Consider the following 60,948-nt stretch of genomic DNA (forward strand, 5'->3'; position numbering starts at 1 on the left):
ACAGTACTTTCAAAGGTTTAAAAGACCCTTCTCATATCAAGTGGAGTTGAAACATCTAATGACAGTATTTTTTTTCTCAGAAAATTTTAATTTACCAGAAGTGAAGTATTATATAGGAAAATTTGCATTCAGAGACCATTTTTCAACATTTTCAAGAGCATTTTATAAAGTGTTGAAATTATCAAAATAAAATGTCTCAGGAGTTTTGATGTTCAGAATTCTGATTCTCCAGCTCAGTGCTACTTTATTTAAAAATGTAACCAAATTAAATTCAAAGCCTTTACTCTGGGAGGAAAAAATGCTGCCACATCTGATAACCTGTGCTACACAATTTTTGTGAGCATCAATTACACCAAAAAGCAAAGAAAGTCAGAGCTTGTAAGCAAAATTCATCACTTCTCTGTGTCTTGGGTAGTCAGTTAAAACAGTGCCAAGTGAGTCTCAAGCATTATTACTTGTTTATGAGTACCATTGTTCAGCAGAACACCATTATTTAAGTAAAAATATGTTTTAAGGAACAGCTATAGAAAGCTGGTTTTTTGCCATCTGGAAAAAATGAAAGAGACTGACTTTAAGATATGTTTGTGACATTTGTAATGTAGATATGATGCTGTATGCATGCACAAAACCTGCAGGTAATGGTTTTTCCTTGTGAGCATATGAGGCACTTTTTGGTGATTTATTGAATCGCTTTTCTGCAATGCTAAAGAAAAAAAATTGAGGGTCTACGAAGGGGAGTAAATCTTGGTGCTCTCTGCCCCTTGGTGCAGCCCCACCTCAGTGTCCCTGCAAGGTGGCTTTTAGTCCCACAGTACAGCCAGACACCCTTAATCCCCTACTCATGGCAGTCCCACTGTGCTGGTTACCACACTTCACACTGAGCAGAATGAGGCTGAGGTTGCAGGAAGGGGTACAAGAAACCAGACTCCTGTTTTCTGTCCATGCTTCTGTCAGTCAGAATGGATGACGGTTAAAAAACAAAAACAAGCACATCAAGGGGTATGTAGGATCACAGTGAGTGACAAGTTGGGGTAAGGCCTGGCTAAGTCTAGGAAATACATGTTTTTTTCCTGAATAACTCCAAAATCATCTCATTCACTCTGCTGGTATATTTGCCTGCTTTAGTAGGCATTTACTGTTTCTGTCCTGGAGGCTGCAGGCTAAAATGGTGGTTCTGTTCTCCCCTCCTGCCCCATCCTCATCTCACCCTGGTGTCTGCAATGAAATACTTGGCTGCAAGAAGGGCACCCGGGGAGTGTGTGTGTGCATATGTGCACAAGTACATGCTTTCCAGAAGATGCAGCTCTCCATGGTGTTTTCCCACCACAAGCAAAGCTATTAGAACACTGAGATGGAAGCTATGTCCAAAACTGACCAAATCTTGGATTTCCTCTGGCTCCACTCAGGAAAAAGACCCAAGAGGAAGCTCTCTTCCCTTTTTCCTTGTGCAGACTGAGCCCGAACCAAAGAGAAGAGGGAAATCCTATACTGTGCTTACCAGAGGCAGTGTGCACCAAAGATGAGGCAGCAGTGGTGGGAATGGAGCTTGCTGTGACTTTTGCCACTTCTTCTACCCACCCACATTCTCACCTGCAGCCCCTGCCTGACCTCTGCCAGGCTGCAGGAGCTCAGGGCCGTCCTAAAGCACCATGCTGGGCATCTTGGTGCCTGGCTGCCAGGATAGATGCCTGTGGTTGGAGGCCAATGCACTACCTGACATGTTGAGCATGTTTAGTGTAAAAACTCATATCTGTTCCTAATCAGCAATAAATTTTGCCAGAAGTATGCTCAAGTCAAGAGTCTGTCCCTTACTCTAAGGGCTGAGCATGGCCTACACCATGCCTATACATCTGTGAGAATATTTTCAAGTGCTTACACGCTTTCGTGCAATACAACATCATAAAATGAAACGAAAACATTCACGCGTTCTGTGAGAGTAGACAGACATGGGCATTATCAAATCATCTGGTTGCAGTTATAAATATATAGTAATAGTTAAATTTACAAATCTGACTGCTCATATCTAAAAGCCATTATTTATTTTGTACATAAAAGCGCTTTACATCATAAGCACATAATAAAGAAATGGAAAGTCTGAATTGCTCTACAAGCGTAAGACCTCATCACCTTCTAAGATTTAAGAAAGAAAAGGTTCACATGGAAAATTTAAACTTGGGCTACCAGGCTGGATTAGAAGATCTAGTGACACATATCAGAAAATTGAACTCTTTTTTTTAACAGCACTCTTGTGCTGTTAAAGCACTAATGTGCTTTAATTCAACTAAGTTATCGTAGTACTCTTTCAAGTGCAATTCAGAATCACAGAATCACAGTGCATTCACAGAATCCCAGAATACTCTGAGTTGGAAGGGTTCCACAAGGGTCATCAAGTTCAACTCTTATCCCTGCACAGGACTATCCCCAAGAGTCACACCATGTGCCCAAGAGTATCATCCATGCGCTTCTTGAACTCTGTCAGCCTTGGTGCTGTGGCCACTTCCCTGGAGGGCCTGTTCCAGTGCCCAGCCTCTCTCTGGGTGAAGAACCTTTGTCTGATATTCAACCTAAACCTCCTGACAGAACTTCAGGCCATTTCCTTCAGTCCTGTCACTGGTCACCACAGGGAGAAGCGATCAGTGCCTGACCCTCTTTCCCCTCCCCTCCCAAGGAAGTTGTAACTGCAATGAGGTCTCCTCTCAGTTTTCTTTTCTCTGGGCTGAACAGACCAAGTGACCTCAGCTGCTCCTCATACGGCTTCCCCTCAAGGCCCTTCACCATCTCTGTTGTCCTCCTTTGGATGCTTTCTAACAGCTTAATATCTTTCCTATATTGCAGTGACCAAAACCGCACACAATATTCAAGGTGCAATGGTTATTCTCAGTGTGAACAGACTTCCACTAATTTACTGCAAGATTCGCATTTTAGAGAAACAATATATAAATCATACAATTCAAAATGTAATCACCTAATCCACTTCTACACATACTGATTAATACTTTTGAACCTCTAGCATCATCAGTTATTTTTTAATTTAATTATTTAGAACTTTTAGCATTTGCCTTAATGTTTGTCTCATCTCTAAGGTGGATTCCTTAAGTTAAATGTAAATGAGAAGCTATTAACATAGAAGTATCAGCATACCCTCATGTAACAGCAACCAGTTTAGTGACACGGTGAGCAAAAGAAAGGTCAGAGAAAAAAGTATTCATGTAGAAAGTACATCCATTGACAATTTGGCCTCGTGGATTTCTTCCTCTTGGTCACCTCTGCTTGTGAAACTTACAGGGACATCCCATGCTTGAAACCTCCACCTCTGTCTGATTTGGTTGCTCTACATTTATGAGGGATTACATATAAAGGACTGTAGATTAAAACTGGGATGAATGAGGGAAAAGCGAAAATAATCAAGTCCTGGTTTATAACTTTAGTTTCATCACTATGTCTCTGCATTATCTCTCCTGTGTTCAATAATGACTTGTTCTCTAAAGGAAGAAGGGTGGCCTTTTAGTTAAAGTACACGACAAGCAAATCAAGACACTCAGCTTCTAGTTTCAGCTTTGGCACATTTGTTTTTTGGCTTTGGGGAAATTATGTCTGTGGTGGTTTTGGCTGGGGTAGAGTAAATTTTCTTCATGGTGGCTCGTATAGGGCTATATTTTGGATTTGTGCTGAAAACAGTGCTGATAAATCTGGGATGATTTTGTTACTGCTGAGCAATGCTTGCACAGCGTCAAGGCCTTTTCTGCTTTTCATACTGCCACACTGGTGGAGATTCACCAGACTGGGGGTGCAAGGGAAATTGGGAGGAGACACAGCTGAGACAGCTGACCTCAATGACCAAAGAGATATTCCAGACTATATGGTCTCATGATCAGTATATGAAGTGGGGTTAAGAAGGAGGAAGGGGCGACATTTGGAGCAATGGCATTTGTCTTCCCAGGTAACCATTACAGGTGATGGGACCCTGCTCTCCTGGAGATGGATGAAGACAACTGCCTGCCCATGGGAAGTGGTGAAAGTGAGTTAGCAGCTGTTTGGGGCTAGGTTGATGGCTGGGGTTAAACCACAACATTCTTCCTACCTACTGTGATTTTCACAAATGTCAAACAGGTCAACAACCTTGGCAGTCAGCATGAGTATTCACCTCCTCACCCCAGGTGATCAGCCCAGGTGCCCTGCAGCCAGTCAGTTACAAAGTGTCCTGGTTAGAACAGCTGGGACCAGCTCATCACTGTGTGGATGTAACCCAGAGCTGTGTATTCTATACCCTTCCATGCCATTTCCCAGAAGCTGTTAACAACAGACCATTTACAGCAGCTGCCCAGAGCATACCTGACCCCTCAGGCTATAATCTGGATGTTCAGAGGCCTGTGAGATAGGAGGGTGCTTCTGTCCTCACATCCACTGTGGAACTCCCCGCCCTGAGGGAGGTACTGGGCATTCCTGCCTGAACCTGAGGATATATAATCTTGGGGTCTTGGGACTTCAGTACCACTCATGGGATCCAGAGAAGGATCAGAACTTGGACTGGACTGCGACTACCACTCTCAACCAGACTGCACCAGCACTCCCAACCAGACTGCAATCACCACCCTCGACCAGACTGCAACCAACACTCTCACAAACAGGTTTTCCCTCTCCTTTTACTTTTTGGACTCAGGGGGACCATGTGGGGCTCAGCATGGGGAGGGGGGCCCAATGAACACCACTCTGTTCATGTCCCAGGGTGCTGGGTTATACATTTGGGGTTTGTGGGTTAAAACCAATTGTTTGTCTGTGTAATTGTATTTATTGTATTATTTTTATTAAATTGTTATTCTAATTTATAATCTCTTTTGAGTTGGGTTCATTTCTCCTGCCGGTTTACCTTTAAACCAGCACACAAAGAAACAAAAAAAGTCTTACAAAGAAACAGGGAACGGGAACCCATCTTCAGAGCCCCTTATTGCCCTCACCTCTCTGTCCTCTGTGACCACAGAGAAACTGCAGACCCTTACCTAGACAGCTTCCTTTAGAAGCCCAAGGAGGACAGTGTGCCTGTCCTCCCATGTCCACAGCCAGAGCAACATGTTTTCACATGTAATTGAGAAGAAGTTTTTACCTTGAGATTAATCACAGACACTTATTTTTACATTTTTCAGATAAATAAGCTAATGAAAAATACTCAATATTCTAGCAATCAATTGGAATCACTCCAATAATAACCATTTTTCCCTCACAGATAAAACAGGTTTACATATTTGTGGGTCCTACTGCAAAGATGTGAATAATCGAAGTGCATATTTAAACCATTATGTAAGAAAAGGTTTTGATTTCTATAGTACACTTTTTTTGCATAAACTGATATCCATTAGTTTGCAAATTGGATGTAGTTTTGTATGTGGATGTATACAGTACCCCATCCCTTTACAGAACCTTCACTCATCACATAGAAAACCCATTGAAGCCTTTGGCTTTTTACTTGTAAAAGTTGACCTTAAGCTTATCACTTACTTAGAATGTCCTGTATGCCTCAGCAGCAGAGAGTATCTTCTAATATCTCAAATGTTAAGCAAAAGATCCATTGTGTGGCACACTGTTAACCAAGGGAGGAGGAATGAGATATGAGCCCTTTGGACACAATGAGGAATATCAATCTAATTATTTCTCTTTTCCGGGCTTATGTGCTCGGTGGTTGCTGATGCATCAATCTGGACTTCAAAAAAATATATGTGCAATTTTGAAATAGGTGAGAAGAGTAAGACATGAAAAATCCTGGGAACAAGTGCAATGGGATGGATTTCAACTTGTAACTGCTTTGTTTAACCTTTCACAGTCCTGCAGCTTGTCTCCCATATTTTAAAAAAATTATGTATTTCCTCCTGTTTATTATTTGCACTGGGCTACTGAAGAAAAAATAAAAATAGTGAAGTATGCCTCTGAGTCAGAACAGTCTTTGCCAGGAATAACAGCAGAACTGTTGCACCAATGCCTTATTAGTTTAGAGAAAACAGGTCCCTAAAGAACACGATGGGGTGTAAATACATTTAAAACAGTTTAGTCTCACAACTAAAGGGGATGCCAGATTTTTAAAACAGTGGTGGCTCAATGATGCCTTAACACTGTGTTTCACGTATCATAAATTTTAGCCAGGTTCTCCAGAATGTTTATAAGCACCACAGAATGACACTATTACAGACACATACTTTTAACCTGTGAAGTGCACGTGTGGTGTTTGTCATCTCTACAGGGTATTTTTATTAGTGGCAACAATCCCTGTCAGATATACTTGATAGAGGCACAGAAGGATCACTCTGCCCATTGACACTCCAACCCCTCTCTGTTCTGCTGAGCAAACATCACAGAGTCAGTTCAGAGCATGCTGAATCTGGATGAGGGAAGTTCAAACTTCTGGACAAAATCCTACTGCCAACAGACACTCACATGTAGATAGCTCATCCAGGTTTCTGAAGATCCTATACCTGGAATCAGCCTAGTAACCACATCCAGTTCCTCCATGCTAGCTCCATGGATCTCAGTTGCTGATCTAACTCGTGATGGGTTTTCCCATTTGGAAAGATTCCAGACTTGGATGTCCCCACTGGAAAGGGTACCAAGATGTCCAAAAGACAGGTGCCAACTCCAGCCTAGGCAATGAGACTTACACATCCAGGGGTCCTTACGCAATTTGAGAATGTCGTCTTTCAGACAACAGATGTCTCAACACAGGCAACAAAGGATTCATTAGTCAGCCTTTAAGATAGAGCCACATAAAATATTGTCTAAAATCACATAAAGCTCATATGAAATATTTGTTTAGGAAAGTAATTTAACAAAAGATAAGTGCCCAGAGGTTTAAATGAGAAGACTTCTAACAACATAAAAAGACTAAATATATCATCAACACAAGATCCTTTGATGCTTTTATGTCCAGTGACAAATAAATGTCCTCTGTGGCAAACCCCAGCCAGATTAGAGACAATTAGAGACGTTCATTACATTTCAGATCACGGGAAAAAGTATCACACACATCACTTAAATGAGACACCTAAGGCCAAAACAAGCCTGTGATATGCAAACCTCACAGGCCACCACCGCAGCAACTACTCTCATGTTTTCTGGTGAAGCAATAACCCTGTCTTGTGTTATGCAATCAGGCAGGAGGAAGTACCTTATTCAAAGGTGATACTCAGACACATTTTAAATTCTAAGTCTCAGAATACATGGCAAGTGCATTTCTGTGCCCATTAATAAGATATCCCTTATTGCTCAAGGCTTCAGTGTAGCAGTCTGACAGCAATAGGCCCTGTTTCCACTTAACACATAGGAGGAGCAAGATTGCATTCATCCTGAGCTGCCAAAAATTTATGAAGCAAAAATTCTCTAGGGAAAGCCATAACTTTATATAACATTACTGGATATTTACATTTACAGTGGGACATGGGACTTGTCCATTAGCAGATATGTGTGAGAAAATATGTGAACCCAGCCATCCTCCTTGTGCCTGTACATCTGGGAAAGCTACTGCATATCAGATATTTCATCTGAAGGCTGCAATAACTGTTTTTACTGGCTCTGATCTTCCTCTAAGCCAATGTCAGCACTGAAAATTTGATTTCACAATGTATTTATCTGTTTTGGAGATGGGAATGGGGTTAATACCCACCACCACCAGAAATAAACTCTATTATAGACGTGAATGTCAGGAGTAAACAGGCATTCAGAGCTTCACTCAGACTTCCCATCTTTCAGTTTTGACACCCTAGGATTCTCAGCACAAAGAATTCTCCAAGAGAGTTTGTGGAGCTGTAAAAATTCGGCACTTTTGGAAAAGCCATCTTTTTTAGGTGCCAATTTGAGCAGAATAGTTTCATACTGAAATTTTTGATTGTGACCATGGACAAGTTTCTCCCTGCCTTTTCTTAATGGGATGCAAAGCAGAGAGACAGCATGCTCCAGGACAGGGAGTTTTTAATTTGCTTTGTTGACAACACTCCCTTCCACCACAAACACCAGGAATACAAGAGTGACAGTTACTGCCATACTAGCATGAAAGTAGAGCTAGGTAAAGGTTGGCCATCCGTTTTCCTTGAAATCTCCTTTTCTCTTGCTTGAGTCTCTGTGATGATCTGTAGGAAGATTACCATGCCTTCCTTTCAAAAATCAAGCAGCCACACAGAGCCAAAGAGTGAAAACATTCCTGAGTCTTCTAGAAAAGACAGACCTGCTAACAAAGTAGCAGAAACTGATAGACCATAGCAACCTGTGCTAGTGATGAGTAAAGAACACAGCTAAAGGGCTAGGAAGGGCATTGCTGATGAAGAGAAGATTCCTTGCCAAGGGAAATTATACACTGCAGGCACCTCAAATAGAGTTTCTTCCCCCCATAGTAAAATGAGATTTGTTTCTTGTTACTCTGCTGAAAGACAACAGTCAAGTCTGATTCCAAACCCCAGACCCAAGAGCCTGAGATTGCAGGTGATCCTTAAAATTTTAAACGATACTTGATTCAACTCTACTTCATGCCTAAATGATAGTTTGAACCTTTATTTAATATTTAACTAGAATACCCTAACATTTTCCAAGCCTCATTGGGTATCCAGTGACTAAACTGTACAATAAAATTGAATGAAAAGTGTTAAAGAGGTAGAACTCAGGCTGTATTTGTTCCTCCTCGTTTGCTTTTGTGTGTTACTTGGATTTACCTGTAACAACACCACATAAAACGCTGGTGCATGTTCAGCTGTGCCTCTGGAATAAAAAAAAGATGATGATAGGAGATCTCGCTACAGCTTCTGCTATTAAGTCTTTGGGAGAGCTGAGAAGAGATTGCTCATTAAATAACTGTTATAAAGCATTCAGCACTGACAGACTAGTTCAGAAGTAGAAAGTCGAAGGTCAACTGTTCCCACTAGAAAAGTATCCATTGCAGCCAAGTAGTTATTATTGCCTACTGTCACAGTGCCCTTTCCAGAAACGGGGGAGAGGTCTTGGAGAAGTTACAGAAACTAAAATAACAGTGATTAATCAGGACAGCAGTACATCAAGGAGTCAGGATGGCAAGGCAATCCAGAGAGCAGTGCTGTGCCACAGAGAGGAAAGTATCTGGATGCTGCTTCTACTGTATCCTTGTGCCATTCACTAATGAGCATACATATGTGGACTGAGGAAAAAAAGCAGGCTTTGGGTCTGTGTCAGCTGATGAAACAGTTCATAGAAAAATGAGAGTAATTTTTAATTGCTTCTTGAAGGTAACAAAAAAAAAATCACTTCCTACATTTTCTTCTGTACTTAAGAGTATCTAACGTGCTCTACATCAGAGCACACTGTAAATATTTCTGAAAAGCAGAATCTGACTCATAAATTATTGGCATTCTGTGCCAGACAAGCTTCTGCTAATGTTTAAAGAAGCAGATCACCTGGGAGAAATGTGTTCTACACGTTGCAGGAGAAAATAAAGAGACAATTAATGGGCATTGGCTGTGCAGCCCATATTGTTCCCATGTTGTTCAGGCCAAAGTTGACTGCTTGCCAATAGATATAGAAGTAATTGTCAACAAGATTTACAGTTACTTTTTCATTTGCACAGTTAAAGTAGAAAGGTTGAAAGAGTTATGTGATTTGTGCTAACAACTGATAGACCATAGCATCCTGCACCAGTGGTCAGTAAAAAACACAGAACATAGGCTTCACATTTTTCTTGATTCTGTAAGCCATTCTTCATGGCAGAAAGCTGAACTGCCTTCCTATTGTCAGCAACTGGTTTTTATTTTACACATCCACTCATAAAGCCATCCTTCCTGTTGCCAAACTAGGCACCAGGAAAGTTCTAATCCTACCAGTGATGGAAAAATGAGTATTTTTTAGCAAGTGTAAATGAAATTAAGGACATGGTATTTCAGCTAGCAGCTCCTGAATTCGTCACTCTTGTATGTAAACATGAACTGTGTTATTTAATTACATGTGTCAGACTGCAGTCCGAGGACAAGTATCTCCACTCTGCAAAAATATAAAATGGGAAAGTAAACACCCTCTGAATGTCCAGGAAGTTGATTAAAATAATCACGTAATGGCAGAAGGTTAGAAGGATCTTTGCAGGAAGCCCTGTCAATAATAGTACATGGGTATGACTGTATTTGTCATTCAAACACAGAAAAAAGAAGATACAAAATTACTCTGAAGGTATAACCTGTTCCAGAAATCCTGTGACTTTCTTCCAGGCTGCAAAATGGATCAACAACAATTCCACATTGGTGGAGACCCAGGCAGTCAATCTGCGGATGTGTCCAGGAGGTACTGGATTGAAGAAGGTTTCACAAGGTCTTCTCTTTGGTGGCTTTCTGGAATATCTCCAGAGCCTCGAGTAAATTCCCTCCTGCATTAGTATATGGAAGGCAATGAGATGCATCATACCATCAAGGTCAAGGACGTCCATTACTAGACTACCTTTTGCAAAAATGATTGTGCCTCTCTACTGGCTCCTTCACAGCTCCTCCTGGTTGGCCCCACAGCCCTCTCCTCTTGGCAAATCCTTCCACTGGGGCTCACAGGAAGGGCAGAGGCAGTGCTTCTGCTTTCCTTATTCCCAGCTAACACAGCATCCGACAAGCTTTGGTTTGTAGCTGCATCCCACTGGCCAGTGTTTGCTTTGTGCTCTGACAGTGTAAACTATGACACAAGTGGCTCTTTCAGCCTTTTTTGAATGGGGTCTCCAGTTCCTGAAGGAGAGTGCACTTTGTAAATGAGATTCTGAAACAGTTTGGTGCTATCCACACAGGTTTGTGAAAACATTTCATAAGCCATCTCAGCTGGAAGTAGGCTTATTTTTGTCCTCTAGCAGAGATGAAGTTGTCAAGGCCAGTGTAAGCAGGGCTTAAACTCAGCAGAAATTAGTTGGACTAATTAAGAGACAACTCTCAGTTTGCAGGATGAATCCATTAGGATTTGTATTTCCCACCAGCATTTAAGACTGTGGCAAATGTTATTCATTAGAGTAATTGCTGCGTGATTGTCACAGACATACTGCAGGCCAGAATCAATAGCCTGCAGTTACTAAGCAGTGCCAGACTCAGAAATTATGGCAAATTTGATGTATCAAATTAAGGGCAATAAGTGATGATGATGCTGAATAAACATGATAATGGATTTGGAGATATTTGAAGACAATTTTTGGTCTTCCACCCCATGGAAAGGAAATGTGAAATATCTAATATAACCTCACACATTATTTTGACTAGTCATGAGGCTAAGGGATCTAGGGCTGGGATCTTATGGTTTATAACAAAATAAATCCTGAACTTCAAGCGGCTTTTTATCATCCTTGCATTTTACAGTGTACTTTATTAAAATGAGTAACAGAGGAAAGAGTAGTTCAAGCTTCAGGTAAAAAAATCAGAACATAGAACTCCTAGGTTAGAAAATAATCAATTTAACTCTGAATTCTTGAGTGAAGCCTGACCAGTTCTTCCTCCAGAATTACCACTGTCATGAGGTATGAGGGAGAAAAGTCAGAAGGAGAAACTACATTTCTGCTCCACTATAGAGAAAGCTTTCCCTCTAGCAATGCAAACATCAATTCTTAGTTCAAATCATCAGTGCCAATGCTCCATGACTCCATCCCATCCACCCTGCAGAATCTTCCAAGAAGAGTACCCCCTAACTTCCCTCTTAAGGGAAATTTTCCTGGAGATGGCTTCTTGGAAATTATGAAATGTGTGACTTCTCAATCAGCCATCTGTATGCTAAATCTGCACAACTTGGCACACATTAGCACACATTACCCCTACTCGCTAATACTTCCTCACCATTCTACTTTCATTTTCCACACCACACAGTGATCACAGAGATTGACAATAGATAACATGAGACCTTCAGGCTGCCATTAACTCAAAGGTGGGTAACACTCTCTCCAGCAAGAACCCACTACGGCCAAATGATTGGGAAATCACTTTCCCAGAACAACTGTCTACTCTTCTACACAGAAAAAAAAAAAAAAGGGGGGAAAAAACCAACTAAGAATGTTAAGAGGTTTAGAAAACATGACCTATGCGGAAAAAGCTGAAGGAACTGGGTTTGTTTAGTCTAGAAAAGAGGAGACTGAAGGGGCACATGATAACAGTCTTCCAGTATGAAAAAGCCTATTGGAGACAGAGATGATGAACTATTCTCTGTGGCCACAACACAGAAGAAAGAATGAAAAATTAATTTGCAGTAAAGAAGATTTCAGAACAATGAAGGGAAAGAGGGAAAGAATTATCAGTCTGTGACGTCAGAGTGAGCAGTGGACCAGAGCTTCAACCTACTGGGGAAGACAGTGCAGATCTTTAAGAAGAAACTAGACATATGTGGCTATCATGAAATCCTGCTGTGGTATGGGAGGTGGGACACTTTATGACTGAGCTTTGATACAAATCAGCCTCACACTGAAGCCAGCAGGTTTCTCTGTCAAATCAAAACTTCAAAATCAAAACAGAAGGTTGTAAATCAGATCACAATCAGATGCAGTTAGAACTAAATTTTTGTTCCTAACCCTAAGTACAGAATATTCATTAAAAGAAGTAGGAATTGAACATGGTTTATTATCTTCTAAAGATAGATCATGTTATGTGACAACATAGAGAGAAGTCTCCTGAGTGAGAAAATACAATTCCTTGGTAAGAAAATACAATTCCTTGGCAGCAGCAGATCTAAAAAGACTGTAAGGCTGGTTACAGTGCTGTAAATCCAAGGTTAACACAGAAGAAATCAGTAGATTTATAACAGCATAATTGTGATCAGCATAGAAGCCATTGTATTTTTGCTTGGGAAACGGTGGTTAACCACTCAGCAAAGGCTCTGTTTTCTCCCCTAAAGCCTCTCACGTGATTCTGTGACACATTGCTGACTTTTTCCATGTTCAGACTTCCTTTTTTTTTCACTTGGAGATTTCAGTCAAGTTTTATGATTTCAGGAAAAAGATCATGACAGTAAACCATGCATGTGGTTGTTCACTCTCAAGCCCACTTGCAAAAGTGATGGCTTGCCAAAAAAACCTAGCAGTGCCAGCATACCTAAAGCAAGCCTGGAGAACCTGGAAAGGAGGCAAATATGCTGACTACTCGCTCATCTGTATTATACTACACATGTTCTTAAGTTATGGATGCCTCCAGATGTGTTTTAACCTCTCTGCTGAATTAGTTCTGTAGAGCATGTCTAATTGGCTGTTGTTTGAACACTGCATGGACACCCTCTTTAAAAAGACCCTTTTCAATGCATCTTTAGTGTGTACCATAAAGTATTGCCATTCCCTTGAATACACCTGCAATATGAATAAATGCAAGAGGCAGAAATGCTTGGGCACATGGTTTAGTGGTGAACACAGCAATCAGTGCTGGGTTAATGGTTTGACTCGATGACCTCAGAGGTCTCTGCAACCTAAATGATTCTATGATTCAAAACAAAAAGGATTCTGATTTCTCGACTCCTAAAACGGCTTTATGCTCCCCTACCCTCAGCCATTCTCCAAAGGAAAGAGTTAATGGATTTAGGACAACACTTGTGAAAAGGCTGTTGAAGACAGGACTCTAGACCCCACAATCTGCAATTGGATTAACCCTGGATCGTATTCCTCCATTAGCCTTAGACAATGGTTACCTCAAGTTGTGTTGTTACCACATCTAAGTAAATGTGGACTTGTTGTTCCATCCTGCCTTTCTCTTTGTTCTATTCAAAGAGCTCAGCTGAATGAGCTACTTGCTTTATGGATAAGAAGCCATTTGTTTTGGTTGTCTGTGATCTTCCTCCTCTTCACCAAAACAAACAATCAAGACCTTCTTTCAGTGTAACTCTGGCAAGTTATGAAAAATTTCCAAGTCCTTCTTCTATCAACAGCATGCTGCATCTGGAGGTTTCTACATAGATAAACCTAAACAAGCAGAACCCACTTGCCACCAGCCCAGCTGGGGCAAGTTTCCCACACATTCAATTGCTGCTTATCCTGAAGTCATAATACTTTAGGGAAGCAGAAGCTGCAGCATACCATAGGCCCTAGTTCAGATACAAGTATATGTATGACCTAGAAACTCAGATAAGGGTCTTGAAAATTTAAAACTATCAATTTGATATGGTCTGAAGCTGGCTCCCTGCCAAGTCTCCAAACCTCACCACAAGAAGTTTCCCCCCCCCCCAAAACCAAGGGAGAAGAGAAAAAAAAACCAAGACAACTAAAACAAGAGAGAGACAGCTAAAGCAATATATATAAATATATTTACACTTATATTACTGTTATATACAATTGAAAATATATATACAATTTCAAAAGGGAAAGGGAAAGGGAAGAGGGAAGGGAAAAAAGGAACAAAACCAAAATAAAATATACACAATCAATAGTCCAAGATCTAGCAACTAAAAGAATTAGCAAAAGAATATCTCACTACTCTCCTTGGGACAACGGAGAGTTGCTCTGGAACAATCGCTGGCAACCTCCATCTCCCAAGGTCGGCAAAGCCTAACCAGGCCTCGCTCCCCAACACGGCAGACTCAACAGCAAGGAAACCCGCAGCTCCAAAGCCGCCGGAAGGAAAGAGGGCAAAGACCTTTCCTCCTTTCTTCTTATAGCCTGGCTTACATAAAAATCATAGGGAATACTGGGTAAATCTGGGCACTTCCTTGGTTACAAACTGGTCACCAAGGAAGGCCTGGACTAAACTACCACATAATTGCATTGATTTTTTTTGATAATTTTTCTCTACTTTTTAAATATAAAATAGTGTACTTCAACTTTGTACACATGGCCAGTGTAAACTGAATATGTAACCTTCAAAACATGCAACAAGTGGGATTTCCAGCTGTACTTAGGGCCCAATTCATCATGTTCTCACTGAAGTCATGGGATTTATCTCATCCATTTCGACAGGCTAGAGGTAACAGTAGTTAAAATAAGAGTTTTGGAAAATAACATAGAATGGTAGCTTGATTGCTTGGAAAGTAATTTCCCTTACCTGCTCAATAGGGATTCAATACCTGCTATTTTTTCCCTTCCAGTCCTCTCTTCCTGCTCTTAGTTTGCCCTTCTTTTACCTTTCTACCTCCTTGCCAGTCATTTTACTGTTGCACTTACCCACAGGAGACTCCCAAATTCCCCCCATAAATCACAGAGGAATTCAGATACAAGAACAAAACAAGGGAAGTATAACTTGCACAGAGATGCTAATAGCAGTTTACATGTCAACAGGAATGTTGAAACTGTGTTTGGGAGGAGACTTGGTAATGCATTAACTCTACTGGTGGGCTATGCATCAAGTTTTTAATCATACTTTAATTTTACATTTATTATTTTAATCACACTAAATCAGAGAGATTTAATCTTTTAGTTCCAAAGGAGACATTCAGCAATTAAAAATATTGATATTTTTCATACACATAAATATATAAGTATGACCTACTACTACGTAGCTTCTTAATCATCAAGAAATGTATTTTATGTGTCACCACTGATCCATCACATAATGGTAGCTGTGGTGAAAAAATAACCAGAGGAAAGAAAGAGATGAAAAATTTGATGTGCTTTGCATACACACTAGTGAACAGTACTTGAAAGTTAGCTAATTTCTTTTCAGATTCATTACATTCAGATCCAATTAGTTTGCAAGGTGCGTGGCTTTTGCAAAGAGACAGAGCTCTCTGGAGATGTTATAAAAAATAATTTATTTGCAAAGGGTTGAGGTAATGTGTGGACCAGCACATGAAGTTTCACACTTGTTTAGGAAAGAGTAAAAACATGGGATTTCCAATCATAGATGCTATGATCATTCCCAGATGGCACCAGTGATACCAAACAAGGAACTGATTGCTCTTCCATATATTGGGGGAAAAAAAAAACATAAGGTGTGTGCAGAATGAATATCAAATTAATCTCAAATTTCTCCATGTGTTTGTGCAGTCAGATACATACTCTTTCTGGACACACTGAAGCATATATTGGGAAAAGATTGGCAGGAAGGGATTTCTTCTAATTATGAAGTTTCACATTAAACAAATCACAACCAAATCTGTGGATGTGTTAATAAAAAAGTAGGTATGCTCTAAGCATATGAAAATTTGAATGTACATTCAACATGGTCTATTCTGAAAGGACCAAGAGGAGAAAAATACTTTTAAGTTACTTAAAATATTTCAAGTAGTTTTGTCAGGAAAACACCCTTGTGCCTCTCAGCCTTGCTGAGGTGAAGGCATCATGTAGCAAACCTGGTGCAGCTCAGACAATTTTTAGACAAGCAATAAAGGTACCGAACAACTGAACTTTGGAAAGAGCATTAACTTTGGAGTTTTAATTGGGAAAGGTTTTTTTTGGCTGGGATTAAAAAATGAAGAATTCTTTTTTATGTTGAAGCTTTCATTTAGCAAAAGCAATACTTGTTTTGGGAAATGTTGAAACCTCATTTTTGAATATTCTCTAACAAAGACTCATCAAGCCTTGGTTTTGAATTGGTGTTTCTCTTATTAAAAATTAACTTGTAAGTCTGTGTGGGTGACAAAATGGTGTGGAGGTGAAGACCACTTGACTCATTCACCAGGAAAAGATACAGCCAGGGAGCCATAAGTTGAGTTCTGCCCCCTAAAGGAAAAAATTTGCTCATTTTGGCCAAAGAGCTCTACAAAGCCCTTCTATTTGTATGCACACACAACCCAAGCTCCAGCCTGGATTCCAAAGGCTCCTTCATTTTTAAATAGTCTCAAAAGTGTGTTAAAAGCTTAACAAAGATGACAAATGTTACCTTTAGGTTTTACAGGCCTTAAGCACACAATTTGCTACACAGAAATGGGCCTTTCTATGCTTGTCAGAAGTAGTTTTCAATTATATAGTATTATGTATAAAAGTGGCTTCAATATCATTATACCTATTGGTGAATGTGGGTAAAATTCTTTATCTCCAATAATGCAGAAATTCATACCAATTTATCATAATTGATTTTTTGATATCTGTGAATTTCTGATATTTTCCCAGCCATTCCATTTCAGCTATTTCACCAAATTGTTCTTCATACACCTTTTTATTATGCATAAAAGCAGGTAAGAGTAGTCCTGGAGAATGCCACAAAGGCACTTATAAGGATCACATTACCAGGTCAGGTCCCAATCCTGTAGTCTCCTTGTACCCCCAGGAGAGCTCCATGGATTTCAGCAGCATTTCTCAGTCTGTCAATGTCCCTCCAGTCTTCCTCAAACTACAGGACCAGCATCTTGGTCAAAGGAGAGGGTCACAAGCTTTTAATGGATCTGCACTAAAATTTTTGTCATACTTTTTAGGTCTCCAATGCAAGCGCAGTTAAATAAGCCGTGGACTGCAGGCACTGAACATTTCACTTAGCTATCCAGGGGTGAATACTACCATTTATTTGGGGACTTGTCAAAGTATTATTTTCATTACACTAATAAATACTGTAAAAGTCAAAATAAAAAATGTTATAAGTTCTGGAACATGTCTTATCTAAATCTATATGATCTGGAAATATTTAGCAAGGGAGTTCAGTAATACAAAACAGAAACAGAAAGGGTCCTGGGTAAAGCCTTAGGGAAATGCCAAACTATTAATTACACATTAAGTGAATGGTTTTTATTTTTGTATTAAAGCAGCAACGATTCAAAGTCTATACTACAGTGCAACACAAATTATTCCCTGGTATAACCTTATGCAGAAGTCCAAGCTATTTTGATCCCTAGAGTCAAAGTGCTTTAAAATATGAAATAAAATTGTGTTGGGATTTTTTTAAATTAGGAAATAGGAGAAAAATTCTGACCCATTAGCACAGAACTTGGCAAACACTAATGATAAATCAAAGCTACGCTCTGCAAATATTCTCCCAAGTTTAACTGTATACTTGCAATTTATTTTTCTCACCTAAATTATTTTCCCAACTTGAATTTAACTTTGGTAAATATCACCAATACTGCTAACAGTTCTGATGAAGTCAAAAGAACTGTCCCCATGTGTAAAATGAGTGTTTGCTCAATCAAGCCCAACAGCTGTAACATGTTGTTGCTTGCACTGCTGGCCATCCCTGTAAATTAATAATAAATAATGAAAATTATCTAAAAAAGGATCCTAAAATACTGCAATTCCCAAGGGAACATGCCTTCCCAAGGCATTGCCATAAGCTATTTCACACTCTGTACAACCCTGGGAATCTTGCTTTTGTGTGCAAAGCCCCCCTCAATACCCAAGTCCTTCTGTATACTCTTGTGTTTACACAAAGGCACAAGCTGCATCATCAAAATGCAGACACTTACAGGATGGAGAAGAGACTCTAATCAGAGTATGGATGCTCCTTTGCTCTGGTGAAAAGGCTACATTTTAGTCAGGACATGAAGGTAAATCCTCCCCTAGTACGTAAAGCACCATGGGATCTTTAATGTCTAGGCTGAGCAGACATGACCTCAGTTTTCTAAGGTTTCCTTAATTCCTCAACTCCCACCTGTGAAAGGTCACAGAGCAGTTACAGTGTAATTGAATTTGTGCTTTGCTTTGGATTTTTGGGAGGACTGTTTTGGGTTTCAGCATGTTTTAGGTTTGTTTTTTTCATGTGACCAACCTGTCTCCTCCCCAAATTTTTCTGGTCCTCAGAACCATTAAGGCAGTTTCTGTGAGTGTCTTGGATGTAGGGTCAGGGAGGAATGGTAATCTGGAATCTGAAACCAGAGAGAACACATCATACTATGAACCTGTGCTCATGGACGTCCTTTTCAGCCTTCAAAGGCCGAAAGCAGTGTGGAAGTTGCAGAAGTACAATAAGTAAGCATGGATAATTTGGACAGTATAAAGAGGAACTGGAGAAGTCAATGCTCAAGTTAGTCACAAAAATCAAGTGAAAATAAAGATATAAATCTCTCTTTAACAAAAAAACTTTCTCCACTAACTACGGTTCTTCAAGTATCCTGCTATGCATGAAACCCTGTGTGTTAAACTCACCACCCAGCACTGAAGGAAACTCAGGAGCCCCTGAAATACCAAGAAAGTGAAAGAGAACTGGGGAGAAATTTATAAAATAAATCCTCAAAGATTCTTGTTTAGTGGAGACCCTTCTTCTTCTTATGAGGGCTCCCATTCACAGAAGAGGTACCTCTCTCAAGAGTGACTTCTGCCAGCTGTTACAAGTGAGCAACTGCCTTCCTGTAGGTGTGATTAGTAACCTCCCTAAGCACATGGGACTTTTTGCACTGTCCGCAGACTGCTCCACAGAAGATGTCTAAGATTTGCAAAGGTGTATGATATGTATATGACTACAAATTAATAAACCTTGCTTTTCAAAGGACTGCAATTTTCGGGACAAACCAATGATCCCTTCCCAGTTGTATCTTGAGATCCATAAAACTGCTGCACGTGAAAGAACTGAAAAGCATTTAGTCCTGCTTAGCAGAGAATGCACAGTAATTCATTGACTTGGACTGGGATGCAAGCTACATTGACTTCAATGCCCTGCAAGTCTTCCATCAGAAATTAACAAACTGGGGATGAACACTCCTTCCAAACACACATTCTTACTTTTTTGTGTGTGAGAGCATTCTTCTTTGTGGTCGCCCGGGGAACCGGAGAGAGGATTTACATTATCCAGTCTCAGATAGTCCTCCTTCCCCACAAGGATATTATCCACTTGACTCACTAGTTAAGGTCAACATAACCTTGAAGAAGTTATCACAGTAAAGCCACATATATTTGTCTACAGCAGGAGGAATAGCCCAGAACATTGCAAAAGCAGGGGTTTGCTTTGAGGAAGCTCACAGACCTGAATCAGGTGAGATCTCACAATGTGTCAGAGCCAATTTATACCCAGAGCTGATCTGTGTCCACTGACACAGAGGGCTACCAAGAGAAAATAGGGTGGAAGTCATTGCATAATGGCAGAAGGGAGGGAACGTCCATAGTAGTTCACTCTCCCAGTTTAAAAAGTCAAAATAAGCTTGCCAAAAGATGTTTTATCTTTTGCACTCTGTCTTATGTTGACTTTTCTCCGAATACCTCCTCCCCCGAGTTCCACTGGTTACATCCTCTTCTTATTGCTCTAAAGTCATAAAATTATGAAAATACCTTCGTTTCACCTATTGACCACTCTTAGATCTCCTAGTCCATAGCTCCTTTAATGAAGTCCTCAGGCAGCATTTCCCTGTATCCTTATCTGAGTTTGGTAATAAAGCATCTCTTAAGCTGACATCCTTTTACAATATATGAACTAGAGCTGGGCAAGCTTTTCATGGCAAACGTTTTATTTAGTGGATTAAGCCTTTTGTTCTCTTTCTGAATTATTATGGAGAAACTTCGACTTTAATTCATCTGGTTGTTATTCACAATTGTTCAAATAACTGTGTCAGTGAACATATTTCAGCTGTTTAGATTGTTCTCAAATTATTCACTTCAGTTCTTTCTTTTGCTATTTGTTATGTGCTATTTACTATTCAAGGGCTGTATTTGGTTTTACCTACCCCACATGGTGACAATATTAACTGATCCTTACATCACTGGAAAGTTTATGGAGAGGAGCAAAATCAAAGAGATTTCATATTGCCCTCTTTTCCTACTGTGGTCTGTTCACAATACATATTTCTTGCAAAATTTTATACAAATATATAATAAGTATCTGTGAGGAGGCCTATTTTCCATTAACAGCCTTTCAGTAAAAGTAATCAGGTATCTCCATATTAATGGAAATCATTAAAAGGTCTGAGAATACCATCTAACTGAACTGACAGCTTCAGTCAAATACCCAAGATTCCACCTAGAAGTAACAAGGCAATGGAATACCAGACTTCATTTGTTCTGTACCTCGCTAAGCTCCTTCTTTTGTTGAAATGAGCATTTCTAAGTATTTTTGTACAATATTCACCTGACTTCAATGTGATCTAAGTAGCATACATATGTTCAGATTATCCAGTTGAACTGCAGAAATACACAGTATGTTTCTGTAAGTATAAATCCACAGAGAGAATACATCTCGATAAATCTATTTAAAATTATTTTGATTTTTATTCTTCATAAAATAATACATCCAGCCTATAATAACTGATTTTGCATCTCATTTTTCCTTTAAATAGATTCCAATAAACTGCAAAATTTTTATCTAAACCTAGGTGCAGCAAAATTAGAATGTACCAGTTCAGGATTCAGTTCTAGTCTGTATTATGGGCCTTATGGTTCTGAAAATACAGTTTATGCAATGATTACTTCTACACATGTAGAAACAAAAAAAAGCAACACAAATTTGTCAACAAGAAAATAGGCTAAAAGAACTACAATGGGCCAGATTCCTAGAGCTGCAGGTACTTTTTTGTAGGGAGATTTTAGCCTCTCGGTTCTCACATTTGAACACAATTTTTGGTCAACATTTTCTATGAATCAAAGCTTTTGTTTTGAATGCTAATGAACTGTGATTCAATGAACCCAGTAAAATACTTCTTCAAAATCCCTTCAGATGCAGGAAATATTTGAACCTGTCTCCTCTATCAGAAGCTTTCACTTACTGTGTTATGTGATCATGTGCTTTCCTTTCAATCTGTTAAAGTTATCAGCCACGAGAGCAATTTCTTCAGATTTCTGCTGAAAAAAAAGGAAGCTTTATTTAACATTTACCGCATTTTTGCAATTTATCACTCTTTCTACCCTAGTATAGTATGAGCTCTTCAATTTGCTTAAGTAAATATTGGCAGCAAATCAAAGAAAGTACTGTAAGTCCATGGAACACAATTTTAAACTAACTATGGAAAGCATGCCAGGGATAGCCGTGATGTGAAATGTGTTAGGCACACTAATTTTCCTATGTGGTATATTCTTCCCTGACTATATGCACACAAAGGAGAAAACATAACCTATGAAATGTTATATTGACTAGTTCCTGCAATGTCTTCAGAAATACTCTATTAATTTTTTTCTGAGGATTATTACAGCACTATTTAGACAGAGCTGGCAACCTGACTAATGACATTTGTTAATCTTAGTATCACATTTCTGTAATATTTTCATTAGTGACATTTTTCTCTTAGATCTATGTTTTCTGGAGCTGTACTATGGCTTTGCATAAGACTTTCTAGTTACCAGGAACTCCAGCAGGGCACCAGAAAATAGTACTATAAAAGACAACTGGTATCCTGTCTGTGAATTTGTCTGGACCTGCATACATCCACCAAAGAATATTTCCACCAAAGGGTGGCTTGCATTATGCTAGGGACAAGCTGTGTTTAATTCAACAGCAATGTGGTCAGGACCCTATTACACTCCCTGTAGAGTTACTCTGGATTTATACCAGTGTGATTGTGATTAAGATTTAACTGTGACATCTAGCTGTAAAAATTTCTCTCCCTCCCATTTCCAGTGGCTGTAGAGTCCAGTCTTCTCAAACACTTATCTTCTTTTCCATAAACTGAATGTAAACTGCATGCAGGTACTCCAGAGCATATGAACACATTTAACACTCAAGACTTCAGTGTTGTCCTAAAGGAATTGTAACAAATAATGGAAAGCTCATGATTTAAAAAAAACCAAAACCAAACCAACCAAACAAACAAATAAAAAACTCTCCAAAAAACCACAAATCAAACTAAACCAAACCAAAAAAACCTTTAATAATCCATTATTCACATTTTTCATCACAACTATACTGAAAATACAGCCTTGTTGCAGGTACAGTTTTGCAAATACTGTAATTTTTTTGTCTGGAAACCAATCACATTTCATCATAATTATTGTAAAATGTCTGATTTTATAAAACAACATTTTACATTCATAGGTAGGTAAACTTTTCTTTTGCAGTTCAGCTTTCATTGGCTAGTATCAGCTAGTCTACGGATATAGCATGGACATTCATAAAAATAAATAATAGAAGCAAATTTGAAACTACATTAATAACCTGTCTTCATAGTCATAATCAGCTTGGTGCTTGGGTGGCAGGCATAGACAACTGCTCACACATTGGTCTCCAACAAAAAGTAAATAATTTCAGGTTTTCTACTGGAGGAAACTCCCCTCTCACCTCCCTCCTTCGTTTTTGGATAAATATAACCTGTGGTAGAGTCATTGAGCACTATCAAGCCTCACTCCTTCCCCACTTCTTAGTGAAAGTGTTCCCCTTAACAAGATATCTGCCCACCTCAGCCACCCTTGTTCCTTCCATGTCCTTGCCTGCAAGTACAGCAGCTTCTCCTCCCTCTTCTCTGCCCCTCGTCCTTTTGCCAAAACACCAAATGAAAGATCACTGACCTTCTAGAGCTAGCTAACATGAAACACAGGCAGCAGTAGGGTGTCAGCAGCCTCCTTTCACCCCACAGCTGAAGCTCCTTTCCTTGTTCTGCAGAGCACACTTCTGCTGGTGGTCAACAGCTCCAGAGTCACTCCTGAAGCCCTTCTTTCAGGAATTAGCTACAGATCATTATGATGTTGAAAAGCTGGTGTACAGTGATCCTACCATCTGTTTTATGCAGAAGCCTACTGGATAGAGCACTTCAGCAGTTCTTTCCTCTGCCTGAAAGGTTCAAGATTCCTGCCCTAACCACAAGACACCTCTCCAGACTCTCAGATGAAAATCAAGCAAACATGGCTGCATGTCCTGCTGGGACACTCACCTGAAAAAAGTGGGACTCATGTTCCCATCTGTGCTCCAAGGCCTACAGAGATGTTTTCCTATCCATTAATTCTTCAATGTGAAAGAACAAAATCACTCTAAATATTCTAGAGATGCACTGGAGAAGTCCCTATGAGCACATCAAGGATAATTCCATTACTGTAACAACTAAAAAGCATTAAATGGTACCCATTGAGTCTTGGTTTCTTTTCTGCACTACAGAAGGAACTTAGACCATGTCTCCAAACAAGAGAGACTAAATCCTTTTCCTGAAATGGGTGGGGAAAATAGTTCTGGATTTTTTATTTTATTTTTTTTTGAGCGGGGGATGGAACTGAACCTGGATTTTTCACACCTTCAGAAAGGGCATTAATCTCTAAGTTTTGGGAATAGGGGTCATAAAAGAAGATACAATCACAGCCTGTGAAAGAAAGAAGGCTCTGCTGCATTCCTTTCAGGATTTAGTGATGTTGCCCTGAGAGCTGGGCTCTAAGAACATCTAGAAGATCTTTCCCATTTGGAGACATAAATCTAACTGGAGCGTGACCCTCAGCTGCAGACATCTTGATTTGTTTATGTTATTAAGAAATGCTGACATTTAGTTAAACGAAGGTGATGAGCTATGTAATGCTCCCAGTAAGATAATTCATGTCAGTGCTCACAGGCAGCCATTGTGTAAAGACTGGGTGGGTAACTTTACCCAACAACAGGAAAATACATACTACCTCATCCTAGCTACCAGCAAGTGTTTGGGAGACCTGTCTAGTTGCCATGTTTCATAGAATTATCATTGGGATTGCTACTACAGAGACATGTATTATGTTTGCAATTCCCCTTAATCAGAAGGGAGAGATGAGATTAGTTCCATATTACTGTTTATTTTTCTTCCTGCTCCTTTTCTGAGTTATGATTTAGATGAAATTTCAGTAAATCTGTGTTCTTTTTGCCTTGTAGACTTTTTCAGACTACTTGCAAAGCCACAGAAGTCAGGAAGAAAAATGGAAGCCCATAAAAACAGATACTCTACAGAAAACAGAACCGTCATCAATAAACAACCAAACAAGAGAAAAATATTAATTCCTTTGGAACCTGAATATTCATTTAAAGAGTTTCAAAATAACGTCTTGCTCTCTCCCAGACACAAGCAATTTTCAAAATGTAAAACAGGTTTGGAAGGTGTCATTCACTTTCAGTGGCATTAGACACAGAGAGCAAGAAGCAGTGAGGTAAAAGCAGAATTGACATAGATCAGGAGCACTTAGAACTTGCTATCTAGAGAAACATCTGCTTTACTTCCGTCTCAGATTAATGAAACACCTCACTAATGTTGTGCATTTATGGAGAGCAAGAAGTTCTGTAGGCAGCATACATATTACATAGTGCACACTACTCCTGTGCATTGCTTCTGAGCATCACCACCAAAGGCTTTTAAGACTCTGCAGCCATGGAATTAGCTGAGGTATTGCCAGCCAGCTGTGTATCCTCCATGGACTTTGGAACAAGCTATAAAAGTAAAAAGAAAAACATACTTTACCAGCTCTTTGCAAAACAGAGCCAGCACTTTAAAACCAAGTGGCTCCTTTTCCGCCTGGCAATTCTTGAGGCTGGCCTTACAGGTCACCTTTCAGGATTACGTCAGGGACCAACTGGTTGGGTTCAGGCAAGCTCGGGTTGGTCTGGCAGGCTCCACAAAGTGAACAAAAGCCAGACCAAGACAAAAAATTGAGGGAGTGGGATAGGAGGAAATTAAGGAGATTGTTCCAAAGGCTTTTAAATTATGACGCCCATGTTGTTGCAATGCTATTGGAAAACTAAATTAATTGCTCCTTTCCTTAGCACCCTCCTGCTGTGGCTGTATTTCTTTTAGCTAAGGGCCTGAGTCAGTAAAGATGCATCCAATTTCCATGCTATCCAAATGCTTGTAATCACAGATTTACAGTAAACTGAGCTTTCATGATAAACAAGGCTGTTCATTAGGTGGCTCTTGGCCTTCAAAGTTTTCAAGACAAAAGAAGTAGTGGGAGGTAAAAAATTTACCCTAGAGAGAGCTGATTTCCACAAAATTCTGATCACATATTTTCTTAAAAGCAGAGGACTTTAAAGAGTTTCTGTTCAGGAACTCAAAATCTGAGATACCTTGACTTTATAGTCAATCTACAGTCCCTACTGGAAAAAAAAGCAAACTATCTTCATTAGATTTTAGTTTACAGTTAGATTACTGGAAACCAAAGGTTTTCTAGGCACTGTAAAACCACATAATAAAAGTAGAGCCCATTTTCTGTAGAAACCAGGGGCTCTATCATAATACAAATTACAAGGATGCAGCTAAATGGAAACAATTTTTTTTAGCACACCGCGGTAAAAATCATTTAAAGTTTGCACAACATTTGAGCTTCACCTGACACAGGTTACCAAAATCTCATCGGTAGCATTCTAAGCAAATGCTACTTGTTATGTATGAGTTGTTCTGTAGCCATTTTCTTGAGTTGTTCTGTAGCCATTTAACACCCTGGGAGTGCAGTGACAGCTATGTAAGCTAGCACGTTCCCTGTATAGACCTATCTTAGAAGAAATTGAAATTGTAGAGTATGAGAAGTTGTCCATTTCATGGTGGATTCCCCCTCCTTTTGTTTGCCCTTCTCCCCTTAAACACACAACGTGTCTGTTTAAAGAGTGAGGGTTGATTTCTGGTTTGAGTTTTGTTTCTTCTTACTTTACTCATGTAATTCGCTACAGACTTCAGGACAGTAACCTCTGTAGAAATTGCTAGTGGCCCACAGAGCTAGCATAAAATAAAAAGTTACAAGTCCACATAACCTTAATTTTATGGTTATAAGCTATATTTACTGCTATACCATAAGTTTGAAAAGACTGCTAAGTGTTCAGTGTGGGAATTCAGGGAATTTCTCTTAAGTTAGTTTTATGGAGAAACGTGTTGTTAAAATGTAGGAAAGGTTACAGTCCTTTCAAGTCCTCCAGAACTGAATGCTTACTAGGCATTTTTAGGGTATTTATAAAATACCCCAACCACTCCCTCAATATCATTCATTGAAATTCAAATTCAGGACCTTTGCTCTGTTCAAGTCCCTTTGGTTTTAACACTGTAAACTAACCTGAGTGACAATGCTATCAAGAATCAAGGTGGGAGAATTTGCTTTTTAACTCCTGCCCACTTGCACTTCTTTAAGTTTGCAAGTGTTTCTCACTGCAGCACATAAATATAGTACAGCTCAGTGAGAGTACAACATCCTAAGCTGAGACTTTATCAACAGGAAAGATGGGAGTGCTCTTAGTACTTTTGTCCTGATTTCACTTGATGAGCCCAGGCAGGATACAACCAGCTGGGTGCTTAAGTTTATCCACCTGTAAAGCTGTAATGACAGTACTGACTTCCAAACACACTGAATCCCCTTCTGACCTGCCAAAGCACCAATGTGAAACAAGAGAACATACTGTTGTTCCAGACACCTGTCAGCCTCTCCTCCCCTCAATCCCTCACTGTCCTCTGCCAAGGCATGTGCCCGCTCAGTTTGCTGTGTGGTGACACAGTAAGCTAAATGCTGCCTGCAGACAGAGACCTAACAGGACGCCTGTGTTACGGAATCAGCCTGATCACATACATTAAATCCTCTGCCTCCAGAAAGTGGATTGGCACTGCTGTTATGGGACAGGACCAGCCATGATGTGGGGACAGCATCAGAAGACCTGTCTGCATGATAGGCACCCCCTGTCTGTCCCCTGAATGTGCTCCTGATGTGTAATGTGGGGGACTGCAGGGCTCGGGGCAGAGATGGCAGCAAAGACAGAAACCTGCACTGAAGGCTATGCACTGACCACAGGTACCCAGGTACCCCGTGGCTTCTTGGTTTGACACACAGCACACCCCAATCTTTTGAAAAATCCCCTCTCTTATATACACTTTTTGAAATTTTGCTTTTTATTCACATCTACTGCAAATATTGATGATGTTTCTCTCTTCTTCTTATTGCTCACATCATTTTTAATTTTGCATTTCATTTTTATAGGAAACATTTTATTATTTTTCACAGAAGTTCAAGAGGATATCAGCCTGAAACAAGCCTTTGTGATTCAGCCTACAGTGTCATTTAAAATAGGGAAATAAAATGTGATAGAGACTCTGAAGAACAAATGCTTTCTGGCATTTGTTTTCTCTTTCAGGCATCAGGGTTTTTCAGAGTGCAAGGAAAAATTCCTTTTATCTTCCAGCTACAAAGTTTTCTAGCAGCATCTTCTGGTTTTAAACGACTGATAGTCTACTCTCTCAGTGGAGGTCATGAAAATAAATTTTAGAGGAGCCAAACAACGCCTTGAAGTTCAGTTTACTTTCTGCCAGATCCCTGAAAACAGTAATGTCACCCTGCAATGCCCTCTGCTGGGAGACAGGAGCAGGAAGGAGAGCTACCAGTTCCCGTCCTCCAGCAAGAAAACAGATACTTGCAATGAGACGGACTGGATTTTTACCTTCTATAAGAAATCCTGACCCTGCTGAAATCAATGGGGTTCTAGCTTTTAATTTTCACTTTGTGCTTAATCATTCCTCCTTTTGAAAACTGCACTATTATTCACTACAGTGGAAAAAAACCTGTTTATTTCAAGTCCAAACGAAAACCTTATTACTGACTTATAGACATGAAGATCTCTTTTTAGCGTCTGAGCTTCTACAGACAGGTTTTATAAAAAAGCTTTCAGCTGCAAAAGATATTGTTCATCTTGCTATTCTTCTAAGTCTTTTTAACTGTAAAAGACTGTAAAATCATACATGCAAATAGCATTCATGTTACACAGGTGTGATTCTACCTAACATATATTTTCACTGAATGGGATTCTCGTATTCAGAAGAGGAAGGCAGGCAAACGCTATGCAGCAAAACAAAGGAGTTTATCTAGAACCTGATGTGTGAGAACACCAACCCCACTAGCAGCCACTTCTGTCTCCCTCTGAGATGCAGCATTTTGGGGCCTGAGGAAGAAAAATCTGAATCAGCCCTGCCAAGGAAAGGGATATTAGCATGGAGTTCACAAACAGCAGTTTTCACCCCCACATGCATACTCGCGCCATGACCCTGTGTCTTATGGGCTAGTTATTCCCAGCACACAAGTTTTCTGGAGAATCATCCTTGAAAAATATTTTCCAGCCTTGGCAAGGGTGATGGAACACTTGCTGCTTTGGTTTCAGCTCCCTCAGCTAGGATGGTTTTACATGGTGTTTGTCTCTCACCACAGCTGTGCAACAGACAGCAAGTAGGAAGGATTTTTCCACAATAGCCCCCAGTCCTCCCTGCTGGACACTTTCTCCTTCCTACTCATGTTCTGACAGCCTACATCCTTCCTGGCAGGCCAATTGTTTTATATTTACTACTAATTATTTTATATTTACTACTAATTATTTTTTCTGTTTTAAATGGAAACATTTTTACCTTGTGCTATTTCCTCTGCCCTGATCTGCTTTATCACCGTGTGCCTCCTTCTGCCCAATTTTACAGGGACTGACACCCTCAGTGCCAGAGAATGCAGGTGCAGTAAAGCTGTGCAGCGCCTGGCAACACCATTTTTATTCTAAGTTACACATAATTATCATTGATTTGGAAGTGTGATCTCCTTGGTACACCGCCTTACAAGCTGACAGTTTTTTTCCAGAAACAACTTTCCAATGTTTGTTATGCCCTCATGGAGATGGAAATGTCACAGCTATAAGCAGCTTTGAGGACTATGCCAGGTTCATTAAAAGGCCCCCAGTCAAGTACTTTTTTGCTTTGTATACTGTCCTGAAAACCTTCTGCTTCCCTTGGTAAGCACCACAATGTCACACTCATTTGAAAATGAGCAAGTATGTCTACAAACATTCAAAAGTATGTTTACTTCTCACAGCAAAGGCTCAGATTGTCCCTCTGGACACTTACCTACTCTTCTCAGGAATATATTCCTTTGCAATAGAACTGCGTAGCCCAGACAACAGGTGGTAGGTGCTCACATGCCATAACCTTGAAATTATTAATTTGAGGAAAGGCTGGAAGTAACTGAATGTTGCTCTGGTCCTCATGCCCCTCATGGATGAGGCCAGAAAAATGAAACTGAAAATCCACCCTCTAAGCTGGCACCCTTGATGGAAGGATCGGCAGTGAAGTCCAAGACTAAATTAGCCTCCAGCTTAAACTGTCCTCTGATCTGACGCTATCTCTCAACATCACAAACTAGTGTTATATGAGGAATCTTGCACACACTGCTAGTTTTGATGCCAAGCAGTCTTTCAAGAAGTTGTCTCCTAATCTGGTATCTTTACACAGAATAATTTCATTCATAGAAATGCTTGCTAGTGATTAAAATTATGGCCAAGAATCTCCATTTGGCCTCAATTTGCTCATGTTGATGCATTGTACCACTACTAGGAAATAAGTGTGGTGTCACTCAAAATTATATTATACTGGAGTGTGACCAGGAATGGGATTAGAGCAATATCATGTGACTGGGAGCAAGGAGTTGAACTGTTCTACATTTGCTGGAGACAGCAGAAAACCTTGGTGAGAGGCAGTCACTGTGTGACATCTTCTGGGGCAAGAGATGGGAAGGCAGAAAGGACTGCAACATGCTGTTGTCCTGTCAAAAGAAGAGTGCCTCCCTGCAATCATTTCCCTTCTGGTTGGCAATGGGTAGCACTTGGAAATGAGAGCTTTGGTATTCCCTGGCTCTGCTGAGCTCTATCATTGCCTGAGCTTTGGAGAGTTCATCATTCAGAGAAGAGGGCTGAGAAAAGCTCTGGTCAACCTCAATTAAGGTTCTCTTTGGTTCCCAGAGAAAACAGAAGCAGCAAATTAACATCCTGCCCTAGGAAGTTTTTTTGTCCTCATCACTGCTGTGGCAAAATCCAGTTTTATCAGCACTGCTGAGAAAGTTTGCAGTAGCTTGAGGATGAGAGAATATGATGGCTTCCACCTAGGACAGCCTTTCAGCTTTCTGTCCTCTCCTCCTAAGGACATATTGAGATAGTACATATTAAAAAAAAAAAAGATATCCTCAGAAAAAAATAGTCTCTCTGCACTTTTCCAGCCCTCAGCAATCAGTGACCTTTATATTTGCACCAATATAAGCCCCAAGCAGTCAGTGGGAGACAGGATCTGCACAAGCCAATTCAATCATTTCCTAAGAGAGGACAAAATTCAGGGCAGAACATTAACTCCTTTCTCCTGGCCACAGCTTAGCTGAAGGCCCAGTATGTCAGATTCACCTCAGTATGATTCCAGGGACTAGTCTGGAATCAATTTGACCCAGTAAGTCTCTTTGATTGCATCAGACCTTTCAGAAGTTTTGAACAACAAGGACCTAAACAGCAGGCAGCAATCTGCACAAACCCAATCTTTTCAGTTTAAGGATTTTTAAAGATCTGTGCTCTTTTTTTTCTTCTTCTTTTCGGTTTCAAGTGCTTTCCAACTGAGCAAATGCTGCAACTAGTTCATGGGACAAGGCCTTGAGGCACCCCTGACTTTGGCATTGTTATGCCATAGACACTCCATACATTTTTGGCACCTTGCAACAGACACACTGACAGCCACAGGATTGATGGAAAGGGAAAAAAGCTGCTTTGCAGTCAAAAGAGAATGTACTCAGATTTCTAAGGCCATTTGAAAGAATGCCAGAATGATACTGGATTTCGGCATTCTTAAGCTTCTTTAAGATGATGAAGCAACTGGTCTTTTCCACATGTGATGATGTATTTCAGGACATGAGTTTCTTCAAGATTTTCCAAGCCCGTGGGCTCCTGATCCTTTTTCAAATTAAAGAGATGATAGCATACCGGGGAGAACTGTGATTAGTTTAAACTCTCCACAGCTGCAAGAGATGAATGTAAAAATTCCACCCAAAAATCCACTTCTTCTGGATTGAATTTACCTACACGACACAGAGTCCTGATCAAGGGACCACTTAAAAGAGCTGGAGCAGCATCAACACTATTTAGTTTCTTCCATCACATCAGCTCAGGGAAGGCTCACAACTGTTCAACCCAGCACATCTCCCCCAGCAGCACTGCCACGATACGGGCTGGGGTATTAACAGACCTGAGATATGTGGGGAGGAAAATGGAACGATGAAATACAAGCTTAAGTACAAGGGAATTCAGAGAGGGCTCACAACTCATTACTTGAAATACCAGAGGAATTGTGAAACACCTTGTAACCGAGAGGCTTTGCTTGGAGCTCTCAAGGACTGCAGACCCCACTGGGGGGGTGCGATCACTGAGCATTCTGTCTCAGCTGACCTGAGGAGATGGCAATGTTCTGTTTAGCTTCACAGGACCTCTCTCTCTAAACCCCTTCCTTGGGTTTCAAATTAAATATAATAATATACAACATTCACTGACATCATGGGCCGTGTGCCCACCTCGGGAGATTTGACCTCCGGTGTGTCTCTGACCAGGGAAGAGGCCAGAGCTCGCCTTGAAGACCAGTGACTGACACCTATGCATTTATTAACACAGTGCTAGGCGAGAACCAGCTATATGGGACTTTCCTCAAAAATGCCTGCCCCGACTTCCCAGGGAGTTATGGGGGTTCTCAGCGGGGCAACGTACCTGGTTTTAAGGGGTCTGGGGCCGCTCTCTCCACAAGTATTTCTAATCTACGGAGGAGGGGGGGGGAACCAGGCTTCTCCCGCGGGACTTGGCAAAGTGTAACCGCTGCGTTGTGCTGTGAACAGACCAATACGCAGCGCAGTGAACTGTATGACAGATGCGTTAGGCGTAAACTCCATTCTATGCCTTTCACCGCGCGCCCGTGCAGAGACGTGCCCTAAATACCAATCCATGGGCCTTTTCAGGCGAGTATTCATAGGAGGGTGGGGAAGCACCTTTCAGCATGCGTAGTCGTGGCCGAGTGGTTAAGGCGATGGACTAGAAATCCATTGGGGTCTCCCCGCGCAGGTTCGAATCCTGCCGACTACGGCCGGAGTCGAGTGGCTTGCCTTTTTTTTTTCTTCTCCCATTGTTTCACTGGCCGAATTCGGGGAGTGAACCGGGCGGAGCCCCGCCACGGCGAGCTCCACAGCAGCGCACCCCGCACCGTCCGGGCGCGGAGGCCCCGCCCTTGCCGGCTCGGGGCGGTGCGGGGACGCCTTGGCAACCGCGGGGGCGGCAAGATGGCGGACGACTTGGACCGGCTGCGATTTGGACCGGCTGCTGGATGAGGTGGAGAGGCGGCTGTCCCGCCGGCACGGCGGCGGCGAGGAGAAGCTTGCGGCGGCCAAGGAGGACAGGTCAGCCGGAAGCTTGCGGCGGCCAAGGAGGACAGGTCAGCCGCCCCGCCGCGGTCCCACCGCCCTCACGCACCTCCCGGCCGAGCGAGGGGCCGCCTGGGTGGCGCGCAGCCAGTCTCCGCCCCGCCCCGTCCGGCCAGACCCCTCAGGAACCCAAAACACACGGGGTCAGGAGCCGAAACGTTGGCTGGCGGTCAGCGAGTGTCCCCTGTAGCCGTTGCTTTTTAATCATCTAAGGCGTGCGCCAGCGAGCTGAGTTACTTCAGACAGTCTTTGTCTCTTTGAAGCACCACAACATCGGATTAAATATGGCGTTAAAAGCTGCACTAATTTGCTTCTAAGTCAGGGTTGGGGATTACTTGGCTCTATAACTCACCTCATGTTACATATCAAATATCTATAAATCTCGCAATTTAGCACAGGAAGAGCTTTAGTAATAGTATTATCAAAAATTTTATTCTCTTGATACTTCAGTCATTTCACAGAATCTCAAAATATTCTGAGTTGGAAGGGGCCCACAAGGATCACCAGAGCCTGACTCCTGGCGCTGTGCAGGACACCCCAGGAATTACACCATGTGCCTTAGAGCATTGTTCAAGAATTCTTGAGCTCTGGCAGGATTGGTGCTGTGACTGCCTCCCTTGGGAGCCAGTTCCAGTTCCCAACCACCCTCTGGGTAAAGAACCTTTTCCTAATATCCAACCTAAACCTCCCCTGACACAGCTTCAGACCATTCCCTCATGTCTCTGTCTTCTGTTGATATTTATTAACTGTATCTGCTACAATAAGCACTTAACTTAGACTCTACACTTTCAGGTGTCTGCCTCAAATTCCACAATTTTCAACGTGATGTTACAAATACCATCAGGTTTGGTCCTGACAAGGTCATTGCTGACAGTACGGCCAAGCATTGTCTGCCACACTCCTGCCACTGCCTGCCCTCAGGCTTCCATCCAGGCCCTCACAGCTGTCTTTTCTTGCCCTCAGGTTTCTATCCAGGCCCTCACAGGCATCTTTACCCACCCTTGGGTTTCCATCCTGACACTCAGGTTTACATCCCCACCCTCACAGACATCTCAGACTCCCTTTGGAAGGTCTGTGGACCAGAGGGCTCCACAGGTGGGCTGCTGAGCACTTGCCCAACAGACATTTCAGAGACCCAGGCCAGGATCTTGAAGAGCCCAATGAATAATGCAAGTGCAGAAAGCCCATTACATTTGGCCACATTACTGGACTTCCCTGTTATTTGCATAATGATTAGATGAGCACTCAATTTTAGTCAATCTAATTACAAACTTTTAAAAAATTGGACAGTTTTCTTCTTTCTCAGGACTAATTTTTTCTTGATTTGTTGATGCAGGCCTCTCTTTCTTTGACAAAGAGCTAGAAAACAGCAGACTTGAGTGTCACTTGAGTGAAAGCAAAGTGCAGGTGACCTTTCTAAATGCATCCAGTTTGGCAGGAATTCCCGTTGTGTAGCATGAGGAGACAACTCCCTCTGACATTTTCATGTTACTGCTGCTGAAGGTTAACGTGAAAAATCAGGGCTGTCCAATATATTGCCTAGTAAGTGCAGCATAGTTTTACCATAGTTTTATTCAGGGTTGAAAGTGGTTGGAAGTAAAAGAAGAAGCAAAAATAAAACCTATGATGGGACAATTCAACACGGACTGAAAGGTGTCACTGCAGTTTACATCTGTTCAGTCATGACTTGGATGGCTACAAAAATATTACAGGAAAAAGGCTGTAACTGTTTTTAACTTATAATTCTTAGAACTGCTGTAGTTCATTTTGCTGCAAAAATGAAGGTTGATTTGTTTGTTTTTCAGATCAGCTAAATTGGTAATGAGTGCTGGCAGCAGCAAAGAAGATCTAGATGACATTATTGATGAAATCTGTAAGGACAGCAGCTTTACCAAAACACCTCTGGTGAGTAGAGTTTGGAGACATGCAGAATGGATCAGGTACAACAACGGAAAGAAAAGGAAAGCACCATAAGCTAAAATTTTTAAGCAAAAAATTAACTAAAACAAACTGTAGAATAAATTTGGAAAATAAAGCAGAAAGGAAAATGCAACAATCCTTTAGTGAGGAACAGGAGGGATATAAAGAGATATTCTTACCTAGGCAGTAACAGGCAATTAAAGGAAATGCTAGTTCAAGATAGAGCATAATGTCAAATATCACAGAATCACAGAAGGTTTGCAGTTGGAAGAGGGACCTGTGGAGAACATCTGGTCCAACCACCTGCTTAAGCAGAGCTGCTTAGAGCCACTTGCCCAGGTCTGTGTCCAAATGGCTTTCGAATATCTCCAAGGATAGAGACTGCAGCCTCTCTAAGTAACCTGTTTCCAGTGTTTGACCACCCTCACAAGGAGTTTTTTCATGTGTTTAACTGTAAATTCTTGTACTTCAATTTGCGCCCATTGCCTCTCCTGTCAGTGAGCCCCACTGAGAAGAGTTTGGCTACGTCTTCCTTATTTTTCCCTGGCATGTATTTTTATACCTCGATAAGGTTCTCTTGACCATTATCTTCTCCAGGCTAAACAATTCGAGCTCTCTTATCCTCTACCTATATGTCAGATAGTCCAGATCCTTAATCACCTTCATGGTCCTTTCCTGGGCCCACTCCATTATGTTCATGTCTCCTTTGTACTGGACATAGTGCTCCATACATGTTTATGAGGTCGTATCTGGAGTACTGTGTCCAGTTCTGGTCTCTCAAATACAAGAGAAAGATGGAGCTACTGGAGAACCTCCAGCAAAGGCCCGTGGGGTATCTCTCACATGAGGAGAGGCTGAGAAAGCTGGGACTGTTCAGTCTGGAGAAGAGAGGGTTCCAGGGCAATCTTATCAGTGTGTGTAAATACCTGATAGGTGTAGTAAAGAAGGGGACAGACTCTTCTCTGTAGTGCCCAGTGACAGGACAACAGGCAATGGGCACACACTGAAACACATGAAATTCCACCTGTGCACAAGAAAACACTTTTTTTACTGCTAGTGTGGTCAAACATGGGGGACAATCTTCACAGAGAGGTTATGGAGTCTCAGGCTGTGGAGATCTTCAAAACGCAGCTGGACACAGTCATTGGCAAGCTGCTGAAGCTGACCCTCCTTGGAGCAGAGGAAGGTCCCTTCCAGCTGAAATGATTCTGTGATTTTGTCTCACCAGTGCTGAGTAGAGAGGAAGGATCATCTCCCTGGATGTATTAGCAACATCCCTCCTAATGTAGCCCAGGGTGCTGTTGGCCTTCTGTGCTGCAAGGGCACACTGCTGGCTCACGGTCGACCTGTTATCAACTGAATCTCCCACAGCCTTCTCTGCAAAGCTGCTTTCTGGCTGCTCGGCCCTCACTGTGTTCTGGTGCATAAGGGTTATTCCTCCCCAGGGGCAGGAGTTTGCAGTTCCCCTTAGATGAACTTGAAGAGATTCCTCTCAGCCCATTTCTGCAGTCATTTGAGGTCCGTCTTAATGGCAGCACAGTCATCTGACACAGCAAGGACTGCTCCCCATTTTGTATCCTTTGCAAATGACTTGTCTTCTTTCACAGCAGGAGATGGAGATGAAGCCACAAATTTACATTGTTAAGATACTCAGAATGATAGAAGACATAGAAAACAGATATTCTTTTCAGTATCAGCAGTATTTATACTTCATAACCCCTTGTGCAGATTCTCATATTTTCATTAGGGCTATTGTTTTTGTTTTGTCTTTACTTGATTTTTTTACAGAGTGGCTAAATCTGAGCCAACAAAAACCACTTGTATACCACAATACGTATATCTGAGGGAGAGAGAATTATGTCAGTAAATTTGTATAATTTTATCATTTTATATCCCTAGAATTACCATTTCAGATCTAGAATTCTAATATTCTGCAATTCAAATAAACTGTTTTGTGTGCAGCAAATAAGAAACTTTTCGAAGACACTTTATCTTTATAAATAATATAAGTTCTTGATGTGTTTTAATGAAACAAAAGCTGAAAAACATCGAGGGAGAGGGCTTCTAAATTAAAACTGTTTTTAAAAGCAAAATTATTAAAAGGAGGACATGAAATACTGAGTCTCGATTGTAAAGTCAAAGTGATCATGTGGCGTTGAACTCCTTCAGGCAGAGCTGAAAATTCAATACAGGAAGAGAAGCCTTGTTCTCACTTATCTGTTACTTCAGCATCTTTTGTCTCAAAGGGCCTTACAACTCTGACCAAGAAAATTCCCAAATCCTTAATCTCCTTCTTCTATGGCTGAGATTTTCTGGCTCCTGCTTATTAAATAAAACAGAATATTGTTACCTTGTTCTAGTGCCACATTTTATTCTTTGATTCCTTTTTAAACAGAAATTGAAGTCTAACTTCACAAGTCTCACACCTGAAAGAAATAGTGCTGTTATACAGGCACGTGGGAAAAAGTAAGTGAAAAATGTTTTAGCTTGTTGGACATAGCTTGATTATAACTTCTTGTCAGTTTAATAATATTGCTGCTGTTTAATCTGTGTTGACATTAACTAAGAAAGACATTGAGTACAGAAACATTCTTTTTAAAGAAAAACAAAGATAAAGAGATAGTTTTGAAGCATTGCTCATGTGTTTTCATGTGATCAAAATTATTTATCATAAATTTATTAATTATTTAAGTTTTTTAACAACTTCTCCCTTTGCCTTATGGACATACACATTTATCAAATGCTGCAATATATAGACCCCTATAGATTTGGTATAGTGATTTGGCAGAGTTTTTCTTTGAACACCTTGGTAATGGAAATTTTAAAATTCTGTAGTTTGCAAGCATTGGGATTCTTTGCCTGTATTTAATAAATATTATTGTATAAATACCATGCTTTTAAGCTAGGAGAAGCATTGTACTACCTTCTCTAACCTGTTTTGCCATAACATAGTATTTTTTAATGAATCCATGTAGATGCTGTCCAGTGTACCTGGGTGGAAGCGCTTCACCATCTGGCATAGGAACAAATATTTCAAAAAGGTAGGAAACCTGAAAAAAAAAAGTGCTACTTCCTTTATCGTTGTTTTTATTCATGGCTGTGTTTCTATGGTCGTACAGAGTTCTGCATTTGGACTGGACAGGATGGCCTTATAGTCATCTAAAGAAGGGGCTGCCTGTAACTGCAGTTAAAGTCAGCTGGTCCCTTCCAGTCCTCTGTTGTCGATCACTAGATCTTTTGTTTGTTTGAAGTGTTGAAAAATGTGTGCAAATGAGATACGAAACTCCCAAAATCAGTAACAAGTAGTTAAGGAAGTTGCTGCTGCATTGTTATTTTTCCCTGCCTCTCTTCATCTTTCTGGTGATGCCAAGTATGTGACTTAAATCAGTGGGCTGGTTTAAATCATCCCAGAGCCTGAACTGAAAATAGCCAGAGTGCTTTGCAACTGCAGTTGAATTTAGTAGGAGAAGATTTATCCACAACATCCTATAGAACATTATTGCATTTCCTTGTGGGATTTTTTGTAGTAAGTAATTATGTACTTGATGCATATTTGGATGCTGGTCCGGTGCTCTACCAGTGAGGAAGACCAAAGAATATATCAAGAGAATATGAGTTTATTTTTTGTGTTCAGCGAGGTTAGGAACCTGTAAAAATAATACCTGATCGTACAGTTAAATCACATACCACAATGAACGTGCCAGAGATGTAAAAACATTAAGATCAGGTAACGTTGCTTCTAGTATTTCTCACTGAGCGCTGCACTTTAAAACAATTATGATCTTGGTACTTCTCTGATTGTAATAACCTCTTGGACCTTTTTGTTCTTTTCTGACCAGAACATGTGATCAACTACGTTGTACTGCTTGTGACTTCCGTGTATCACTTTTCAATGACTACATCTGGGATCAGTCCTGTGATTATCTTTTTTTCAGGTATGTCTGAGATGGGTTTGGTAGTATTGTGTTACTGTGCTTTGGGGCATAATAAGAACAGGAAGGATGAAAAGTCCTGAGCCCTGCTGTGTTACCTAAAAAGGAACATGTGTGTGACCTGTTTGAGATCAGGTGGAAAAGTCTGTGGGGAGAGGGAAGCAATAATCTGTTTTTATCCATTTCCATTTCTTCTTCCATCACTCCCTCTCTGCTTTTAAAAAGAATTTAAGTTTCATGGATCAAAGGCAACTTTATTGCTGAAATAAGCAGATAATCCATGGTGATGGGTTGCCCTCTGCTATGCCATTGCAGGGTGCCTACAAAATAAATGTAGACTGTTCAGCATGTGCTTCTCCCTACACCTTCAGTCATACAGACTGTGATTGTTTCAAGTCATATTTTCTTTTTTCCAGTATCAAGTATTATGCTGTCATGTTTGGTGAAAATCAAATAGCTTTATTTCTCAACAGATTTCTTTCTTGAAGCAAGGTTTGATTAAATGGAGGGGTGGTATTTTTGTTTTCTTCTGACATTGTGATGTCTTTGATTTTAATTCTTTAAATATTTTTGAAGACTTAAAATTAAGGAGTTCTTATTTTCAGTTTGTCTAAAACTACATCCAATGCCAACACTTTGTGAAGGGTAGTGTAGTTGGCATGCTCCTAATACAGACATAAAATTTGGATTCCTATTTATTTTAGTACAGTCTCTGCATGTGCCTATTAACTGATGGAACAGGTGAGTGAGTTCGGAGTATGTGCTTGGACAGCAAGGGGTATGACAGATGGAGTAGAACAATAATGGAGATATCAGCTCCTTTTCCATTATTTTCCCAGTATTACATCTTTGGTTATTCCTGTATTTTCCACCCAGTCTCAAAATTTGTATTTCTCTTTGAATGCCCATATTTTTCCCATTACTTAAGCAGCAATAAAAAGATAGTGCTGCACTAATCTCCTAAGATGAGTTTGGTAGCAGGAAAGGATAAACAAAAGTACGATTCTTTTATTTTCCCAAAGTCTAAATTATTCTGCTTCTCTGATCTTGAAATTATTAAATCAAACAAAAACAACAAAAAAGAAGGCGTTAATGTCAAATACATGTAACATCATCTGTAATCTTTAGCAAGATCTGTAGCTATTTTTTTTGACAAACATGAATTTTAGGAAGCAAACTTTAAGATTAAATATTTACCTTCCATCAATAGTTGTCTGGACTCTTTTTCTAAAAATTCTTCCCTTTTCCAACTTGTTTTGGGTTTTCTTTATTTAGCTGGGCTATTTCACGTTGGTTTTGAGCAATTCAGTGTCCAGTAATTGAGGAGGAGGTCTTGAGGGTAGAGATAGCTAAAATGTTACATTTTGACTCGTTTTTTTGGAAACAACTTGTTTTTGTCATAGCCATGCTGATTTTTCATTTGTTGTTGTTGATGCTTGCACTGGAATTACTTGTGGTTTCATGTACATTCTTCCCTCTTATGGCCATTTCATTTCAGTCACTTTAACAATCCTGAGTAACAGTTCCTGATGAAAAGTTTATAGTTGTTCCCATTCTCCATAGTGATTTTTACAGTAAGTTTGATAAAATAAATAAATTTTTGGATAATTTCCTAACATGAGAATTAATTCTACCTGGTTTTCTTCCCAGCTCTTTCTCTGGAGGCTGACACAAGGTCTCTAAACCCAACAGAGAACATTGCTTACAAAAACATCAATCTCTAGTTGATCTGAGAACACAGCAACTATGGACCGAGAATGATCTCGGGAAAGGATTGTGTTCAAAACAGAATTTAAATATATCCCTAAATTTATTCATGACTGTGGTACTCAGAAGTGCCCTTAAAAGCTCTTCTGATTTGAAATAGCCTCATGAATCTTTTTTCTGAAAAAAAAAAAAAGGCATAATGCTAAGCTGAATTCACTTGTTTGGCAGGAATAACATGCCTGAGCTCAGTAAACTAAGAGCAAAGATGATAAAGAAGAAAGGAGCACGAGCATATGCTTGTCAGTGCAGCTGGAGATCCATTGATGAATTAACTGACCTCCAGACAGAGCAGCAGCTTCGGTGGGTTTGTGGTAAACATGGAGAATGAAGTCTTCTTGTGTGTGATACCTGCTTGTGTGGACACAGGTCATAAACTCAATTTGTTTCCCAGTTTTCTGAGAACAGGTGGAAACCTGAATACTTATATCTAGAAATAGATTATAATACCCAGAATTCAACCTGAAAACCTGTTTTTTCAATTTAACTGTCTTGCAAGCAATGTGGAGAGTTGAATTATTCTTGTAATAAATTTTGAGGTGTGGTGGTTTGACATGACATGACATGAGGCTTTCTGGAAGCTAAATGAGGTTAAAAAGCTCATGCTGAGTAGTGTTAAAGGAGAAGAGGAAATAACAGACCTGGGCATGGGCAAAACACTTTGATACTGTTCCTCATATCTAGCAGAGAGCCTTATTTCCCATGTCTGCAGAATCTTGGATTCAAAATGGTGGGCTGGGACACAGCCATGACACACAAGCATATGAATTTCAACACAGAAATTAATCCCACTCTTCTGCTTTGCTCATTGCTGGTAATGAGCAAGTGGTTGGTTGCTCTCTTAAAAAATTACTGTGGGATCAGCTCTCACCTCAAAGGTTTCAGCAACCCCCAGAACTTTACTTTCTTTTACCCACCAGTAACCAAAAACTGCAGGTGCTGAAAATTTTCTTCCAGTTCCTACTGCTTTCTTCAGAGCACTTTCCTCTGACTAAGCACTTTTACCACAATGAAATTTTCCTCAGCCTTCACTGCAAGAGGTGAACAAGTTATTATGTAATTATTAAATTCTGTGCAATTTTAAAGATATTCTGAAGAGTATTCTGTCAACATTTTCAAGGGAAAAAGGCTCAGGCTTTTAAGAGTGAGAAAATATATATCCCCACTGATGTTGGAATTTAGATTTTATTTCAGTTTCATGTAGCTTTCCCTTCAACTTCTCCTTAAAATACTGTGTATTGAGAAAGTGTAACTGTCCTGTTTCAACACACTTCCTTCCACCTGTAACATTGTCACTTGGTGAATTGTTTTGCTTACAGTCACTGTCACTATAGTTTATGAGCTCTTTCTTTTCTTTATGTATAAATAACACAGGAGGTAGACTTGAGTTTTATGCAAGGAGATAGGAAGGAAAGGACTACCAGTCCTGTCATTTACTACATTTAAAAGTGTCTCAAAATGGGAAGTCTGTCAATATTTTTGCTATGCAATATGTGTATCTATACAAATAAATTTGAGATTATTTACTTTGAGCAATTCTAGCTATACAGAGCAATTTCCTTTTCTACGAAGTTCTGCTCATGGTTCTAACTGTACATTTGTTCTGTTTCTGAGCTTTTCCAAAACAATCGCATGGTCTTTCTTATGGAGGTGATCTCTTGAATCCGTTGCCCTCTGAAAGAGCAGATCTTGGCAGTGACCAGAGGCATGATGTACTCTGCATCCTGCTTCCCTTCCCCTTCCTTGAGTGCTTGTTTTAGAAGCTACAGAGGACCAGCACTGTGAGTAAGAAACAGGGAAAATCCTAATACCCATCTCAGTCATGAGACCAAGTCTTACGTGACTTGAAAAAGGAGCATGTCTCCTGTACCCTGAGCATTCCCCCAGAATAATCAGGTTTACTGATGCAAGTATAGTTACTTGTTTCTGGCCTTGGTAGAATGGTGGGATATGACATCTCTTTGACCAAGGGAAGTTGTAAACAGGTGCATAAATAGTGCATATTGTATTGGGTTTCATTACAGAATTTACCATATTTTTAGATTTGGGAATAGTTACTGTGTCATTCAATATAATTATTGTGTTGGAAAGAGGAGCAGTATTAAGATTTGATTTCCTTTCCTTTGTTTTCCTCAGTTACAAACCACTTCAAAGTCCTCAAATGAAAAGAAAGTGAGGGGAAAAAGGTAAAATTAGAGCTTTTGTTCATTTCATGAAGGTATTGTCAGATTGCACAAGGTTTTTAAGATGTAGCCTGGACCCTAAGTGATATTTCCATGTCAGTTATCTGAGATAACAGGGATTATGTAGAGAATTCTGTTTCAGAATATGGAAAGACTTCTGTTTAAGAATGCCATTCAGCTGTTGTCAAACGGAAGTACCAGAGCACAGTTTTGCTAAGTATAAATGTGACCATTGTTTTCCTCCAGTTTTTTGCTTTGGAATTAAAAATAACATTTCCATTTCTGAAATGGACAAGGTGAAAATTTGAGGCTTTTATTTTGCTTGGGTGATATGCATGAAAATTTTCTAGTCTGCAGCATTAGTCTGCAGCAGATCCCTCCATCTCAACAAAACAGAAGCCATGAAGGATGACAAAATGATAATCCATACAAAAGCATTCACATGGAAATGTAGTCAGTGGTTTAATCTCATACCAACTTTTCTAAATCTGTGTTCCTGCAGTATTTCTGGATAGGAATGCCGTTCAGATATACATAGTACATTTTATAGCTTTTCTTCATCAAATTTTAATGTGCTGTTCTGACTACATTTCACTTGTCTTACCTGCAAAACATGGAGGGTGTCCAAGCCAGATGCTAAATATAGCTCAGAAGAGTCATTATTGAGGGTCTTGACCTGCCATTTTATTCAACTTACAGAAGCATAATAGCATTACATATTGCAAGCTCTGCACTGTATTGTGTTGAATAAAGATTTTTTTTTTCTCAAACACCTATTTCAGTTTTGTACTGAAGGTATTCTGCAAATGCTGCCACTTGCTGAAAGACTACCACTTCTCTTGTTTCCTGACATGTGAGTCTTTGGGTCATGTAACCAGCACATGTGGTAGTCACACAATAGGAGAGGGACTATGTTGGGAACTGTGTAGGCAAATTTTTCTTCCTGCCAGGCTCTTTTTGCACAAGACCTGACCAGTTTTGTCTGTTGTGTGACACCCGATAAGCACAGACAGGTGGGAGGCGGAGTAAGGAACATCAGGTGCTGCTCATTTATGAGGGCTGCATCCAATGCCTGGGGTTTGACATCTGTGCTTTGAGAGAACTACTTTTCAAATGTCAGCACTTAATAAAATGAAAAGTTGGAACAAATCTGAATTGTGTTTTGTGTAAATGTTACTGTGTTGTTCTTATCCAAGAGAAGCCTTATCAAAATTATGTAGGACCATATTTTCTGTCAGAAGGGTTATGATATGCCCTTAGTACAAAAACATTGTCCAGCTCATAAGAAACAGTAAAGTCCTGTTGTGTGTGTTTTCTCACATCAGTGGGGATGCAGCAAATAGCAGAGAATTGAATAAGCTTTAACATTCTTTACCAGATAACTGGCCGTAATATCCTCATTATCTGGAGATAATGAGGAGAGTACATTAAATTATGGAGAGGTCATAAAGATGGATGCATTTGCCACATTTCTCAGATGTTTACCTAGGATAAAAGGTGGAGCCAGCTGCTGTGGAAGGTGGCATATCTTGCAGAGTGGGGTGCTGGTACCTTGGTGTGTCAGTCAGAGTGGGTTATCACTAGCATCATACTGCTCACAGGAAAGAGGGAGATCAGTCAAGGAATGACAGCATTTGCTGTGCCCTGGATCTTGCTGTAGAAAACTGTTCTTAGTACCTGGGAGGAGTTGCTCTGCGTATGGGAGTTGGAACTTGTTTCTCCACCATCAAGAAATGCATGCATACGTGTTTGCCTGGCAGTTATTAGTGACAGACATAAATATTTCCTGTACCTCATCCTGAATTTGGACTCAAGGCATTGGTGCTATTCAGGCAATAATTACTTCCCTGACTTAATGGGCAGTGTGGACTGCATGAGCACACACAGAAAGCACCCACTGCTTCAGGAGTATGCCTGACTTATTTACAGCTTGCATTGTCACAGTGCACAAGTAGAAGGTAGCACTTATGAATGTTTCATTCACACTGGCAACTTTTTTCTGTTGAGTGAGATGTGCTTTTTAAGTACCTAGTCGAGGGTAATATGTGATTATACAGTCCAGTCTGCAGAGGGCAGAGCAACACCGCCGAGTGCTTTTCTAGACTGATGAAGGTTTACATTCAACGAACCGAGGCTTCTTGCGTTTGCCTCCTACTAGTGTGATTATAAGTGGGGTAGCCAGATCTGTAGCAACTCCACTTGAGTTTTGTACGACATCATCGAAATGGTCCTGAAGTGGTCCCTGACCAATACTGGAGTGGATTAACTTCTTTAGCTGTCAGCTAAAGAAGCATAAAAAACTCTGTGTTGTGTGTATGTAGGTATATCTATCTGTGTTTATCCTCTGATAATATCAGTAGAAAAACTAAATTGCCTCACCCTGCCCAAATTAATTTTCCCTGAAAATGTTCAATAGTTTTGGCAAGTAGAGGTTGTGTATGTTAGGATCTTCTAATGTTGAATACAAAATTTATTAGCACATCACCCAAGATGATTAACTCTTAAAAAGGAAGCGGTAAAAGTCTAAGATTTAGAAATAATAATAAAAAAAAAAATCCTGTCTATATAGGAAAGTGATGTAGACCAGAGATGGTGCAGAGCAATCTGTGACATGGCATGAGAATTGTCCTAACACCTGCATACTGCAGTTCATGGCCATGAGCCACAGCTGAGGTTTGGGTGAAGTTTCACTCTCTAAACTCTTTTCTGGTTCTTTGGGAATCCAGAAGGTTTTTATGTACAAAGCAGATTTATAATGGATGGAAGTAAATGTTATTTCCACTAACCGGTGAAGTTGTGTCTGTTTCTGCAGAAGTGATGAGGTGCTTTTAACTGGAAGCACAAACATATCTAAACCATGAAACTAGAGTTTGCTTATTTTACCGGTAAAATAGGGAATATCATCTAAATTTTGCCTAGTTACACCATAGGTGAGTGATCTTCATTCTTTACTTACTTTCTTTTAATAGGAGAAACAATTGCACTAAAAGCTTACTCGAGCATATAGGATCAAGTAAGGCTGAGTAGCACACCTGTGAAAGGTTTCATATAGGAAAGTTTTGTGAAAACATGTTTTCAGGCAAGAAATAAGCCATTGCTTTTTGTTTGCTTCAAAGTAAAGATACACGTTAGTGAAAAAATAGCATGCTGCAGGGAGAAGTTCAAATACCCACCATTTGCCAAAAGCAAGGACAAAAATTCACATGGCAGGTGTCCTTTCTAGGAATCTTTTAAGATTCCTAGACTGGCCCAGAAGTCAGGTGTGAATCCATCCTCCCATCCCCTGCTTAAGGGTTTCCTGCAGTATTTTGAAATCTGTTTCCTGGAAATAGGTATTAGAGACAAGAGCTAACACAGATAATATATTTAGATATAAGAACTAATATATTCAGGGCTTGTAAAGCCCTCTTAGACAGTGGTTTATAACTATTATTCAAATATAAGCAAAAGATCTTGAAGTTTTTTTATGAGAGTTTAGTGAAACTGAAACCCTTGCAGCCTCAGAACTTTTTGATAAAGAACTGGGAGGCAGAGAGAAGGGAGACATTTTCATACCGGTCAAACCAGCACATAATATTCTAGCTCCTTAATGCCTTAAATTCCTCTATTTAAAAAATGTGATTGTCTACAGAGGGGAAAAAAATGTTCACTCTTGAATGGTGATAGGATATTTGTAAAGTATCCATAGGATTTTTCAATCCCCATTTGATGGCAAGCAATATGGCCTTGCTCTAAGACACTGCAATAGATGTGATAGTGAGCATAAATCCTTCAGCCAGGAGCTTTGGAATAGTCAGCAATCTGAGTGTGCTCAGAAGCCATGTCCTGACTGCCCCAATGTAAACAGCATTCACAGGAAGGGGGAAGCAGCTACCAGAGACAGGAAGGTTGAATTTAGCATCAAACTCCTTATCTAGGCAGAACGGGCTGCTCAGGATGCTGATAAGAAAAACTGCATAAACTGCTACAGCAGCCTGTGATAGCTGCCTGGCCTTTCCTGGGAAGACCATTCTCATCAGTGTAATCAGAGGACAATCTTACACGTGCACATTGGTTTAGGAAGAGATTATATCCCAGGGCCAGTTATCCAAAATAATGCTTAACATTGTGTATTATGGTCTCATTCAGTCTGGATTATTGTCACTTGCAGGAAGAGACTAATCTGCATGCTGAAGTAGGAGAGGGTGTGTCTTTCAAAAATAAAAACTTTGTCATAGTCAGAGTTATTATTAGTCTTACTATCCATAAAGAAGTATAAGCCTTTCCTGATATGCACAGCAATATCTGGTTTAAATTTTAGATTACAGGTTTTATATCACTGCCGGCATGGCTCTGGTTCCAGCTCTTCAGAGATAAAAGCTGCTGCAGCATTGTTTTATGTGCTTTGGATCAGTGAGCTGTCATGTTTACAAGTGGCAGATAAGTGGCTTCAACACATTATTTGCAGTGTAATTGGTTGCTCATTAACATATGATGCCAAGTTTTCTTTTGATTTCTGTGTATATCTTGGGAAATCCATCTGCCCTGAGCCTACAGCACAGCAAGGCACCATTTCATCAATACATGCTCCTCAGTGGCTGAAGTGAAGAGTTGACACACAATTGTTGCATCCTCCACATTGATTTTTCTATGAATGATGACTCTTATTTCTCATAGCTTGCCCAAAGAATACTGAGAAATTATTTTAGATTTTATCAAAACTTTATTCAAGCTAAGATTGAGACCTGGAAGCACTTTAAAGCAGTCTTTTACTTCCATCTTCCCACATATGTCTGAAACACATCTTTTCCTTTTCCTTTTCCTTTTCCTTTTCCTTTCCCTTTCCCTTTTCCTTTTCCTTTTCCTTTTCCTTTTCCTTTTCCTTTTCCTTTTCCTTTTCCTTTTCTTTTCCTTTTCTTTTCCTTTTCCTTTTCCGTTCCTCTTTCCTTTCCTTTCCCTTCCTTTCCCTTCCTTTCCTTTCCCTTTCCCTTTCCCTTTCCCTTTCCCTTTCCCTTTCCCTTTCCCTTTCCCTTTCCCTTTCCCTTTCCCTTTTTCCTTACCTTCCCTTCCCAAACCTTCCCTTCCCTTTCCTTTTCCCTTTTCTTTTCCATTTCTCTTTCCCCTTCCTTTTCCCTTTTCCTTTCCCTTTTATATTTAGTTCAATTCCAGTGAGGAAGGCTGGAAACAATTGAACTATGAAAAAGGAGAGTGGTATAAAAGGGTCCACCCATGTCCTGAATAGCAATAAAACATACCTGTCCTGGGTCACAAGGAACACTGTGGGTATGAATTGCTAAAACAATTCAAGCCAAAAAGATATTGGGGCCCATCTGTTGTGCCAGCTGAATGTGGGTACCGCACATCACCAATCTCCTGGGAACAGGAGGACACAGGGACACAGCTGTCTGCACTCTTGGCACCCAGAGTATCCAGCCAGGTGCTCCACTCCAGGGTTGCTGGGGTAAGCTAAAATTCTTAATCGCTCTGTTTTTGCAAAAGAGTTTTTCCCCCATTGTGTATTGGAAATCCCTCCTAAAACCTGGAGGACGTTACTTCTTTATAAAGAATATGTTTGTAAAGTGGATAATTTCCAGATGTGAAATTGTTTGGCAGACCTTGCAATAACAATTCGCTACTCTGGGTTCTCAGCCAGTGCTGGGCATGTGGTTACCTTGGGTATTTTCAGGATCCATAGTAGGGAAAATGACACCTTTAAATAGGGGGAAAACAAACAGCCTAATAGGCACCTCGTGGCAGAGAGCACCTCATCAGGTTTGTCCCAGTACATTCTCACGTCATTGTTCAATAGGGTAACAGGCCATAAAAGAATGAAGCAGCTACTTTCCTTTTCTGTCAGATGTTGCAAGTTACTCATATTTCCTGTTCTTCTATTTAAAGGACTAAGGGCTGAAAATGGGAGTTCATTAACTTGTCTGAAATGAAATATTTTCCTGTCTTTCTACAGCCAAGCTCAAATGAGCGACACTAACACAGGACTGGAAGGCATCTCTGAGTAGCAGGTAGTGCCTTCTGCCCTGAGACAGGACTACCCCTATGAGAAGCTTAGGCTAAAACCAGGTGTAGGTTGCCACCAGAAATCTCCCTTCAGTCTGCAGGGGAGCTGGATAGAGTACACATCAAAGAAAGAGAGATCACATGTTTCCATGCCAGCTGTCCAGTGTGTCCCAGGAGGAACAGAAGGAACACCTCTCTCTCCCTGCAGCCTGGTGGGTTAATGGCTGTATTTTAGCCAAGAACAGAATTACGTGAGAGAACACAGGAGAATTGCAATAAGCTAACAACAGTGAGGTTTAGGCACTTGGTGGTATTTTTGACAGTTGTACTTCAACTAAGCACATTCACACTTCAACCATTTAAAAATAAAACATTGCTTCCCACACTTCTTTTCTTTCCTGTTGGCTGTTGTTTTCTTTACAGACTTCAAACTATGCTTATTCATCCTTCAGAAAAAATCTTATCTCTGTCTGGGTGGCCTGGGAAAAGCTCAGGGCATGCTTGCAATGCAAACTTTGAGGAAGTAAATTTAGTTTCTCAGAGTCTAGCCAATTCAACTGTTGTTTTTGACAACCAACCTTCCATACTTTTGATGGAGAAAGAGCTCTTCTCTGGGGTGTGCAGTCTAGTGGTGTGGGTCTTAATGTAGCCTTGGGCCCCAGGAGGTCACAGGCCACATCTAAGAGGCCTAAGAAGGGTAACTAAGAAGAGCAATTCTGTTGTCAGCAGCCTTAAATTTTCTGTGCTGGAGACTGTACTGCTGGGAGAAAAAAAAGTGCAAGTTTGCAGATTGAAAGAAAAGTCTGAGATAAAGGCCACAAGTGGGGCAGCAGCAGCTGTGTTTTTCAAAATACAGAGGCAAATTCTTCCTGAAATGCAAAGATGCTTTCAGGAAAACCTTTTCACTCTGATATATTCTGATTCAGCACCAGTATGTAAACTATAGACCACTAACATACTTGTGTACAAACGTGAGTTGCTGCCCTCACTCTGCTAATTATACTCTAGGAAATTCTATCATATGGCACTAACCCATCCTGCCAACTACGAACTTCATTTTTCTTTCAAGCACCTTAAATGCAAAGAAAGGGGCTCCCAACAGGAGCTCCAGTGGTTGCTGCCAAAAGAGTAGCAGTGGGTTTGACGGGGGAAGGAGATGGAGGATGCTGCCTGTGAGATGAAGGCCCTTCCACACCTCCTCCTCCTCCTCTAAATCCCACACTGGTAGCAGGGTTTTGGGGCTCTACCATGTAAGAAAAAGGAGTCTGTCAAGGCACAAGTGTGCTGTGCCTCGGGAAGGCAGATGTCAGCAGCCAGAGAACAGGGGAAGATGAAAGAGAGGAGGCAGGCTTCCCTTTTTCAGAAGTTTGTGGAGTTCAGACAGTGAGTATTCACAGGCATTGCTTGCCTTTTAAAATGTCTCCATAAACTGCTAGCTGTTAAAAAAAGAAAATTAAAAATCACATCTCTTAATGAGAAAAGTAAAAAAAAAAAAAATAAAGAATGTAAGAGTGAGAATAAGCTACAACCAAAGCCTTAAATCAGTGTAAATAAAATGTGGTCCTGACCTAGAGATTTTTACATCTTACAGCCTCGAGAAATTATCTTCCTTTGATTCATAAAATAAATCAACGTGATGCAAACAGCATCAGGAACTTAATAGTTCTGAGAGGAGTTGATGCTAAAATAAGGTATGCCAGCCCCAAAATGCCTCCTAACTGTGGTTGTGTAATAGGGATAAGTACAGTACTTCTTTGGAGCATTAAGCTGAATTAAAGGATGAAAGGACTGGGCGACTGGGCAGGGATCAAGCGACACTCCTGGTCACTGCTGAAGCCTTGATAGAAGGATTAGAAAAACTACAAGATGGTCATTTAAATATGGAAACTCCCACTGAGGAGTACAACAGTTTTCTTAAAAGGGATTTCTGGTCTCTGCAGGACAAGACTGGCTCTCAGGCAACTGCAGCTGGGGAGGAAGGGATTCGAGGAGGGGTCCAGCATCCACACTCCACATCTGCACCCAGTGCTTGGAGGGCACAGCTCCAGTCTGGCCCTGCTCACCCCTCAGGTTGCAATGACTCTCCACAGAACACAAAACACAGAAGGCAGATGGATGAAGTATTAGGGACTGATGCAAAACCAGTTTATTGTGTCTACTGTGCAGCTGCGTAGGTAGTTACAAACCTAAATCCCTCTGCATCACAGTGCTGCTCGTCAGTAATCCTCTCAACTCGCTCTTCAGAGTACAGCATACAGCAGTTGCTGCCGTGCCATGGAAAAAACGTGATGTGCTCCAAAGTCACATAGAGCCTGATCTTCAGCTGGGGTCAGGCCGTGTAAACCAGGGCAATGCCTGCCACAGCTGGTCCTTCCCACTGGAGGCATTCCTTCCTGTGAGAGCAGAGGCAAGGCCACACACACCAACAGGAGGCTCTGCTTTAAATCCTGAGCCCTTCGATTGAATTATTCCAGAATATTCTTGGGAATCTAAAATCTGAGTTTAGGCAACAGCACATAGATAAATGCCATTTTCTTGAGTTAAATCCACCAGCTTTGCTCCAGTTTGCAAGATACCTTGAAGGAACAAACCTCTCCATGTGCACTGCAACTTTGGAATGGGTTTTAAGATGCTGTTGCCTGCATAGGGCCTGTAACACACTGTGCCCTTGCAGACCTACCTTATATGTGGCACACAGGACAATCTTAAACCTTTCATCTCTATGATAACACACTAGATAGGCTTACTGCAGGGGAAGCCCATTGGGCTAGTATTAGCCTGGTCCCTAGGTAAGTGCATTATATCTGGAGTTAAGAAGGGCAGTCAAAGGTCTTGCCCACTAGATGAGGCTTTTGAGGCTCCCAAGTGTTAGCTCACTCTTTTTCCTTACTGCACTGCCAGCTCTCCCCTACTGCTGATGTTAAAGCAGCTCCATGGTTTTGTTGCAGTGACTTTCATGCTTAAAACATCTTGATGGGATGAGCACACACATATCCCCTCAACCATCACCACTGCTCACTTCTGGGGGCTTCTTCTCTCAAAACCAGCTCCCAGCATTGCAACAGAATATGATCTGAGTCAAATGGTGTTAACAGATAATTGCACACCAGCAAAAGTCTTCCTTGCCACCATGAAGATGTTTGGCTGTTGTGTTCCCCTAAACTGAGCTTTAGCACCTGAGCACTAAAACATGCTATAACTAGGCAAGGCAAGCTGACTCTGAAACAGCTCCCTGCTAAGACCAGTTTAACGTGTGCTGATGAAGAAGTGACAGTGCCTTTGCTTGGTTTTGACCTTGGTGGTTACATCAAACCAGCTAGGATAATTTTGCATCATTCCTTTTAGTTCTGTCTGTTATAGTTATAAAGCCAAAACTAGGAACAGTCAGCCAGACTTTGAGAAAACTAGTTTAAGAGTCATACCTCACAAGCTAATCTAAATGTAGGATTGCACTAATTCAGCAGAAACAAACTAACTGAAGCCTTTGCAAAACGCTGTGCACATACTCCCACTTGCATTTTAACCAGGTGTCTTCACACCTGCCCCCACCATTGCTTGCTCCAGTGGTTTTCAGCGTATGCTTCCACCACCTTCATACAGGTCACAAAAAGCAGCTGAGAAAAGCAGTTTGGCAGCAGGTTTGAATTCCTCTTGGGTAAGCACTGGAAAGTATCTGGGCAAACGACAAATTTTAAAAGATTAAAAAAAAATGGCTTTTTTGGTTAGCCAAATGTGTATATGGCCAAAGCCTGGGGATGAAATCCACCGCTTCCTCAGATAATGATGCCTCAGGAGTGATCTGTCTGTCTACATTTTACAGCATGGAGCACAAATGCTACAGCAGGGTACTCAGTGGTGTAGCTGCAAAGTGGAATCCCACTCTGTCACTTATTTTCCCCCTGCTGGGTACTTCAAAAATAAAAAAATCACAGCCTCTCATCACCTCACCTCTGCCAAGCCCAGTGCTCAGGTCTGCTGTGATTTCCAGAGTATCGCTGTCCAGCTGCAAACCTGGGTCACCAACCCCCTGTACACACAAGGCACTCCATGGCACTGCCCTTCCCACTGTCCCCTGTCAACAGATGTGGTTTTACATGTAGGAGTGCAGGGATGTCCCCACACAGCAGTGGTTTGCCATTACAGAGAGCCCTCAGCTTTGCTGGCAGGTGGTGAGTTGAACTGAGTTGGCTCTTCAGGAGAGGTTTTGCCTGTGTTGTTTCCAGTTCAGTCACACCTAAAATACAAAACATTAAGGCTGAAGGGTTTTAAGTCTGCAGCCATGCTAAAATGCATTGATTATTTTATAGAATTATTACTGTATGAAAGTGTACACTTAGATCCCCTCTGAGAAAAATTCTGGGGTAGTGACACAAGGTGGGACAGAGAAAGGCTCATGGAGGTTTCACCCCTTTTCATTCTTTAAATCCTATTTTCAAATTATAGTAATCACAGTATCTGATCATTTTCCAGACTGGCAGAACCATTCCCAACAGAGCTGTTTGCCTTGAACTCTTAAACCTTTAAAAATAAATAGATTACTTGTAGATAACTTCTGTAATTATAGATAACTTCTGCCCACTGAAATGTCCATTCACTCACTGTACACTCACCACTTTTTCAGTTTGGCTTTTTTTTTAGGAACTGTTTTTGCAGAAGTAATAAAGTAGCATAAAGAATCAAGTACAACATGTTTAACAACCATGACTCCTAGATGCATCAGTTGTAGCTGAACCAATTGATGTGCTTAAATGTAGCTAAGGAATATGGGAAATATAGAGAGAAAAATCTATCAAGTTAGAGAAACTTTGGGATGCTGTATATGTATATGTTCAAAACAGTGTTGAGATATTTCATAAAATATAGACTCTGGAGCAAGGAGCTCACCTATTCCTGCAGTTCTTTTACATTCATTTAAAGCATCGTGCACTTAAAATGGAAGAGGATCATCTTTATACAATAGCAGGTGTCAACCTGCAGATATTTCCCCTGGTCAGTGAAGGAGCCTGAAGCTCACAAACTTTTCTCTTGCTATCAGAGCAGATGGGCATTAAGGCAGGTGAGAAATTGCTTATTTGACACAGAAATAATCTATCAGGACTGTGCTGTCACTGCCACTCCCGTTTCAACCTCAGGCACTTGGTGGGGGAAAACAAGAGATGCTGCAATGAGGAAAGGTGACGCTGAGGAGGGCAGGGCATGACTAGCAGCTGTGTAGGTGACAGGAGATTGAATATAAATGATGAAGAAGCTTGAGGAGGCAGCACATAGCAGAGGAGCTGAAGTGGGTTTGGGAAGTGCAGGACCCATTCATCTTTTCAGAGGAAACACAGGGAGGGATGAAGAGATATTTGTGCAAAGGAAACCACAAAGGACAGTGACAGATGCAGCACAGCAAAGGGTGACATTAGTGCCCTTGGAGAGGACCACCATGCCAACAGCATGGGCCAGAGGAGGAGGTGCTTCATGCCCACAGTGGCATCTTGGGAAAGGTGTGTGAAACGCTGAAGGACTCTGTGAGGGCTCGGGCTGGCTGTTCCACAGTACTCCTCACCACACTGAGGTCCCTCAGCCCTCGGCCAACAGTTCCCTCCTCTCATCCTGGGCAGGACTGCCCATTTGTAGGAGCAGGCTTTGAGCCTTTTACTATCCTTCATCTCATTTTTCTTCTGCCAGGAATGCCACAGCACTGCCAAATACTTGCCTGTACAACACTGTTTTCTTTCCTTTTTTTTTTTCATTTATTCAAAACCTAAGCTCTTTTCTGAAACGTCAGCCTGCTGAAACACACCCTCTAGTCCCACAGAGTATTCATGACCAGGCAGGTGGGTGTAAAATGGCACTGTGGAGCCTGAAGTGCCCTTCTCTGGTAGACACTGCCTGCCTGCCAGACCAAAATCAACCCCAGATGAGGTACCATGAAATTGGGGAAAATCACCTGCTGAGCTGGATTAGGCTCCAATTCTGCCAGAGATGCTCATCAGTGCCTCTTTCAGAACAGCAAGTTTAGCACAAAACACCTGAGCAAACATTGCCACATTCCCAGCCTATTTGCCTGTCCCAGGTTTCCAGATGTCACTCCTGTGCCTCTGCAGATGCCTCCGGCTTGGCAGCTTCCCCCTGTGCACACTGCAGAAGAAGGACCCAATCTTCAACCAAATCTAAGTGCTTTAGAGTGGTTTTGAAGCAGGTTTAGCCTGACTGTGCTGGTCTTTGATGTTTTGACTGCTCTGCACAGAAACACAAGCACTGCTTTTATTCATCAGGGAAGTGGCTGTAGCAAAAGAAAAAAAATAGCATTTCTTTGGTTTTCTTCCCTTCTCAGGAAGGCTTTTAAAAAGCAGCATTTCTGTGGCTTCAGCCTCTAGCCCTTCTAAAGTATCTTACAGTCCCAGCTTCGACAGTGGCTTGCATGCATCACAGGTACCACGGGGTGGTGTTCACTGGTCTGTGCAAGCAGAACATGAGGTGCTGTATTTAGATTCTGTTTTTTTGGGTAAGTAGACATGGTGAACAAGGAACATTCCTCTGACCTTACAGGACCTTCCCTTCATCCCCATCAGTGAGCCACTCAACTCCTGCCCTGCCCTGCCTCAAAGCTTTGCTAAATCTTGTGCCTTTACTAGTGTGGGGCATCACCAGTGTAAATATTAAAAGAGCCACTCTGGCCTGCCAGGAAGTTCTGCAAAGCATGTGTAGAACACAGCTGCCATGGGTGGGCTGCCCTTAAAGATCAGCAGACTTGATTTTTCTTGTGCTATTATGACTTGGAGGGGGCAACACAGGCATCCAAAAGACAGGTCTATACTAGCCCTTGGGAAGAAAATTAACTCTACCTCAGCTGAAATCAGCACAACTGGGGAGGAAATTCTGTGTGTTTGGAGACAACTGTAAAATCAGATGAGCCTCTGACATATGTCCAAAGTGAGTTTGGCCCAGAGAGGCCCAAGCACCCATACAGACCAAGATGGGGGACCTTCTTTCCCTCACTAGAAAAACTCATTTGGGAGGGGGCAGGAGATGCCAGTGAGGGCCAGGAGGCTGCAGCCAGACACTGCTCCCCCTGCCATGAGTTTAATAATCTTTTTTTCTGTAAGTGCTTTGAAAGACTAAAGATGGGGGATATGCACTTGCTGCACAGCTGCATGGGTATTTCAAGCTTGGGGGGTCAAAATGCACCCTAGCCTGGTTCTCCTGCCCATGGCTCACAGCAGTGCATCCAGGCAGTGCCCACCTGGGGCTCAGCACTGTCCCTCTGCCCTGAGGGGATGGGATGGGGACAGGGAGCTGACACTGGTGTCATGCAGCTCCTCACCCCAAAGTGCATAGAGAAGAGTGACGTGGGCTGGCCCTGTGGCACCACAAAACTGCCTGGACAGCTCAAGCTCTCAGCCAGTTCCCGTGTCACACATGCCTGGCTTGATGGCCATGATATTTAAAATTACCACTTCCTTCATGCTGACACCACAGGATCTTCCCTGACATCCAGCAGCATCCCTTGCATTTGTAGGTCCATCTGAATGTGAGCTCCATGAAGTGTGCACCGTGCTAATTAGTACTGATCACTGTTTACTCCCTGCATCCCTCCCCATCTGCCCGCTTGCAGCAAGTTGAAATAAATTAATAATATTTAAATGAATAGTGCATTAGTGATCCCTAATAATTTTTCTTGAAGTAGTTATGATGAGTATATTAACTGGTACTAATTCATCATGCTGCTTGTAATTTGGCCAGGATTCAGATGGGAGAACCTGTTTTCCTAGCAGCTAATAAATGGTGGTTTATTGCTGCCCTACCAGGTGTCCTGGAGCTCCACCCACCTTCCCAGCACAGCAGCCATGAGCATCTGCTTCTCTTGGCACGTGCTTCTGGTTAGAGACATGATACTTTACAAATAGGCCAGGTTGATTATGACTCAGCTCTAACCACAAACAGTCCTTTTGTTTCACCAAGGGGAAACCGGATGGAGCAAACATCTACTGGACGCCGCGCAGCTCAGGTGCATTACACACACCTGGAGCCTAGGGGTGAGTTCATAGGCCTTGCCTTAAAATGCAGTGGAGGCTAAGGAAACCAAATTATACCATGATCTTGCTTATGCATCATGCTTACAGCTGTTTCAAGTTATGCAGGTGCCTGATGCTCCTGGGGTTCCCAGTGAGGATGGACTTGCAGCAGGGACTGGCCCGGCAGCACTGTGGACTCCAACCCACGCCCAGGAGCTGATTCCAAAATGGGAAGCTGAGGAAAAAGGGCTGCAACAGGTTAGCAGGATCCCTGGGGTCAGGGAACACTGACAGTTGAGCTCTGCACTTTCCCCACCTCAGCAAGTCAGGGATTAAGTTAAAAGCTGGCTTTTGAAGGCTGTGTGAGCTCTGCTGACTCACACTGGAATGTCAGATGAGGGGGCTCATCTTGTTAGCCAGAGAAATAGCAAGGCTGGGAATGGAAGCCAGGGCTGAGATTTCCATCCCACTCTTGCCAGCACATCCAAATGCTGTAAGGGACTGCACTCATCTAGTGACCGAGTGGGAATTGATGACAGGAACAGGGAGGGAATTCATTTGTCAATGAGCCCCTGTAAGCTGAAAGTGTTTATCCCAGTGAGGGCAAGGACAGAGGGCACATACCCCTAGAAGATGCAGGAGGGTTTGCCAAGTGCCTCCTTATGGCTAAAGATGCTAAGCTTCTGTTAAACCCATCACATAGTAATAGCTCACAGCTAAAAGGGAAGGAAAGAGAATTGGGTTTGGGTGTCCTGGTCAAGGCCATATCAAGACCTGATCCATGGTGGCCCCCAAGCCAGCAATATCCTGGAGTTGCTAGTAGTGTCACTGCATGGCAGCACTGCCCCTACCCCGCTAGGTGCTGGAGCATCCCTGTCCTACTCTTCCACTTGCAGCAGCCAACTGTGCTTCATCCCGTGACATCAAGCTGCCAGGATGGGGGCAAACCAGTCCAGCCAGGAGCAGGAGGCATCACAGGGTCCTCAGGTTTGGCTCAGAGCCTCAGGTCTGGCTCTCCTTCCACGCACAGACAGTCTGTCTCATCAGTGTCAAGGGCTTCTGGCTGTCTAAGTGAGAAGCAAGTCCTGGTCCATGTGCTTTTGCTCACTGCTGATGATGTACCACCTGTGTAGTGATGGCAAATCTTGTGGGTGTTGACTCCAAGTTAAAAAACGCCTCACAGCTGCATGGCCACAGCAGTGAGCCCAACTCTCCCCATGTGCAGTCTGATGAGGAGCCACCACCACGCACAGGCAGCATGTGGGGATTGTCCCCGAGGAGCTGATATTTGCAGCAGTGCTTTGCTCTCCAGCATTTCAGAAGATGCGTCATGAAAGAAGGTGATTTTTGGATCTGGGCTGATTTTACTCACTCAATACTCCTTTAGGAAGATTCCAACCAGGTAAGGGATTGCTGGGGCATGACAACACACATCTAGCTTTGCCTCGTAAAAGGACAGTCGCTCCATGGCCTTAAGCAGTTATTTTGCTTGGTATCTCCCTACTCAACCTGGGCAAGCAGCAGTGCAAAGCAGGCTGTAGACACTGAGGGGTGATGCAAGGCTATTTGGCATTTAGCCATGTACCAGCTTGCCTTTCATCAGTGATCAGTCCCCTAAGAAGGAGGCTAAGTCAGGCCTAGATGTTAGAAACTGCATTTTGATTCCCTATATACTTTGCCACACCAGCAGCAACCATGTCTTCATGTTTTAAAAAAACTCAAAAGCAAATCACAAACACAACTGGTAGTTTTAAAGTGGGTGGGGGTGGTTTATCACATATTAATGCAGACTCAGATTCTTTCTCTAAGATGCAGCTAATTTCACATTCATTATACTTGGGCATCTCCCCAGTTTCCCAGATGCAGGTCTCATCTAAACCCCTGTTTTCTCTGTTGGCAACACAAGACCAGGGCTGGCACTATGCTGAGGGGTGAAAGGGACATTTTATAGTCTGAAAGGCTACAGAAACCAAAAGCTTGAAGCATTTTCTACCACATTATCCTGATTTTCTGCTGTTAACTCTGGAGACACCTCCCCCTGCAACCTCTTCTGTGAGCCAAGTAATCACAGCAGATAACTTGCTTGGCCATATGACTCATCAGCACTTTATCCCACAGGCAAGGGTAGGAAGGCAATCCTGTGCCTCTCCAAGGGGCAGGCAGTGCTTGCTCCCTTCTCCAACACCTTCCTTCCCCTTGGGCTGGGCTGTGCCAATCAGTAACTCCATGCCCACAGCAGCCACATCCCCAGCTACCTCCACTCCCCATCACCTCAACCAGCAAAGGGCTGGTTGCAAGCAGCAGCTCCTGGCCCAAGGCTGGACAGACACTGGCACACACTCCAAAATCATACATGACGAAGAGCTAAAATACATGTCTTACCTTAGACAAGGGAGTTCCCACTGGGGTGATGTAGGGTACAAGGAGTCACATCTGAGTGGTCAGAATTCCATGCTTAAAAAGCAAGAATTTACATATAATACGCTTGGGCTTTTTATTTCTCCTTCACACTGGGAGCCTTTAGGGTTCTGTTTCACTTTTCCTCCCAAACTACTTACTGCATAATGAAACCTGACATTTTGATGTACTTCATGTTACCCCAGGGAGGTGGAGCTTTAGAAAAACACCTAATACATCAAGAGCCAGCAGTACTGTTTTCATGGCCCTCTGCAGCTGGCTGCCATGCTAACAGCCAGCAAACAGGTTCCTCTGCTGTGGGCTGCAGGATCAGCTTAACCCTCCTGACTTCTCTGCTGAAGGGGAAAGCTGTGTCGTGTTGCCAACCCAAAAGAAATGACAGCAAAATGTGAGAGTGGCAGAATCTAGTTGGGAAGGCAACATCACTTGTTCCCAACTGCTTTTTGGGAGGAGTCACTAAAGTAGCACACTGGCCTCACACTGGGTAATGATACAGCATCATCCTGCCAGCCTGCAGACAGGCACCCAGCCTTGCTCTGCATCAGGAAAACAGCACTGTATTGGTACCCAGAAATAAATGCATGGTACTGCTGGGGCTCCCCACCTGCATGGTCTCCAGCCAAACTCTTTCCTTCTCCAAGGGCTCTTCTCATTCTTGGTTTCTCATCCAGTTTGTGTTGCAACATTCAGAAGTATGGCTCTAATCGGGTCTTCTGAGCAAAGCAACCCTTCTCTCTTACACCACACATGCACGTACCTAAACAGCTTTTGAATCTGCTCACCATATTTTAACATAATTTGATAAGAAAAAAAAAGTAAAGTAAAAGCCTTGAAGCCTGCAGAACTCTTGTGAAGACAGAAACAGCAAATAAAGACCTTGCCATCAACCTTATGGCAGAACAGGTTGATAAACAGGGCCTCTGTGCTACAGAAAGGACAATGTAAGTGAGGTTATGGCAATGAGCAGGTTTCTCTGCATGCAGTATGGTCTCCCCAAGATGTTCTCAATGTCTAGGTGCCCTCTGAGTATTTGAATCATGAGCCTTCTCTCTGATTTCCTTCCATGATAAGGCTTTCAATAACTAACTGCATATACAACAAAGTAAATATTCAACCAACTCTGAGCTAGATTGCAGATCAAATTATCTTTAAATCTTTCTTCTTTCCCTTTTAAAAGCAAAAATCCACACATGCAGCCTGCAGCAGAAAAGATTGCTCACTTAGCACTTCCCTCAGATCATCAGATAAATAAGCAGCTCCCAGGTTTGTACCTGGCAAAAGACTAGGCGAGGCAGCTGCTACACTGCATATCATGGTAATGTGATGGGAAAGAGCCAGATGCCTGTTAAAGTCTGGCTTCTCTTCTGCACATGCTCTGTTCTCCACATTGGTGCACTGGTGTGCCAGCATGGGCTGCCCAAGCTGTCTCTGACAAGGAGACGAGGCGGGTTCCATCTCCTGTGTCCCTGGGAAGACCAGCCAGAAGCCAATGTCTACCTGTTTCTGCAAACCACTAGGGTTTGTTGGAAGCCCCTTCTGCTGGGCTAAGGCAGTGGCTTTTGGTAAGAAGGGGTAAACTCTCCTTCCCCAACTGCTGGAGTCATTTCACCTAAGGAGGGACACAGTCCCTGGTGTAAAACATCTGCATGCAGAACAGCAAAGAAATCATAACTTCACTGGTGTCCCCACCCTGAGCAAAATGATACCTAGCACACTCTGCAAAGTGCTTTGGGAGTGCTGGAAGGTTACTTTACCTTTCCCCAGATGAGGAAACTTCTATTTGTAAGAGTGAGCAACCCAGATCCACGAATGGCAGATGTTTGGTGCTAAGCAGTGCTGCTCTATTTGGAGCAGTGCTTTGTCACAAGTAGCAAATCCAAAACAGG

At 41.6% G+C, this 60,948-nt stretch overlaps 1 protein-coding gene and 1 non-coding gene across 5 annotated transcripts; both read left to right on the plus strand.

The window, feature by feature from the left end:
• The first annotated feature begins 32,431 nt into the window (after positions 1-32,431).
• Positions 32,432-32,513, plus strand: TRNAS-AGA. Its single transcript has one exon. It is a non-coding gene; the product is annotated as a tRNA-Ser (tRNA).
• A 218-nt stretch (positions 32,514-32,731) lies between these two features.
• On the plus strand, positions 32,732-43,796 carry CUNH8orf37 (chromosome unknown C8orf37 homolog). 4 transcript variants are annotated; one of them, XM_029959451.1, is made up of 6 exons: positions 32,732-32,824; positions 34,654-34,753; positions 37,164-37,234; positions 37,744-37,809; positions 38,608-38,703; positions 40,636-43,796. In XM_029959451.1, exons 2-6 carry the CDS (start codon positions 34,670-34,672, stop codon positions 40,793-40,795), a joined length of 477 nt encoding a protein of 158 aa, XP_029815311.1. In that variant the 5' UTR covers positions 32,732-32,824; positions 34,654-34,669; the 3' UTR covers positions 40,796-43,796. The 4 variants fall into 4 exon arrangements, 3 of the variants coding, with proteins under 3 accessions (XP_029815311.1, XP_017933784.1, XP_017933762.1); XM_018078295.1 differs by lacking the exon at positions 32,732-32,824 and adding an exon at positions 33,016-33,171; XR_001921385.2 differs by lacking the exons at positions 32,732-32,824; positions 34,654-34,753 and adding an exon at positions 35,832-36,341 and having other exon boundaries at positions 40,636-42,650; positions 43,430-43,796.
• Positions 43,797-60,948: the final 17,152 nt, after the last annotated feature.

The sequence above is a fragment of the Manacus vitellinus genome, unplaced genomic scaffold (assembly GCF_001715985.3).
Source record: "Manacus vitellinus isolate BGI_N305 unplaced genomic scaffold, ASM171598v3 scaffold_1_pilon, whole genome shotgun sequence".
In the NCBI taxonomy this organism is placed as follows: Eukaryota; Metazoa; Chordata; class Aves; order Passeriformes; family Pipridae; genus Manacus; species Manacus vitellinus.

Coding starts and splice junctions, on each gene's coding strand:
- CUNH8orf37 (XM_018078273.2), top strand. CDS start 36,240: ATGAACTTGAAGAGATTCCTCTCAGCCCATTTCTGCAGTCATTTGAGG. Junction 37,810..38,607: donor GGAACAAATATTTCAAAAAG/GTAGGAAACCTG, acceptor TTTTCTGACCAG/AACATGTGATCAACTACGTT. Junction 38,704..40,635: donor TGTGATTATCTTTTTTTCAG/GTATGTCTGAGA, acceptor CTTGTTTGGCAG/GAATAACATGCCTGAGCTCA.